Consider the following 72,089-nt stretch of genomic DNA (forward strand, 5'->3'; position numbering starts at 1 on the left):
CCCATGGGCTGCCCCCTGCAACCCAGTACCTAATAGGCCTTACCAGGCCTGCAGCCTGGGGCTTTCCTAGGCCGGTGCTCCCCGGCTCCCTTGGCCTGTCCCCAGCCCTGCTCCCCTCCAGGTACCTAGTTAAGCTCCTGCAGCCAGGCCCTTCTCTCTCTGCGTTCAGAGAGAGAGAGTGACTGGGCTCCTGGCTCACTGCCTTTTATAGGGGACAGCTGAGCCCTGATTGGGGCGTGGCCCAGCTGCAGCCATTTCCCCAATCAGCCCAGCTTTTAGTGTTGCAGCCCTCTCCAGGGCTGCTTTCAAGCCCTTCAGGGCAGAAGCGGGTGACCATCCCGTTACACCATCCAATTAGGAAACTGAAGCAGTGCCATGTGACTTAAGTGACCAGCTGCGCACCACAAATAATGAATAGTTAATACCCAAAGACATAGCAAACAGTTTGCAAACAACCCATAGTCATAAATATGTCAGCATAGAGGTCAGCTGGTGTGAATCAGTGTCATTCCTTTGAAGTCACTATAAGTTTCTTTTTCCATTGAATCATTCAGAGGCCCTTTAAAGGGACCGATCTGAATGACTACATTACAGTATTGTAGTGATTAGTGTCACTATATGAAGTCAATGGTTCTCTGCTGATTCACACCAGCAGAGGAGCTGGCTCTGCTAAAGATAATCAAACAGCTTTGAGTGAGAAACGACTTAAACAAGTTAATAAAAATCAGTCTCTTTACAGATAATTTACAACCAGAATAAGGAGCAAAACACATTGGATAAACAACCCTACTATATACAAGTCTCTCTATTTTTTTTAAAGATAAATAGAACTATGTGTGAAGTATGTTGTTGAGATTTCTCTCAAGGCCCTTTTTTCTTTTCACCGTCAAGTATGAATTTGAATTCTGAGATGGCCCACACAAACTTTCTCTTAAGAATTTCCAACACTTAGATGACCACATTTCGTTCTGAGCTATTGGGCTTGCAATCAGAATTTAAAGTGAAACACAGAATGAAACTGAGTGCAGCAGAAGTGAGCTTTAATATAGCCCTAGTCCTACCAAACCAATAGATAGCATACTGCATTTGCAGAGGCAGTGTGTTAGCAATCAAACACAAGTTATCGGGCTGAATGCAGGGGTAACTGGGTGGAATTCTATGACTGGGGTTATGCAGGAGGTCAGACTAGATCAGGTTGGTCCCTTCTGTGCTTGGAATCTATGAATCCATCTTACCCCAGACCCAGCCTGTATTTTTCTGCAACTGTCTTATCTGCCCTCCAGGGAAATTTCCCAACAGGGAACAGAGAAGACCTGAGAGTCAGAAGCAACATGGGCAAGGGGCTAAAGTCCTCACACTCCTGTTCCTTCCGGGTGCTGAGGGGAGGGAAAACCCTTCCCTCAGCGCCTGGACATTTGGAGGGGAGCTGCTCTGTGGCTGAGATGACAATCTGCTGCCTCCTCACAGGTGCTTTGCTAGGGATAGGGGGGAGATTCCCACTCCACAAAGGGAAGGGGAAAGGAGGGAAGACAAATAACTGCAGCAGCTAGAGCAGTGATAAACCCCTGGCTGGCTGGAAACCTGTAGGGAGGGAAGAACCCAGCCGAGCTGCAACAGCAGCAGCCCTGAAGCTAACTGGGCTTGATGCCTATTTGGGACCATGGGAGCTGCCAAACCACCTGCCCCAGGGCTCCGAAGCCTCCTCAGTTTACTGGTAGGTAAACTGCATAGATCCTGCTCCTATGTGGTGCATAGTCAAGAAATTAATAATATTTTATTGCAGTGGTTGCTATTAATACTTCTTAATTACGGATTGTTCCTAATATATTCTATTTCACTAAGATAGATAGAAACAATTGGTTCTACTCTCTTCCACTTCTATGCAAAAGACTAATGGCAGAATCTATTAGAAGAAAATATTCTATTCTGCTAATAGTTAGGAAAATAATTAGGAGAATATGTTGCATTCTATTCTACTAAATGTATGGAACAATAATTAGAGAATACATTTGAAGACTATATTCTATTTACTGTTTTACTAATATGCAGAATATAATAGAATACCTGAGAAGAATATATCATATTGTATTTTATTCTATTCTTCCAATATATAGAATAGCAGAATACATTAGAAGAACATGTTCTATCATATTCTTTTACTAATACCAAGAAAAACCACAGACTATATTACTCTATTCTATTCTAGTATATAAAGTGAAATATATCGCATAATCTATCCTGCTGTTTTTCTGCTATATACTTTGAGTCCCATCAGTTATGATTAATATATTCTACTTTTATTAATAGAACATAGTATGCATTAATAAAATACTACTAAGAAAAAATAGATTCTAAAAAAAATTCAGTATAACTTTTATATGTTATAAAACCTGTTTATATTTATTTTCTTAAGCGTATTTTATACACAAATTATTTAAAATTAAAAAGAAAAGGAAGAGAAGATTTGGCTGGAGTGTGACATTTAAAAAGCACACACGCTGAGCTCTGTTTAAACCCAAAGCACAACTGGATTAGCTGAGTTTCTCTTATTGTTTAATAAATTTAGAAATAATTTCGGGGGGTGGAGGGGGCATGTGGGAATATAATGAACCTGTAATCTTGTTTCTGAACATTTAGATGATTCCTGGCTGTGATCTTTGTTCCAGAAAGTTGGAGAGACTTTTTATAGTAAGAGAACAGATTTTGTAGACAAAAATTCCTCTGTTTTATGGGATTATTTGGTATGTTTTTTCCATGGCAGGTGATATTAGTGGACGGGTGGCACGACCTGGATAACAGCGACTATGATTGCTGGCCCCTGGAAAAACCAGATGAGTATAACATGCTGGACTGTGGAGGTGAGTGGGTCCCACAGTTGCTCAGGGAAGATCATCTTTGCCTGCTAGGAAAATGGATGAGAACGTGAAAATTTAAGTAATCAGAATAATTCCTAATACATCTCAGGTCTCAAACCTAGTGGAAAATATTTCAGTCAGCAGCAACGTCTCTTTCCAGATGAATTAAGTCAAGGAAAGTGGCTAGCACACATACACTTCAGAATAAATATTTGTCTGGAGCATATCTGTTCCAAGGGGAAGATAATTAGGATGATTAAAAAAGAAGGAAATCATTGTCTTCAAGCAAGGAATTTTGTTTGACATTAGAAAAAACTAAAGCAGCCTAAACAAAACAAAGCAAACGAACAGCCCTACATTGCAGCCAGATTGTATTCAGTACTTGGTTCAATTATACCCTGCCAGTTCCAGATTGGATGGGATTCATTTAAACACTAAGCCAAAAAGTGGAGCCTCTCCATATGTATTTTCATGCTTTGATTTCCCCGCCCCCAACTTCTATTCAATAGAAACAAATAACGACTCTCAGATCTTTATACACCTACGTATAATACTTTGAAAGATGAGTTTCTAGTGCAAAAGAATCAGAAATGTAAAGGCTACTTGGTTGATATTTGAAACTCAAAGTGGTTTTTTTTAAAGAGTTTAGGAGTAATCAGAAATAAGAAGCTAAATAATTAATGCAAATAAACAGTTATATAAATGCTGGAAAAGGTTAGGATGCAATGCAACAACTTTTGACGTACTGCTGCAAAGCAAAATAACAGGACCCAATCCTACAAGCTATAAACTGGTAAAACTCCCACTGAAGTCTGTAGACAGACTGTAGGCTCAGGCTCAGAATGTAACATAATAGTGTTAATATTGTCTCAAATATTCAAAGTTCAGATTAAATGGTGAAGTTCAAAGAATATTGACTATAAACTGGACATTCTCTACCCTGGCGTATTTAGCATCTCTGTTATCCAGCTGTTTACTAATGCAATCGACTTTCTTGAAACAAAGTTATCAGTGAACCAAAATGCAAAATGAATGCAATAGGAAACAAAGAGAAGTAAGGGGAGGGGAGGGTTGCTAGAGTTTTGTTTTTCCAACCCTGATGAATAATGCGATTACACTAATATGTGCCCTTTGTAACCAATTTTAGAATGATCTTTAAGCTTTGTACAGTTTATGTAAAATACCTTTACCAGCTCCTAGATCAGGGGTTCTCAAACTGGGGGTCGGGACCCCTCAGGGGGTCACGAGGTTATTGTGGGCGGGGGGGATGGCGAGCTGTCAGCCTCCACCCCAAACCCGGCTTTGCATCCAGCATTTATAATGGTGTTAAATATATATATATATATATAAATTTATAAGGGGGGGTTGCACTCAGTAGCTTGTTGTGTTAAAGGGATCACCGTACAAAAGTTTGAGAACCACTGTCTAGACGCAGATGAAAACTGAGCTAGAGACACATATTATGGCTCTTATTGCTATAAATTAAACATTAGTTCTTTGGTGTGCATATGTATCTATGCGTGAATAGAATTAAATAAAGGGATTTTCTGCTGTTGTGAATCCTTTTCAAGGAAAAAAAGCCTTTTGCCCTAAGAAATTTATTTTGACCTCTCACCTAGCTGCCATGAAATACTCTCAACCTAAACAATTATTTTACCTTTTAATAATTTGTGAAAATCTGGCTAGAATAATATATAAAGTGAGCTTTCTTTTGTCTCTTCTATTATATTCATTATTAATGATTTGTTATGATTGTTCCTCTACTGCTGTTGACCCAAAAGGATTGTTTCTTTTATAATTAACCCTTTTATATCTGAAAAGGGAACTATGTGCAGAAACAAATCGTTTAGATCACCAAGCAGTATGCAAGTGAAGAATATTGTGATAAAGGAAAACTCCAGTGTAATAAGTTCTAATCACATTTAATTATAAGGAAAAGGAAATCACTACAGAATAGTAACTCTTACTCACATGAGTAGTCCTGTTTAAGAAGATTACTTGCTTAAGTAAGGACTATTCATGTGAGTAAGGGTTTTCAGGAATTGGCTCTGTGTGTACTAATGATTCCTACTACTTTGTTCAGTAATATACCCTCTGAGAAAGAAGGGCTGTATTTATGGCTTGATGGAGCCAAGAGATTAATAAAACTGGGATTTTTCAGCTTGGAAAAGAGACTAAGGGGAGATAGGATAGAGGTCTATAAAATCATGACTGGTGTGGAGAAAGTAAATAAGGAAGTGTTATTTACTCCTTCTCATAACACAAGAACTAAGGGTCACCAAATGAAACTAAAGGGCAGCAGGTTTAAAACAAACAAAAGAAAGTATTTTTTCACACAACACACAGTCAGCCTGTGGAATTGCTTGCCAGAGGATGTTGTGATGGCCAAGACTATAACAGGGTTCAAAAAAGAACTAGATGAATTCATGGAGGATAGGTCCATCAATGGCTATCAGCCAGGATGGTCAGGGATGGTTTCTCTAGCCTTTGTTTGCCAGAAGCTGGGAATGGGCTACAGGGGATGGGCACCTGGCATTGGCCACTGTCGGAAGACAGGATACTGGGCTAGATGGATCTTTGATCTGACCCAGTATGGACATTCTTATGTTCTTAACTGTAACTAGCAGGAAAACAGTGTAAATCAGGAATAACTGCACTGAAGTCAGCTGAGTTACACTGGAGTGAAATCGATACAAGTCAGAAGAGGATCAGGCCCACCTGAGCAAAGTGAGTAGGGTTTGGTCCTAAGTTTCCAAGTGCTCTGATTAGTTAGCTTGCACCCTGTAGGGGAATAAAATCTAAAAACACTTCTTCTCCAATAGATGTTATTTTGGAACTACCTGTACACTATACATGGGGAAGACCTTTGGCCAGCAGTAATGACAGGAAGAATATTTGTGAAAATATTTACATTTCAATTGGATTTCTGCTCCAGAACAATTTGTCCAGTTGCACATAGTTGTAGTAGGTTAAACCAAACATGTTGACCCATAACTGTGTGTTATTTCTAGGTCTTGAGATGGCCTGGGTCCAGAGACCTCCAGAAAAGGCTGTGAGTGGGGAGTTCTTCAATGTAACGTATGCAGTCTTTGCTTCAGATCACTTTTACCACTATGCTGTGCAAAACGGAATCCTTTCTCACAGGTACCACCTCCTGGTGCAGGTTTGTGTGTAGACAAAGTGTCAATGGATTAAGCTCCTGGGAATGGGTAGACCACTGGTGTACTGAGATCACTGCCAATCTTGTTGACCAATATTGTCTCATTGTTTACTTGTACTCCCCCTTTGTGCTCTCTGTGTCCATCTGTTGTTTCTTGTCTTGTATTTATATTGTAAGTTCTCTGGAGTAGGGACCACCTTTTTGTTCTGTGTTTGTACAGTGCCTATCACAATGGGGCTCGGTCCATGACTGGGGCTCAAACATACTATGATATTACAAATAATAATTTGTATTAATAATAATAATCACTGCTGCTGAACAATTGGGTGGCACACATGCTATTATAGTTGTTATTCATCTTTCCCATCCTCAACCCAGCCTGCTTGTTTCATCTCACTGTTATGTCTTACCTTTTACATTCTGAGATAGCTGCGGCCAGGATAGGTTTGTTCAGTGTCTAGCACACTGGGACCCAACTTGGTTGTGGCCTGTAGGTCTCAATAGGAATAATAATACTAATAATAATTTTTAATGTACAACACACATTAACTACAGTATGGCCTGTGACTGTTGAAGTCAATGACAATGACTTCAATGGGGCCAGAATTTTCCTACTGTAGCTATATCAACACACTTACAGACTGTAACGTATACAAACATAACGGTGTATAATAAGGCAAAATCGAGGGATTAACATGATGCCGTTGTAATGACAAGTGTAAAAGCTGAGCAGCTTGTGACATAGGATCACTGAGATGCATATTTAGGCCCCAGTCATGTACCGTGATCCATGCAGAGCAACGTAGGACTGGGGCCTTAACCTCATTTCACCATTTTCTATGTTCTTTTTATGTATTTGGTGGGTTAAAAAAGATGGTAAATGAAAAAAATCAAATTACACAGAAAATGTTCCCGTGACCTCCTACGTGTTCATTTTTACAACATTCAATTTGTGAGAGTACTTCTTCAGAGAGAATTTTTTTTTACATGTTCTTTAATATTTAAAGCTGATATTCAAGATTGTTGGGGGGGGGGAATTTTGATAGTGTAGGTGGCTTTAATCATGAAGTTGTATTTCGTTCATTTGGGTACTGAGGGATTTTGGACAAACTTTAGTAATGATCTGTAATAGTAATGGTAAAACTTTTTTTACATTTTCCCAAAAATATTTATAGCTATAATGTCATAGCAGTAAATTATAGCATTGTGATGACATAGCCATAAAATAAACTTTCTCCAATAGCTGGAAGTAGGATTATTGCTACAGTCTTTCCAATGGGACTTGTGCTCATAAATGATTTAGGAACGCTTGAAAATCTCACTCTGAATGCATTAATAATACATACAGGTATCAAACACTCAAAGACAGGACCCTTAGGACCCAGTTCAACAAGATGCTTAAGTATGTGCCTCTCTTTAAGAAGGGACGTAAGTCCCATTAGCACCAATGGGATGCTGCCTTGCTTTAACTACCTGATCCCAAGGCCATTGGAGTGGACAGGAATCATTCTATCGACTTCCTGGGGTTTTGGATTGGGCCCAAAATGAGGCAAGTACTTAAGCGCTTCACTGAATGGAGATCTTAGAGTTGAGGAGTAAAATGTTACAAAGTGCCCAAGGACCAGATTTTCAAAGGTATTTAGGTGCCTGAAGATGCAGATAGGTGGCTAGTGGGATTTTCAAAGATGCTAAGCAGGTCAGGTGCCTAACTCCAAGTTAGGAGCAAGAAGAAGTCAATGTGAGTTAGGTGCCTCTCCCGCTTCAGCACTTTTATGAATCCTACTAGCCACCTAACTGCATCTTTAGGTGCCTAAACCCCTTTGTAAATCTGCCCTTAAGACACTCGTGAAAAATTTACCCTAGGTGAACCTTAACTCTGTTCCTTTAAAATGTATTCTCCTTTTATAACACTACAAATTACTTGTGAGTTAATACAATTTGCAATAGGATAAAAACTGTTGTTTTTTTTCATAGAGCTTTGACTCCAGTAACAGTACACTAGATAAAGTCTTTAGATTTTAAGTCTCAGTCATATCTACAAAGTAAGCCACACTTGAAAAAAAATCAGTTACTTTGTTTTGAAGTAAAGAATGTTTATAATGGAATGTCCTGAAGTTGAGAGAGACAATCACTCATTTGAGATGGTGCAGAGGCTGTAAGTAGAGATGGACATCATCAGAAGTGGCATGAGGATCTGAGTCAGGGGTTGTGTGGCCAAGATTCCCCATCTGGTGGTGTTGTCAGGGTGGAGGACTAGGTTGAGGAGTTGGCAGCTACTGGAGGATTGACAGCTGCCAGACCTTTTCTGCCTAGGACCAGATGGTGCCCCAGTTGATAGCAGAGATCCATCGCTGTGGGGCTATTTCCACACACAGCAAAACAATGTAAAGAAATAGCAGTGTGTCTCCTGCTGTGTATATCTGTGCAGTGTAAAGAACAGGACTTCATTACATGCCTGTTAAAAAAATTTTAGGAATGAGAAATGAATATAAAATCCTCTCTTTGTATTTAAAAAAAAATGGTTAGCAATGCTGCGGCAGCCAAGAAGTTCTGTGAAGAACAAGAGTGCCCTTCCAACTGGAAAGATGCAAATGGAGAGAACTGCTGTGTCCATCACGCCAACGTCCACTCCTGCCCTTTGGCCTTCATGGTTAGTACAATGGGTGGGTCTGTTCTGCATGCTAGATGAGACACTTTAATAGCCAGGGCAACATAATGAAAAACGAGGGCCTAAAATTAGGCCCCTAAGTCCATATTAGGGCCTGATCCAAAGTTCATTAAAGCCAACAGAAGGACTGCCATTGATTTCAGCAGGCTTTGGAGCAGGCTGCGAGAGACTGAAACAGCCTGATTTTCAGAAGTTCGGAACATCCAGCAGTTTCCATTAAAATCAATGGGAGTTGCTCAGTGACTTGCAGGGTTGGACCCTATATGAACTGGTTTTATCATATTTCATCAAGGTAGAAAAGCATTCAAAGGCCAGACAATAAGCTCCTGATGGCTGGCTTTGCACTGCGAGAAGAATCTATCCATTTCTTCTGGACTCTGTTAGGGCACTTGTACAGACATACCGGGTGAAATCCAGGCTCACGGAAGTCAAGGCAGGTGTTTGTGCTAAATTGCAGAGGGGGACAGTCTGTTTCTCTTCACTTTGTGTACTTACCATATTTAAAATGGGGGCTCCAGAATGACGTGTTAGAACAGTTTAGTTTATTTGTATTTATGGAGGGACAGATAGTACCCATAGGACCAGAAAGGAGAGGAAGTTCTGCAAGATTCCACTCATTATGTTTTAAATGTATTTAAAGAGAGAAGGCTTCACAGGGGAAATCATAGAATCATAGAAGGGACCTCAGGAGGTCATCTAGTCCAACCCCCTGCTCAAAGCAGGACCAATTTCCAACTAAATCATCCCAGCCAGGGCTTTGTCAACCCTGACCTTAAAAACCTCTAAGGAAGGAGATTCCACCACCTCCCTAGGCAATCCATTCCAGTGCATGTGTCTAGCCCATAAATCATGTTCATCTCACCCAGCTGCACCAAGGCCCCTGTGCCTCCACAGCAGCTGTGGCCCTGCTCCTTGCCAGCACAGCTCTATTGGAGCCACTGTGTTAGGGATTCCCCAGCTGACCTCAGAACTTCCCCTTGAAGGAAGGGGGCTACAGAAATATCATCTAGCTTGTGGCAGTGTAATTTTTTGGCTGGAATCTCCACTGGCGCTGCACAGCACGATATGCATCCTGTCAGCATGCCCAGTCCTCCCTCAGTCTGCCCACTGGCTGCCACCTCCCTCAGGATCACTCCCGTGTCCACACACCACCCTCTGTGGGAAGAGAGAGGGTGTACTGTTGTGGAGGTGTTCTACCCCCAAATCCTTGTGGGGAGGGTGTGATCTGTGAGTGATTCTAGCACAAAGGCACCACCTAGCCTCTTGCTTTTAAAGTTTGAAATATTTTTGAGCTTTCCTGCTTAGACAAGGCAAGCATCTATAAAATAGCCCCCATAGACTAAAACTGCTGTAGGAAAGTGGGCTTGTGCTAATAAATGGATAGTTACAAATAAAGCTCTTTCCATTAAGCAGGGGCTTTCAATACGGTGTCATCTTTTCAGGAAGAATCATAGAATATCAGGGTTGGAAGGGACCTCAGGAGGTCATTTAGTCCAACCCCCTGCTCAAAGCAGGACCAATCCCCAACTAAATCATCCCAGCCAGGGCTTTGTCAAGCCTGACCTTAAAAATCTCTAAGGAAGGAGATTCCACCACCTCCCTAGGTAACCCATTCCAGTGCTTCACCACCCTGCTAGTGAAAAAGTTTTTCCTAATATTCAACCTAAACCTCCCCCAGTGCAGCTTGAGACCATTACTCCTGGTTTTACCTCAGCTAGCATGAGCAATCCATTTCTTTTTTGCATACTGTATTTTAAAGTGCATGAACAGAAATGCCTGAATACATATCTGAAATTTAGCAAGAAGGATTAAGCCATTTAAAAACCCATGATCCTCAGACAGCCATTATAATTCTCAATGGCTGCAGCTGCTGGGAAATTAAAGTTGATGCAATCTTAATGAGAAATGCGCTGGAAATAGGAACTTTCATGAAAGAAACACCATATCCCATAGTTGTCACCAAAAAAAGTAGAGCTACAGTCAATCTACCATGTAGAGAATAAAAAATTGTGGACAAAATTCTACTTTTAGTGAAGTAAATACAGAATAACTCCAGTAACTTCAATAAAGTTACTCCAGATTTAGGTGCCTAAATGAGATGAGGACAGAAAATGGCTCATGGACTTTGAGCGAGTGAGAATTTTGTGGAATTTTAAACTGGACTATCAATCCATGTTCTCCTTTCCATTTGTTTGTGTTTTATTTTAGCCCACAATGGTGTCATTTATGATTGAGCATTGTCATAATGAATAATACATTGCTAGTTATTGGAATAAAGCACAAGGCCCCCAAAGAGTACTAAATTTAAGAGTATTAAGGTCTGGAATTTTCCTTGTTTTATTATCTATTGATATAACTGCTCTTTTTTGGTAAAGGGGAAAGGTGGAATATGTGGCCCGTGGATTCCGGATGATGGCCAGATATTTACTCACACTTTATCTACAGCTGGCAAAATGAGTCAGACAAACTGGACGGCCAAGGTATAGTACATTTACGGCATACAATGCTCTAGACCTTTTTACTAGCAGGCCAGATCCCGCAGTCCTTAGGTAGGAAATCCGCCCACTTATTTCATTTGGAGTTATATGCATATAAAGGCCGCAGGATAAAGTCCTGATACTGCGAGGTGCTGAGTGCTTTCAGCTTCCAACTGACTTTACTGGGAACTGAGTGCACCTAGCATCTTGTTTCCAGAGGACTGGATTCTACTTCTGCTTGTCTCACTTCCCTCACTTCATGGCAGCTCCGTGAGGGTTGCCAATATGTCTCAAAAACATTTATGGAAACAGCTGAGGCTATCTGGGCCCCAAAAGTCTTGGAAGAACATAGACTTTGCCTCTCCCAGAGGCTGACCTATTCAACAGAACTGCACGTGCACCAGTAGGGTTGGGTGGAGTTACAGACTCCCTTGTGGAGAGACAGAGGTCTTGAGTGACCATTTAGCTTCCATTCTGGTAACAATATCTAATGCGGTTTGGAGACAATTGATCATGTTGCCACATGGGCTGATGGGAAGATGATGAGACCTCCATTGCCTGCAAATAGGAAGAAGGTGAAATAATAGATCTAGAGAAAGGAGATTAGATTATTGGTGTTGAAAAAGGCCAATGTATGAAATTTAAAGCAATGGCTGTTTGTTTGGCAGGTTGTTTTGGTTCATGTGGGGGTGACCTCTCTCATCGCACACATCAGGGTTGGGAAAATGCAAGTTGCTCTGGAAGCCAAAACCACGGTGCTACCTGCAGTAGGTATGGTATGAAATAAAGACTTCTCGTATGTTAAACAGGAATTACACAGCTCTTCCAATTCTACTGATAGGCTAGAAGAACAAAAGCCCACATAGCCCCTTCACAAGTGAATGTATCCCATCAAATGTTTCTACAATTCTTTTTCAACCCACTTGAAATCTCTGAAGTTTTTCCAGCTTCTCGTTGCCTGTGTAGGACATGGGAACCCTGTAAAAGGCTGCACTTGGTCAAACAGCTGAAATCAAATACCAGAACCAGCAGCTTCAGGCACTACAAGGCTTGTTGGGATGTCATAGGGATGCGAAACAGTTCTACCACATGGTCTCTTTCCAGTATATGGACACTCGTCATCAGACAGGAAGCAGGCTAGCCTGAGGCATGACAGCTAACGAGCAAACACAAGTGATTCTTGAGCCTGGTGCTATTGTTCATATAAACCTCAGAAACACTGCCCAATGCAGTGCTCTTGTGTTAATTTTAATAAATATAATTGTTAGGCATTGAGAGACCTCTGTGATGGCCATAGCACTGGAACGCAGATTACAATGGAATAGAACTGAAGCAGGCAGAATTATTACCAATTGTTTTCCAAAACATTTGGATAGTTAGGAGATCTGTGCTTTCACAGTGGCACTAAGTCTTCTCTTGCTTGAGAATCTGAGGTACAGCATTCTAGTAGTGAAGATCCGTGGGTGAAATACAGGCCCCATTGGAATTAATGGGAGTTTTGCCATTGACTTTCACTGTAAAGTATCTAAAGAAATTCCCACTGGGATTATGTTTTAGTAAATGAAATGAGAAAACAGTGATTATTTAATGAAGTTACCATTTGCCATTGACCTTATTGCCTACAAAACCAAACAGACAGCTCTTTGAACATCTCAGCTGTAAAGATCATGTCTTTCAGGGATACTTTTCAACTTTGTGATCATTTGCTGATGTTGGGCTGATGTTGAAACTTCCATTTAAATTACATTACATCTGATATTGGTTCTAATTTTCATGAGCTTTCGTTTGAAACACCTCCTAGCATGGTTGCTTTGTTCATTTTGCCTGAAGTTATTCATACTACTGAATACCAGTCCTGCTGATTGAAAGGAAAGGGGGCAAAGATGGCTTTCTGTTCTCCTGACCCCTGGGTCTCCCAAGGGCTGGGCTGAGTATACAGAGTAAGGGACAGTCCCTGTTTTCAAGAGCATACAGTCTAAACAGGCAAGACAGGCGACGAGAAATAAACAGACAAAAGGTAACAACCAAGCAACACATCTGCAACAACATGTCAAAAGCACTGATGTCCACCCTTAGTCTAAGGTCAGTGTATTTTAAGGGTCCTTAGATTACATTTTAAATCCGCAGCTTTCAACTGCTGGACAAAGCTCCTAGAATCCCTCAAAACCTGTTCTTTCAGATATTCTGTGGCCACTTCTGGGGATCCCCAGCCCAGGAGCCCTATGTATTTGTTACTGACTTGAGTCCTAAGAGTGGATAGAGCTATTTTCAAGCATTTTGCTCTCTACATCCCTTTTTGCCCAGTCTGCGGAGATGGTGTTTGTGAAGAAGATGAAAGCTGTTCCACATGTCCAGCTGACTGTGGGGAATGCCCACTGACAGCTGATGCCAGGATAGCAATTGCCTTACCAATATGTTTAGTCTGTGCTGGCTTCATTCTGACAATAGTGGTAAGTGTCAAATGAAATCTCCTTTCTCTTCTTTTATTTCCATCATGGTGTCTCCATTATTTTATTGTTTACAACACAACTCTTTACAAGCATCAGAACAGGTTCTCTGCTACACACAGAATCCCCCGGGGAGATCCAAGGGAGAAGAAGAGAAATGGGAGGAAAAGTTGCTTCTTGATTCTGGGGCCCATTCTACACCAGCCCCCCGGGGATAGTTTAGAGCAGCCCCACGTTGCTGGAGAATGGCTCACAAGGGGCTGACACCTAGGATTACACCTTCTCTGTAATGATCCTGGTGTGTCTGACTGTGCATCCTAACACCGGCTGGAGCCTATCCTCAACTTAGGAGATCCAGTCAGTTTCCGATCCTTGGGTTTTGTTTCGTAGTAGTAGTTCATTATTATAACAGACTCACTGGGGGGAATACAGAAAGGGGTGTGTGTGTATAAAAGGATAGATCAATATAAAGAAAATGCTTTGTGATCCTTTGGGATGAAAAGTGCTGGATAAATATAAGATGATATATCATTTTTACTTATTCTTTTACTATATTTCTGCAGAATAGGCCCTTCTATTTTTTGCATTCCTATAGATTCCTCTGTATCTGAAGGTACATAAATTAATTTCTGAACGTTATGGAAAGCTGTTGCCAGGGAAATATTTTCAGATGTATAGTCATGGTATTGATTGTGTGCATTATGGATAACTTGCTTGGTTTTAACCTATAAACCTATAAGTGCATTGGCTCTTTGTTATGGCAGGGATCACTTCCCTCCTATGTCACACTGCTGTGGCTGAGACATCTGGAGCGGAGCGCTCAATCTAACACCCCCTGGTTGATTGCAAGGGAATGAAGGCAGGATGCTCTTGCTCAGGGGAAGAAAGATGATCGTACGGCTAAGGCATTGGGTTGGGATTCAGTTCCTCATTCTATCATATACTTCCTATGCGAACTTGGGCAAGTCACAATCTCTGTGTGCCTCAGTTCCCAACTTGTAAAATAGGGATAATAGGTACCTACTTCACAGAGCTCTTGTGAGAATAAATCTAAAGTCACAGCCCTGGGAGACACTTAGATATTACCATGTTGAAGGCCATATAATTAGATAAAACTGTGGAATTAGCTTCCTGCTTCAGATTGCCACAGCCCAGATCTGTTACCTTTCAGGTTACAATGCAAGACCTCTTTGTTCTTGCCAGCTTTTTCTAGGGGTAAGAGAGAAATTGCTGGGAAGAGCATTGAGTGACTCTAGATGGGAACTGGAGAGTTGTGACTACTTTTCTGAAGGGCATTTTCATGGACGGAAATGGTTGTTCCGTGTAAATGTGTCCAGAGTCTCTGGTGGGCACCGGAATATTTTACATTCTAAGAGAAAACACGCCAATGTAATGAATTAATTAAATCATAGAAAAGTATCAGTTATACAGCTGTTAAGCCTCTTTACATGTTTCAGTATCAAATGTATTAACATAGCATAGACTCGATCCTGCATGCCTTCCTTATCCACTCTTATCACAGTGAGAGGGTCAGTATGTGGACTACATTGGACCCTTGAACTATTGCAACTGGATGAGCAACTTGAGGTTTCCTAAGGCCATTACAGTGGGCCAGTTCTCTTGGTGGTACAAATAGGCACTGCTCAGGTCCAACAGAAGGATCTGACCCCATATGTTGATTCAATGTCGGTTTGTTACTCAAACATTTTTATTGAGGATCTTCCAACATAATACACATCAGACCACTTCACCTTCCATTTCCCACTTCTTTGCAAGACAGGCTGGAGTTCAATCAAGCCCCTACAACCAGATTTCAGTGGATAACTTTAAAGTCATCATACGAGTTAGGGAAACAGTTAGCCCCCTTCTCACTTATGTGAGTCCTCCAGAATAAACCTAATTTACCTATTGTCTCAGATATTCTTTGTTTTGCAGGGACTCTGTTGTTTTTCCTCTTATGCTGGAGGGCATGCTAAGTATCATCTACCTAGCTTCTGTAGGTACATGCTACTCAGCATTCTCTGCTGCTTGTTGCTTAGTCAATGTATAAACTTGTTTTTACAAAGAGAGCTGAAAAGGTCACTTGTATCCAGTTTTCAGTATACAGCAAGAGCACAATGCTCCAAGGATCCTCCCTCTCATATGGTCTGATCCAGCCCCCATTAAAGTCAATGAAAGGATTCCATTTAATTCAGTGGGTATTGAATCAGTCCCATCATCTTTGTTTGATTATGGTCCTTGCACACTAAAATACATCTCCTTTTCCTGAAAGCACAGGCCGATTGAAATCAGGGGAAAGATGCCCATTGATTTTCTGGGCCTGGAATCAGGCCCAAAGCTCTCCCCAAATTCTGCCACCACTTCCCAAGATGTCACAAGAACTCTTGTGTAAATTGGGTTTTTGTTACTTGTCATCCATCCAATGCGTGCTGTTGAAGGTAATATTAGATAGATGGCAAAATGCTGACCATCAAATATTTGTGTTTAAATTGTCTTCTGTTTATCATAGCTAACCTGCAACTCTGATCTACAGACAAGTATGTGCTTGTATAAAATGGGTTTATTGTACTTGACAACTTTTTGGTACGTCAGTTATTAGACATACATCTTATTTACAAAATAGTGACAGTGTCCCATCTAATGTTATGCAAGCTACAGTACTTTGTGTAATAATGTACCATCTAATTTGCTGCTCTGGGGCCTGATTTTGATTGCCACATCCTATATGACCAGTAAATGCTGCTTATCTGGGGGGAAATGACATTTGTTTACACATTGGACATTTCCAAGATGTGAAATGATGTTCACCACATCGCTGGGGGAAGAGCTGGGTTCTAAGTGCAGCGCACAAAAATGCAAACATGGACTGAAAGTATCAGACTGTCCACTACAAAATGTCATGTTCTTTAGTCTTCAGAATTACAGATTTTGTATTTTGGTGTTAGATCCAGATCTGTTACTTCTATGTAAGTCAGTAAGACATTGAGAGAGGATGGAGGCTAAAATGGTGATGCTTGTTCAGACACCTGTAGGATTTTATATTTGAAAATATCCATACAACTAATCATTTATTGGCTACGCTCATCCCTAGTGCAACTCCACTGAAGCCAATAGAGTTGCCCCAGGAATGAATTTGGCCTGTTATGCTTTCTGCAGTGGTTTCAATATCAGAAGCAAAAGATGTTTTGGGATGAAAGCTGGATTATAGACTTCTCCCGCATCAAACAAGGTTTGTAAAGTCTGTCATTTTGATGCTCTTATCATCAATGCACATCCTGTTGTGTAAATAAAGCACACACGGAAATATACCCATATTCCATAAGGGTCTGACCTAAAGGAGGAGGATCTATCTTTGATAGGAGCCGGTCACCACAGCATCTGTGAGCTGATCACTGGAGTTTTCCTCTAAGGATGTTATTTTAACTTGAACACTTTGGCTATGGCTCCCCTAGAGAGCTTGCAGCTGCACTAACTCTTACAGCGCTTCTAGCATAGCTGCTCTAAGCGGACAGGAGACAGAGCGACATAAGTTATACCAGCATAAGTGGTAGTGTAGACATAGCGTAAAGATCAGGGTTTTTTTTTCACATATGGTTTGTGGGCTTTTTTCCTGTAATTTATGGTGATTTACAAATAAAAGACAAAGGAATAGATCAAAAATACATAAATCCCCTCTGGAAATATGTGAAAATGGGCACAACAGATGGCAGTGGCCCTAGTTGCTTTATGATGAAACATGCTCTTTTTAAGTGACGTCAGTGGAGCGATGTTGGATTTGCACAGATGTAACCAAGTGCTTAATTTGTCCCACTGTGTGTTATCCGTAGCTGAAGTAATTCATCATCACTTGAGTTTTCTTCAATTTATCTAATGTATAAAATCATAATTAGATTTGTTTTCCACTTGGACATTTTTTAACGTCGGAGCATTATTGTACAGTTTGTCATACAGACTGTACATTCGCTGTACAGCCTATAATTCACCATGTCATTTATTGCTATCAGATGGGCCAGATTCTCGGCTGGTATCGATTCATGTAGCTCCATTGAAGTCATTGGAACTACATTGATTTACACTAGCTGAGGATCTAACTCTAATTGTAGTCCTGCCTCCACAAGGTATTGCTGAAAAGGTCCCATCTGCTTTAAATAGATAATATGTTCAGTACAAGTCAATGGGATAAGACTTTATTGCATTAATTTAGTACGGATACTTGGAGCTGTATGTTCATTTCTAAGTTGTGTAATGAGATACCTTCATGGTCTTAAGGAACAGATATCAGGTTAATAAGGAGTCTAATTTACTAAAAGCAGCCAAGATTTTGTGTGTGTGTGTGTGTGTGTAAGAAAATGCCAATGCAGTGCTGAGTTGATATGTCCCTGTTCCATGGCATTATGCCTCTGCATAATAGTCTCTCTCTCTAGCTCGGAGGTGACCTCAACTGGGATAGTTCATTTCTATGTAACCCTTGACCAGAACAATTAGCACTAGATGGAGTTCAGAGAAGATAAACAAAAGTGACTAGGTGGCAGGATAGACTGACTTTTTTTGGAAATTTGAAGAGTTGAAGATATATCCAGAGAGAGGCTGAATGACGTCTAATATGATGCCATATGTCTAACAGACATACTGGGAGTGCAAACATCACGTCAAGAAAATGTTAGTCTGTTACAGTAACGGAATGAAATCAAGGAAGGGAATATACATCACCATGGACACACTTAAAATGAAACTTGACAGAAATGCTAGTAAAGAAACACTAGAGAACATTCCTGCATTGGCATGCAAATTAACTGGAAATCTAACAGGTCTCTTCCGTTTTTAGTTCAGGTATTGTAGGGCAGAATTCATATGTACTTATAATCCCTCTCTTTAACTATCTCTACAGCTCTCATCGACATAGGATCCAATCTGTGCACATTTTTTTCATGAGTCTGTCTAATCTGCTCCCTATGTAGTTTTGTTACTTTTTGTCCAGCTCAAAGCATCACCTTCCTCCCCCCCACCCCAAAAGAAAGACGTGAAAAATGTTGATATTCTAGTTTTTTCAACCAGTTGGATTGTTGCTTTGTTTTGAATTCCCTTTAATGTCAGAATCACTTCCCATGATAATAATTTTAAATTCTTCAAAGAGTTCTAAATAGATTTGTAACATCATAGGTTTTGGAGTTTGGGGTTTTTTGTACTGTCTCTTCCTTTATTGCTTTGTGCCTTGCATAAAATGACACTCACTGAGTTTGAAATTGTTCCATTGAGGGCTGATAGTTTTGAAGGCAGAGGAACTGCCTTCAGCTACTGATATTAGTGGGAGAGGCCACTGGCTATGGCTGTCAGCCACAGTCACCCTGTTACATGTTAACAGTCAAATCCTAAATTAAAGCATTCCTACTGCAAGCATAAATGAGCTTGCTCTCTGGTGCCATGGGCAGCAGAGTTTCCTGGGTTTTTATGATTCAGGAGTCTTCTGCAGGTGCACCTGCATATAATGTGCATCTCAATGGCTTTTTTAATTTAGATCGCATGCTACGGACGGCAATGGGCAGCATCATTAGTGCAGCCCATGCACCCAGCAATTCCAACGCCAGCTGTATCACGGCCCTGAGTTCTTGCACAGCAGATGTCAACGCATCCAGGAAACAGCACTTCACCCAGACAGGGATATAGTAGGCTTATATGTCAGTCAGTCTTTGTGTTATGTTGTGTATTGTAGTTACACCCATGCAAGAGGGAGACTTTCAGTTCTTGCTGTATTATCACCTGGAAATAATGTCAGGGCTAATTTTCCTCTGCTTGGGCCAGGGCCAGGAACGCTAGGGGACTAACTTGGCCTTCCTAGCACATTCAGGCTGAAGGATATTCTCAGACGCACATTGATGTTTTCTATTTTTGGATGCCCCTTTTCCTTCTCCTGCTGAGATTTCAATGCTCGTGGGACTGAGCTGCAAACTTGACTCTGCTTCTGAACATCCACAGCATTCAAGTTTATTGGGAGCGAAGGTTTTGAGTCAGGCCCGTCTCTAATATTTAAGTAAAATACAAGTAAGCAATTTGGCACAGAAAATTATGTACTGTACTACAGCTCATTATAATCTATGGCCTTAAACCAGCTCGCAAGACTGGGAATGGCGCATTTCCTCTCTAGCTCCCTGGTTTGGAATACACCCCTAGCTGGTGGTGACCTACCTGTACACACAGATGGTAGATGTATCCAGGGCTCCTAAACGTCTTTTGTAGGAGCACCAGCTTCCAAGAGATTGGTGGACACTGCAACCACCACAAAGTCCCCTCATGTCCCAGGAAGGTTGCTGCGAGGGCCGGCTCTGGCTTTTTTGCTGCCCCAGGCAAAAAAGCCTTCCGCTGGGGGGCAGCGGGGAGCGCCGCGGGGAGGGCCCAACCGGGGCCCCGCTCTCCCAAACCGGCCGGAGCGCCGGGAGGAGGGCAGAGAGCCCGGCCGCGGCCCAGCTCTCCCCGACCGGCCGGAGCGCCGGAGGAGGGCCCGCTGCGGCTCCGCTCTCCCCAAGTGAGCACCGCCCCCCTCCAGGTGCCGCCCCAAGCACATGCTTGGTAGGCTGGTGCCTGGAGCCGGCCCTGGTTGCTGCCATCTCTCCTTTGTCCAGCAGAGTTTCTCTGTCTCCTTTCTTGCCCCACCCATTCTTCTTTTGTTCTCTCTCCTTATTGCCTTTTACTTTCCTTCTTGTTTTGTGCTCCTCCTACCTAGGTGGGTCATCCCCTTTCCACAGTGGCTCCCCTTCCCCAGTACTCTCACTCACTGGAAAGCTCTGCTCTGGCTGGAGGCAAGAATCACCACTGGCTTTGTGTGGCTACACTGTTGTGGTTATACAACTTAGCTGAGTGCCACATGGAAACACAGAGGAGACCTTGGACTGGCAGGCTGCTGCCTTAAAACTGCAGCCCTGTAAACATGAGCTACTCCCCAGCTGACTGCATTCAAAGTTGCTACAGGTGGAGGGAGGGAAAGGGAGGGCTCCAAGGAATCACCTGCTACTTTGTCCCACCCTTTTATTGGGGGTTTGCAGCTTTCTCTGCCCCCACTGGTTCTTCCCCCTGCCCTCACCACTCCCATCTACTCCATACTAGTCTGGTGCTCCCCTGCAGAAAACAGAAGACTTCACTTCTTTGACTGGGGAACATTCTAATATACACAGAGATAAATTGACCTGAGCTGCAAAATTTGTAGGGATCTTTGGGTTTTTATTCCCTACATGCCCACAGTTCCAGGCTGCTTTAACATAGAGTTCTAGCTCAGCCTATAACAGTAAGAGGCCCTAATCATGAAATTCAGACCCAGGCTCCCATCCAGATTTTGACAAAATCCACCTCCGCGTACCTTCCGGAGAGAGCCAAAGCTCCTATATAGAGAATACTGCATTCTCACCACGTGGGAATCCAGCACTTAGAAAAGTCTTTTTCTTGTTGCAGTGATGGTAGAACAGTCGCCATCAAGAAAATAAGGAAGAAGACATTCACCTTGTCCAAATCCATACGCAAGGAAGTAAAGCAAGTGAGGTAAACAATGAAACCTGCACATTGGGGGCCAGTCCACATTTACACCAGTGTAATGGAGATCAGAACCTGCCCCATCGTTACTTGTTTTCGTGTTTTTCTCTCCCAAACAGTGTTGAAAACATTTCTTTGAACCTGGTTGAACATATTTCTATGCATATTTAGCGTTTCCTCTAAATCCAGTGGCAAAAGCCCTAACTTTTCAGTTCCAAAAGGTGTAGAGGGGAGGCTTAGAAAGTGATTCTGGTTCATTTTCACAGAGAACTCGATCATCCCAACCTCTGCAAATTCATCGGCGGTTGTACAGAGGTGCCAAATGTTGCCATCGTGACAGAATACTGTCCAAAAGGTAGCCTGAGTGACGTGCTGCTCAATGAAGACATTCCTCTCAACTGGGGCTTCAGGTAAAAAAAAAAAACAAAAAACTTGTGAAATAAGATACACATAGCATCACCAGGTGACACTTGAAGAGGGACATGAATTATAGATAAAGTCACTGGTAGACACAACAGTGCTGTGATGTATATCAGAGGATACCAGGCTTCTGAGATGCAAGGAGAAAGAGAGAGACCTATTGGTTAAGAGATAATCCAAGTTTCTGATTTGACCTGTCCCGTGGACATCCTGACACCCCTGAATTTAGCACTACCCATGTCACGCCCAAACCTTTTTCATCTAGTATGCTGCAACATCATTTTAAACCTTGGTTCCCATATAGCCTCTTTTCCCCGCCGCTGCTATCTGTACTTAGTACACTTTGATGTTCTGGCTTAAGATGAGTAAAAGAGCAGCACAGCCTCATTCATGATAGTCCAGCCGTGAACAGATTAGTACAACTAAAAGTGCAACATTAGTGTTACCCATAAAAACAGATGTACACAAAACTGGCTCAGGATTTCAAAGGAACTCCCCTATGAACTACTTCATCACATATAATTGCAAATTGTCCCTTATCCTTTCTACCTCTGCCTTATGTTTGCCTTGCTACTATGCAACAGCAAAGAAGAAAAATGGTCCGAGTCGACATGCCATACAAACTAAAAGTTGAGTACTTTGCTCATCTAGTAAATATCTGCGCACATGGTTCGATCCCACAAACTGCTGAGAACTTCCACAAGAATCTCTGCATTCCTACAAGGGACCCAGAACCCTCCACTCCCATTCAACTGTATGGGAACTGAGGGCATTCAGCAACTCATGGGAGTCCTCAGCACTTTGCAGGATCGAGTCCCTGGGGACTGATCCAAAGGCCATTTAAATCAGTGGGAGTCTTTCCACTCATTTCAATAGTCTTTGGATTAATCCCTTCCTGAGTGTCTGGTTCAGTGGAATACTAACATGTTAATAATGATTTTGTGCCTTTCAGGTTTTCCTTTGCTGGAGACATTGCCCAAGGAATGGCTTATCTTCACCAGCATAAAATCTATCATGGATGCTTAAAGTCTAATAACTGTGTGATAGACGACCGCTGGGTCTGTAAAATTTCAGGTAATGAAGAGAGATGAAAATTTGAAACATGGCCAACTAACCTACTAATGCAGGTTGATTTCACAGCCTTCACTGCTCCAGCAGGACTGTGAACCAACGTTTCAGGTGGAAATGCTAACTGCAGCAGCCTTCTTTAAAAGTAAACTATGCCAGAGCAAACATACCACTACATTATCCTGTCTAGCTTACAATTTAACATGTCACCATTGCACCAATTATATGACACAAATGATGGAGTCAGTCATCAGACCTAGCAGTATATCCATGTCATTCTCTATGAATTCTTTGCCTGATGCCATTCTTTGACATAAGGCAAATCCTCCTTTCAGACAATAAACACAGTGCCCTTTCACAGCTAGGTGAGAAGCTGGGCTTCCAGTCTAAAGAATGGGATCCTTGGAGTGTCCCAATTAGATACTGGTCTGAACCAAAACCACCAACCTGAACCCCTGCCTCAACATACCAAATTTCAGTGCTGTCTGGATCTAGGAAATAGAAGTCAGAATTTTTATCATTCTGTTCTCTGAACACAGCTCAGCACCCAGACCTTGGGTCAGATCCTGGGGTCCAGACGAGCTTCATACAAAGCAGGTTGGAAGATGGGGTACAAAGCTGGTGGAAATTTCCCCTTTACAGTCCCCCGATGCTGTGGCCTCTGTGTGTAGGTCCAGGCCCCAGCATGCATTGGAAGAGTCTGAGAGCTGCTCTGACTTACCCTGACATCTATGTAGTCCAAGACACTGAAACCACAGCTGGAGATCATCACAGCTGAGAGATGTCCCAACCACACCCCCTTTTCTTTGGGCACACCCCTAAACTGGCAGCAAGGAGGTGCAGAAAAGAAGCAGGTATGCTGACTCTGGCTTGCACTGCAATGATCCTACGGTGGCTGGATACGTTGGGCCAGAAACACCACCACAGGGGTAGCAAGAAGCACTCATACCTCACCAGCCAATCTCTCCCAGTATTCAAGCTGCAGTTCCAGTATTCACAACTATATTTGGGTACAAATCAGAGCAACATAGTGCTATTTTTTTTTAAACCAAGTCTCATCTCCCAGTACAGAGCAAACGGCTTTAAACCACTAATATTGCTACTTAATAATGGAACATGACCCTTACTGAGTACCTGTTTCCTTCTTTCTTCCATGAAAGACTATGGATTGCAGGCCTACAGAAAAGAGGATCATTATGAGGGCGCCAGTGCCTATCAGCAGCGTTTGATGCAGATTTACTTGGCTCCTGAGGCCCATTCGTTGTCAGACTTTGTCCCCACTTCCACGGCAGATGTGTACAGGTGATGGTAAACGTTCCTGTCTTTCTCTCTGTGATCAAAGAGTCTTTTGTAATAATTTAGCTAAATTCCAAAGCTATACCAGGGTGAATTTGGAGGATTGTGATTAAAAATTGATCCTTATTTAGAGAATAATTTAGATGCCAGGATCTACCCTTCCAAGATAGGAAGCCAAAAATCTCAGCTCAGTAAGGGTGGTATAAATCCAGAGTAACACCATTTGTTTTTATGGCGCTATTCTGGATTTGAATCCGGGTAAAGGGATATAAAAAAAAAAAAAAAACCACAACTAGCCCTGGGTCTGGTGTTTTTTTTTTTTAAATCTCTTCCTCCCTTGTGTTTTCCCTATTGAAAAAAAAAGTTATTACTTAGCTAATGGCAATATACTAAGAGTTAAAATAGGAGCAGTTTTCCAATGTGTCAGCAAAACTCATCCATCGTATATTTCCATATGCAATGAGAACAGAGTGTTTTTGCTGAATACACTGGATGGCTATATTTTGTATGGAGAGAAAAAAACAGCTACCTAGAGGAAAAGAATGCACTCTTGAGTGACTCCGTGCCTTTCTTTCTGAGAGAACCCAGAGGGCAATACTTCATAATCGCTCATCTGCCCAGGGGATCCTGTCATGCCAGGTTCTAGTCTGCCCCTCCTCCTATTCAAACATGTGCAGGTGTTTACTAGGAGGATTGCAAGGAGAAGAATGGTCCTGTGGTTAAGGCACTGGATTAGGAATCTGGAAACCTAGGTTTACTGCCTTGTTCTATCACAGAATTCCTGTGTAGCCTTGAGCAAGTCATTTATTCCCTCTGTATCCCATTGTGGGACAATAATATTTAGTCTTTTTGGACTGTGAGAGCTCTGTGGCAGAGATTCTCTTACCTAGTCTTTGTACAGTGCTTAGCACAATGGGGCCCTGATCTTGGTTGGGCCTTATAGGGGCTACTGGAATACAAATAATGAATAATTAGGGGTAGTGAAGGAATAAAGGCTGTGGTGCCTTCAGTGTGCGGAGATCTGCTTTTGTATTTCCATCTCTTCTGACCCAGCCAGAGCATTTGAGCAACAAAGATGAAACAGCCAAATGCACTCCTCCTGTGGAAGAAAGCTATCCACACTATTACGCGATTAAAAACATTAACCGCACTGTTAAACAACAGAATACCATTTATTTAAATATGTTTGGATGTTTTCCACATTTTCAAATATATTGATATCAATTACAACACAGAATGCGAAGTGTACAGAGCTTATATTTATTTTTGATTACAAGCATTTGCACTGTAAAAAAATAGTATTTTTTCAGTTCACCACATACAAGTACTGTAGTGCAATCACTTTATCATGAAAAGGCAATTTACAAATGTAGATGTTTTGTTACATAACTGCACTCAAAAACAAAACAATGTAAAATTTTAGAATCTACAAGTCCCCTCAGTCCTACTTCTTGTTCAGCCAATCGCTCAGACAAACAAGTTTGTTTACATTTGCAGGAGATAATGCTGCCTGCTTCTTGTTTGCAACATCACCTGAAAGTGAGAACAGGTATTCGCATGGCACTGTTATAGCCAGCATCACAAGATGTTTGCATGCCAGATGCACTAAAGATTCATATGTCCCTTCATGCTTCAACCACCATTCCAGGGGACATGCGTCCATGCTGATGACAGGTTCTGCCAGCTAACGATCCAAAGCAGCATGGACCGACGCATGTTCATTTTCATTATCTGAGTCAGATCCCCCCAGCAGAAGGTTGATTTTCTTCTTTGATGGTTCGAGTTCTGTAGTTTCCACATCAGAATGTTGCTCTTTTAAGACTTCTAAAAGCATGCTCCACACCTTGTCCCTCTCAGATTTTGGAAGGCACTTCAGATTCCTAAACCTTGGGCCGAGTGCTGTAGCTATCTTTAGAAATCTTACTCTTTGCGTTTTGTGAAGTCTGCAGTGAAAGTGTTCTTAAAATGAAGAAGATGTTCTGGGTCATCATCTGAGACTGCTATAACATGAAATATATGGCAGAATATGGGTAAAACAGAGCAGGAGACATACAATTCTCCCCCAAAGAGTTCAGTCACAAATTAAATTAATGCATTTTTTTTTAAACAAGCATCATCAGCATGGAAGCATGTCCTCTGGAATGGTGGCCGAAGCATGAAGGGGCATACGAAAGTTTAGCATATCTGGCACGTAAATACCTTGTGATACCTTCTGATGGCTGTTTGGAGACATTTTTATGAATTCGTTGCTAACTGTGACAGGCTTGCTCTACTCACCACTGGAGGACGCTGCCTCTTGGCGGGTTTTGGGGATTAGTTCCGTCAGGCCAACTCCCCTTCCAGAAGTTACACCCAATCAGTTTCTGCTCTGCAGCCCCTCTCTCGCTACAGGAACCATAGCTCCTTTTCGTGACTCAGCCCTCCAGCCAGATCACCATTGTGGTTTCCCATTCCAGGGGGTTGGGAAGGGGGGAGGAAGGTGCATCAAGATTCCTGCTCTCCAGACTAGTCTTCTGCTTCACTGCATCACAGTGCCACTCCCACAGCACCTAGCAGGAGAACCCGGGCCCACCCTCTACTCCAGGTTCCAGCTCAGGCACCCTCTACACAGCAACCAAGGTCTGTTCCCTGCACTTGCTGCTTTCCCTGAGCCACTTCCACACCTACTAGCCTTCCCCACTCTTCTGGGTTTGCAAGTCTCTTCACTCCCTCCTCCCAGGGAGTAATTGTAGGCAACTTGTCCCTACAGCCCCCAACCCTTTCTCCCAGGGAGTAGCTATAGACTTCTCCCTGCTATTTCCTCTGCTTCCAATTTCCTGTCTTTTGTAGAAGCCCCACTTGTCCCTCACAGGTGAGCTTCTCTCTAATTAGCTGCCTCCAGCTCAAGCTCCCGTTTGTAACCTAATTAGCTGATTGGGCCCACCTGGCCTAACTCAGCTCTTGCAGGGCCAGTGTGGGGAAGCACACTAACATAAAATGATTTCAGTTAATTCTTCCCCCTGTTATCACTAAACACCCACCAAAAAGGAAATATTCTGCAGGAAAGCTTGTTAGTCTATGTCTTGGATTCATGTGTATTACTGCCTTATGCAGAATCATACCTGTATTATGCTGAGATCTGCCAGCACTCTGCTAATGACCATTAGCCATTTCAAGCCAGATTTTTAACTTCAGTGGGAGTTAGGTGCTTTTGAAAACCCCACTAGCTGCCTCTCTTCATTTTTAAGTGCCTAAATACCTTTACAAATCTGGCCCAAAATGGCTTGGCCTTCTAATGACTGAACCCAGCTATGCTGTTCTATTTCTGTGCTAGGCCTGACTACAGAGTGATTGAGTGCTTGAGCTTCAGTGCTCCTTGAAAACAACAAGATTTGTGCATCTGAAGAAGTGAGGGTTTTTTTACCCACGAAAGCTTATGCCCAAATAAATCTGTTAGTCTTTAAGCTGCCATCGGACTCCTTGTTGTTTTTGTGGATACAGACTAACACGGCTACCCCCTGATACTCCGTGCTTCTTGAGTTATGGTGCTCCTTGGAAGCAGTTGTTTTGCAGGAGTGTCTCATGCATTTTGTTTTGTCACTGCCTCACATCCAAAAAGCATCACGTTTCCCAGTAATGCCGACTTAGTTGGACATGCTTTCAGATTGCTGCCCACTGCGGGGGCCAAGTGTGCAGTTCTAGGCTACTGAGCTGTAAATTTGTGGCCGAGCTTGCCTCTTGGAGTCACATCTTGCCAAGACCTTTCCTTAAAACAGAGTGTCAATAGGTACATTGTTCATGTCTTAGGCAACTGAACACTCCAGTGAACTTAAAAAGGTTACTGAGATTCCTGTTACCGTACAACCTGTCAACCCCAAGGGCCTATAAAGTCTGTCTTTGCCTAACATGGCAAATAATCCTAACTTGGCAAATAAATGGCAACAGGTGAAATCAGATAGAGGCACGTAGCACCTGAGTTACCAAGCAATCCAGCAGGAGAGTTCCTGCAAAAGAGATGACACGTGTAGTAGTACAAGGGCTGTCCATCTAACCCAGGTTCATTAGCGCTTGGCATCTTGGTGTTTGACACTATGAGCAGGTGCTAAGCCATCTCAGCATGTGTATTGCTGGCCAAAATGCCATGGGCTCAATCCTGCAGTCCATAGGCATCCAAAAGGTCCATTGATTTTCATGAGAATTTGGCCCAAATACGGATAGATTAGTGACAGGAAAAAGAAAAAGAAAAAAGCAGAAAGTGAGAGAGAAAATGTGCAAAAATGTCATCATGTTCTTCAAATGGCTCTGTTTGCGATATATTCACCACAATTATTTGTCTGTAATATTGCAGTTATTCCATCATTTTATTAGAGATCGCAACAAGAAGTGACCCTGTGCAGGTAAGAGTTGAAGAGCTATTTGTGAACATCCTCCTAATTTTGATCCTGCTGCCATTGAAGTTATTCTCAAAACTCGTTGACTTCAGTGGGAGCAGGATTTGTGTTCACAACGGTATATATTCCCGTCATGGATCAAAATCTTCAGTGCTTACTCAGGGCTGGAGCTTTATTTTGGTTACATGGGTTTAAATCCAGTTCCAGTGGAGCCACACTACCAGTGTAAGATTCCTCCTGGCCCCACCAGCCCCTGGGATCCTTGAGAGATATGCAGTGGAAAAGAGCATACAGCTTCTGTTCTATTCTTTTTTTCTGGGTATGCTCTGTGGGGCTGGAGTGGGGATGAGGTATGTCACTCCTAGCCTTACCCTTGACCTGCCCACCCCTCCTTTGGCCTGCTCAGTTTCCAGTCCTCCCACAATACAGCCCCACACCCACAAAACACCTTGACAGGATCCCAAGCTTGAGGGACAGTGCTGGGGTAGCTGCTGACCCCCTATCCATGGGGAAGGTGTTGTCTGTACATGGATTCAGGGCAAATGATCTATGCCAAACTGTTTACATACAGGATTTGCATCAAAATCAACGTAAGGTGCCCTGAAAAAAACCTGCATAACAATTCTGGCTCTATAAAACAATTTTGCTTAAAAATAACTCTAGTGACCTGCACTTATGATTATGGTTCTCCTACTGTTAACTGTTCATGCCAGTGGCCCAGTGTGGTCCTTCCAGCTTCATAAGGGGCTGTGGATCTCACTGTGTCTGATGTTTTCAATCATTTCAAGAGCTGCTCCCCTTCGATATAGGCTGAGCTCAGATCTTGTCAGCTGAGTGAGAGTTTGGAGACAGCCATCTGTGGCAGAGTGAGAGATGTAGGCCACTTCTGTACTCAGACATGAAAGCCTTGCTCGGGAACATTTCCAGTGGAGAGAAAAAAGGAAGGCTTCTGTACAGGAAGTGATAGGCAAGAATATGTCCCCAACATATGACAATAGGGGTGTATTTTCAACATGGTGGATGAGAAACCTACCAGCTATTCTCTCTTTCCTTGATTGGTGTATTCAGTGCTTTACATCATTATTATTGATTTCTTTTCACTGCTGTCCCCATTCCTGTTCTCTTCTTCCAACATTGTTTTCTCAAGGATGATTCTCATTCAGCGGAATATTCCTCGTGCCTCCCTCTGACAGAATTAATTTCAGGAAAGTCTGAGAATTCCTGCCCATGCCCTACAGACTATGTGGAGGTAAATAAGGTTATTTAGTCTCTCACACAAAAATCTTTATTGCGGTGAACTTCAGATTGCAGGCACATGACAATGGTTTCAGTGCAATATTCCTTTGAGGAATGTAAACATTATTTTTAAGTTAGAAACCCAGGAAATGCAGAGTTAAGATTGTACTTTTTAAGGAAGGCACCATAAAATGCTCTTTAGCTTTAATATCCACTACAGGTATGTCTACACTACAATGTTGCAGTGCTTCGGTGTACACACTCACGGCAGTAACGGGAGAGATTCTCCCATCACTGTAGTTAATCCATCTCCCCGATAGGTGGTAGCTAGCTCGATGGAATAATTCTTTCATCAACCTAGCACTGTCTCCACCAGGGGTTAGGTTGGCATAGTTACATCTCTCAAAGGTGTGTATTTTTCACACCCCTGAGAAATGTAGATATGCTGATGTAAGCTTTCAGTGTGACCAGCCTGATGAAGGAGCCATTATTCTGCCAAATGGAAAATTTCAGTTTGTCCCCCAAAAGTTTCAAGGCAGTAATGTTTTCTATATTCAGTCATTGGAATTGTATGGCTTTTAATTTTGTTATCAAGTGTCAAGTCCATCTACATATTTAATATCAGTGAAGCTTTATTGTTAGCATTTGAAAGTCAGTTATAGTATGTGTCTGGAGATTAAAGGTCTGATTCTCATTGACACTAAGTGCTGGTCTGCACACACAATTGCACTGGTTTACTAAAGTGTGTCTTTAAACCAATTTAGTTAAACTGGTGCAAGTGTGTGTGTAGGCACTCTCAGGCTTGGTCTACACTGGTGGGGGGGGGAATCGATCTAAGTTATGCAACTTTAGCTATGTGAATAACGTAGCTGAAGTCGACGTACTTAGATCGACTTACCATGGTGTCTTCACCGCGGTGAGTCAACTGCTGCCGCTCCCCCGTCAACTCCGCCTGCGCCTCTCATGGTGGTGGAGTACAGGAATCAACAGGAGAGCGCTCGGGGATCGATTTATTGCGTCTAGACTAGACATGATAAATCGACCCCCGCTGGATCGATCGTTGCCCGCCGATCTGGTGGGTAGTGTAGACATACCCTTAGTTCACTTTAAGGGTGTCATAGCTTAGCTTGTCAACTTAAATGAAACCAACCTACCCTTAAACTGAAATAAGACTGTCTACACTGGGTTTTACATTGATTTAACAAAATCAGTTTTTAACTGAGTTAAGTTAAACTAGTACAACTTCTGTGAATAGATAAGCCCCAAAGCCACTTTCCACCACTCTGGCAGTGTAAAGTGCTCTTAGTGCAAATAAGATTTATAAGTATTTGACAGAGGAAACCAAGCATGGCTTTTGAACATTGCAGTGTTTCTCCCAGTAGCACATTCATTTACTAATGCTATTGAATTACATGGGCCAGATTATCAGTCGGTGTATATCAGTGTAGCTCCAGAGACTTCAATGTAGCTATGCCATTTTATGCCAGTTCACGATCTGGCCCCAAGTTCAAAAATGGTCTAAGCTATAGTGCTCGAAGGAAAACCCATCTGTACCTTGAACTATTAAGGGTCATTTGATTTCTCTCTCCCTTTCCCTGTTTCAGCTAATCAGGAGGTGCAGGAAAACTAACCCAACCCAAAGGCCTACATTTGAGCAAGTCAAGAAGTTATTGTACAAGATGAATCCTAACAAAGTTAGTCCAGTTGACATGATGATGACTCTGGTAAGCTTAATAGAGTCTTAACCAAACCAGAAAACAACCCAGGCAGGAGTTAACATACCCACCTGAAACTGCTGCCAGCTCTCCCTTCTAATCACTTGGAATGGTCTTGTCCTTTGATGTCTTGCCCCTTGTTTGCGAAGAAGAATAACAATCACTCATTGACCTCTAGTAGAATTAGCTGTAGCTTGAGCTATTGTGGAAGCTACAGTTAACTCTGAGTCCCAGCCCAGGTTCCATTCTAGCCCCTTTCCTTCAGTTCAGTTCTCAATTTTGTTTGGGGCTGAATTAAAAAATAATAATGTGACAACATTGTTTCTTAAAAATGCAGGTCTGGAAATCCTGTCCTCCCTCCTCAAGTGCAGAACTTCCCAGCTGCAGCAGCAGTTGAAGCCCAGTTTACTATATATCAAGAGCACAGCTCTCCAGAAGCATCTTGAGTGCTATTGCACAAGGCTTTGGAGGTGGGAATGGGGCTAGTGGCTCCACCATCGATTGCCACTCAGAGTAGGGGTGCATAAGCCACAGCATGGCCTAATGCAGCTCTGTGATCAGTTGGTGGGGGCTTGTGACTTAGGTCCTTATGTGGTCCCTGCAGAGGGTCTCAGTGCATGTCTCTGCAACTGCTACTGTGCACTGATATCCAGGACTTGGCTCCCAATAATTATGTAGAATTTGAAAGCAATGGGGCAAATTCTGCCTTCAGAAGAATGTGGTCTTACTGATTTCCCGTGGGAGCCATGAATGTACCTAATTACAGAATTTGGTCTAGAAAAAAATAATCTAGACCAACTTTTGACCTGTGCCCATCTAAATGTTACCAAACCAGAACCAGCCAAATGCTGAACTACCTGCCGTTTATAGACATGAACATCTTAGTGAATGGATTATATTATGGAATCTGTTTGTCATGCTTAGATGGAGAAATACAGCAAACACCTGGAAGTAGTAGTTGCAGAACGAACCCAGGACTTAATGCATGAAAAGCAGAAGACTGATCGTTTATTATATAGTAAGTCAATCATAGTACAGAAAATATAGGGTATTCTGAGCAGTAATAATTGAAATTTAGCTTTCCTAGTGGCGAGCAATGGAAGAAACTACTTTTTAATAGGTAATCCTTTAATAGAGTTCCTCCATGCAAGATTCAATAGATATTTATCATTTCTTCATAGTTCCCCCACCCACCCACATAAATACTTTTACATTGACTAGTTAATATTCCAGCTTCCTCAACATTCTGAGACCCTCTTCTCTTGCTGAGAATGTCAGCTTGTGCAGTTCCAGGCATGCTGGAGGATCCTGGTAAATAGAGGGGTTGGGTTCTTTCATAGATTGTGCACTATAGAATTCACAAGAAGATAGGAATGAGAGGACAGACAGACAACAAGGGAGAGAAATCAGGAAGGAGAGAAGGGAAAAAGGAGAGAGAAATGAGGGAGAGAGAAAAGACCAGAGATGAAATACACAGGAGAAGAGGAGACAGAAGGCAGGAAAGAAGAGACAGAGGAAAACAAAAGAGAGGTAAAGAAAGATAGAATCAGCGATGGGCCTGGTTACATCTAGACTTCCCCTGACTTTGGAATGTTTAGCTCCCAAGCTTTCTTCTAGCCGTTAATAGATCCAGGGGGCAACTAGACTAGGATTCAGAAAGGATGTTTGATTCCAATTCAAGCCTATCTCTAATAGTAACACGTGTTGTAATAATAATAATTAGAATTCATAACAAGCAGCACATATTGGTAAGTTCTGACGTCAGTTACGCTGATGTCAAACTGCTGTAACTTCATTGATTTCCACAGAGTTACTCTGGATTTAGCAGGCTGTGAGGGCAGATTTTATCCCTATGTTTTTCCCAATGTCAAAGCATTTTACATTCATAAACATTTCTTTTGCTTTCTAGATCTGAATGGGGAAAAATCAGATTAAGCTAAGTTTATCCTTTTCATGTATTTCTCACCCTACAATAATAGTTGACAATCTCGCTTTATGCTCTAAAATAGGTATGCTACCCAAGCAAGTAGCAGATGATCTGAGGCAAGGAAAACCTTCACAAGCCCAAAGTTACGTAATTGCCACTATCTTTTTCAGGTAAGTGGGAATGGGTGGATTTAGGGCTATAATTTACTTGCACAAAACAATTGTGGTCAAGTCACTTGTAGAGAGGAGGCAAATAATGTCCATGAAACACAAACAAACTTTTTATTTGAGTGAGACCATAAAGGAGGTTTGCAAATTTCCACCTGTGGAAAGGAGTGCTGTTAAAATGCAGTGGATGAAACCTTCGTTCCAGGCACATAATTTCTATCAAAGCTGTGTTCGCTGGTGGGAAAATGGCAACATTTTCCTCAGGGCAAATTTGTGAATTTCTGTGAAAGGTCACAAAATTGCCATTTTTTATGTTAAAATGAATGAAGTGGAAAGTGAGACTATCACATGGCTGCAAGTCTAGCACTTGGTAATCCATCACCTCTAGCAGTTAAAAGAAATATTTATTGCCCAAGTTTGGACTAAGTAAAGACATCAGGATCGGTCCCTATGGGAGGAAAAACAATACATACCTCAAACATGTTTTCACAGACTTTATTTGGCTTTCGGCATTGAACAGCATGGTAAAAGGTACAGTGGTGAGTCGCTGTCCAACAATTTAAAGAGCCAGCGGCTCAGTCCATGACAGAGGTAGGATATTACGTCCACTTTTTCTTGTGTGCATAGGCTAAAACCAAGGACCTTTTATCCACAAAGTCTGGTTGTAGGTGAAAAATTGTCTACTCCGTTGGAAAGTGAAGCTGACTTAGTTCTGTCCGGTCTTTGGTACTGTTGGAATCTCTCCTTGCCTAAGCAAATGTTTTAAAGAGGAATATCCCCAGCCAGAAAGAGAGACTTCAAAACAAACAGAATGAAAACACAAATTCAGGGCTGGATGTTGGGGGTGGGGGGTCAATACCTTCAGCTGAGAAAATAGTACTGCATAGGAAGATGTGCTCATGTTTAACAATAACACCTGACTGGATGGTGTTTAGCCAAACACCTCACTGGACAGTGTATGTTCTCTTGTTGTGCCTTCCCAGTGACATTGTTGGCTTCACTCAGCTATCCAGCACCAGCACACCTTACCAAGTGGTGGACTTCTTAAACAAACTCTACACTACCTTTGATGAAATCATAGACAACTATGATGTCTACAAGGTGGAGACGATAGGAGATGCCTGTAAGTTCCCTGTGCTGTGGGCAAGTGGGGATTTCATAAGAGGCTTAGGAGAAGAAGGGCTCAAAGCATAAGAATAACCAGTCCAGGGGATCTGAATAGCTCATTGCTGCATTAAGGACCAGAATAATTACATTTTGAGAGGGGAGAGTTCTAACACCACCCTAACGATGAAGGTTCATTTTCCCCCCTACATGTCCATAGTATTCCATTAAACCTGATGAAAGGAGAGAAGTGGGTGGAGATGAACAAATCCTTCTGTGTTTGATTTTTGTGACCTGCAGGGTCCAGTCTTAGATGCTGACAACAGATCAATCGTGGCTGGTTCACTTGATGGCTTGTGCTTTACAGAAATGTGTGACTCTCATATGACCAATGCCAACAACCCATCCTCACCCCACACCTTCTGCCCAAGACTCCCTCTCCCAAATGTTATCATTGCTGTCTTCTCAAGCAGGGTGTGGTAGCCTTATCCTCCTTCCTACTCTGTATGGAGCTGGAGGCTCTCTCTCTGGGTTCTTTAGAAAAGACGCCACTCATTCTTTCCCCCATATTGTAGGTTTGCAAGGGGTGGCTGCCACTTAAAGACTACTCTTGCACCAAATCTTCCAGGATCTTGCGGGCAATGGACTCTGAACCCTTAAATGTTAATGGTAGTGATGAAACACCTCTTGCTGCAGCAGCTGTTGCACACATTAGGGATCCCTAACATCTTAGCTAGCATTTGGTTACCCAAATGGATTCCTTAGCCACAGAGCTAGTGACTATCTCTGCCCTTGCTGCTCAGTGTAGGAGCCAGTTTCAGAAGGAATGGGAGAGGACTCCTGAGGGATTTGGGGTTCCTTGCCATTTCCTGGTGACCCCCACCCAAAGCTAGAAGAGCTGATACCCTCCGTGAGGCCCTGTGCCCCTTCTCCAGAGTCCTTGAATGTGGGGAGGGGTAAGAGGGAAGTCTAAAGTTTTGCACAGCTCTAGAAATTAATCACTCAAAATATTATACTGTGTTTTCTGTCCTGGATTTGTTTCTGGAGTTTTTGCCCTAAACTTAGAGCTAACCCAGTGTGTGAAAGGGAAATAGGATTTTTTAGCTAAGGCCAGCATCCTTCTAGCAAATGCCTATTTAAAATGACTCGTGTTGAAGGCTGATGAGGCTGTATTTTTGTTTTGAGACATGGTAGTGTCGGGGGTACCCAAAGAGAACGGTATTCGTCATGCCAGTGAAATAGCAAGTATGGCGCTAGACCTGGTGGCCGTGTGCAAGACATTTAGGATTCCGCACAAACCCAACACCCAGCTAAAGATACGAGCAGGAATCCACTCAGGTATGTGGCTATGCTGCCATCTGGCAAATGTTTGTAATAGCGTCTTGTCTATGTAAAGATAGAGGGGAATTTTCAGCCATGGGCTGAGCCCCAGGTAGATGCACTATCATCTTATCCTTAGAATCCAAGATCCTGTGACAAGGCAATTACTGCTGAGTGGTAACTGTTGAGTTTTAAATGGCCCTCACTATCCCTCTGACGTGAATGCTTTTGCAAAGAGCGCCCCACCAGCCAGACTGGGAGGAGCAGAGCCCACTTGTGCCTCACAGAAGGAGAGAGAAAGCTGATGCTAATACAGGCCAGGGATGGTAATTTTGTTGCCATTGCTAGTCCCAGTTAGTTTGTTCGTGATCCCCAAAGAGTTTTTTCTCACATCCTTGACTCAGCTCCCACACTTATGCTTTCTCTGCTTCCTGATCTGGGTCACCATCTGATTTTCCCACTCATCTGCATGCCTGGTTGGCAATACGGAGTCTGGATTAGACCAGCACACATGCTGTGATGCTCAGCACTTTGGAATGCGGCCCCAACAAGACTATTAGCCCTCGTTATCGCAACAACAGAGCAAACCATTCTCAATTTAAAGCAGAATGGGCTGACATCACAGAACCAAAGCTAAGATTCAGTAGAGGAATACCTAGGAATAGAAAGCTCCTCTACTATTGTCAGCAATATATGAGCTTGGTTCCTGCTCTTGCTTTTCCAGATGCTTAGTGCGTGCAGGGCCAGCCTAAGGTATTTTTTGTGGGGCCTAGTGTGAACAGCTCCCGTGGAGACCCTGTCATGGGTCCACTTACCACAGTGGTGCCTCTTTACAGGGATTAGCTCCGCCAGCCAGTATGCCCTCTCCTGATGGTGTCTCTCCCATCGTTGTCTCAGCCTGCAGATCCGCCGCAATCCAAGTACCACAGCGCCCTCTTCATGACTTGGCCCTCTGGCCATGTCACCATATCCATCTTTCTCCTGTCCAGGGGGGAAGTATCTCTGTCAGTAGTCCAGCCACTTCCCCAGTGGCGAGTGGGGGGTCCCAGGCCCACCCACTACTCCGGGTCCCAGCCCAGGGACCCTGTCAATGGCAACCATGTGCTGCATCTCCTCAACTCCCTTATGACTGCTATGCTTTCCTGGGCCCCTTCCCGGGCCCCCAGCACCTGCTCTGCCCTCACCTCAGAGCCTTCAGGCACTCCTCTGTCCCGGTACTAGCACTCCTTCCTCTAGCTAGGAACACACTCTTCCCTCCTTGAGCTCCAGACAGTTACTCACCCTGCTCTGCTCTGCGGCCCTTCTTATATAGGCCTGCTGGACCCGGATTGGCTGCTTCTCACAGCCTCCCTCCTATTGGCCACTTCCTCACACAGCCTCCTTAGGCCTCTTTTAACCCCTTACATGCCAGTGTAGGGCAGACACCCCATCACAGACCCATCTAGGTCTCTGCTCATCTATGACCAGGCCCTCCTCCCCAGACCCCTCTGTGTACCCATAGCAACTCCTGCCTGACTGTGATCCCTCCATCCCAGCCCTCCCCTGCTCATGAGGCTCTTGGGCTTCTAGTGACTCACCTACATGGACCTGGAAGTCAGTAGTGGAGGTGAAGCACAACTTGTCAAATGCAGGGGATGATTAGGACAGTACCAGCATTTATACCTTGTCATGGTGCAATGCAACCAGACTGGACCACAAATGGGGAACTTGGGAGACTGGACCAGAGCTGTGTGTGGTGCTGGGCCCTGTGCAACCACTGATGTTACATGAGCCTAAGGTCCATTCTGAGTGTGAGTTAAAAACATCTCCCAGAATATTTGGCTTTCTTTCCTTCAATAGGGCCAGTTGTAGCTGGAGTCGTTGGAACCAAAATGCCCCGGTACTGCTTGTTTGGAGACACTGTCAACACAGCTTCCAGGATGGAGTCCACCAGCGAGGGTAAAGAAAAGCCAAATGCTGGGGCAATGCTTAGCACATTTTAATGAGTTGTGGAGAAACAAAGGGCTGAGTTCTGAGTCCAGCCCTGGCTTAAGAGGGTGCAACTCCCAACCTCAGATCCACAGACAGAGGGGAACCTACATGCATGGCTTTCCCCTCTTGTGAAAAAGGGGGCTCCACTACCTTGTGACAGCCTCCCCTCTTCCTCCAGGCCCAAGAGAGGGGTCTCCAAGGGTCCAGAGCTCCTTGCAGGAGATGGGGCAGGCTGCAATCAGGCCCTGGAGATGCATAGGATTAGCAGGGAATGTTCATTGTTCATCCTCCTTCCCTGCTCTCAGCGGAGCTCATCGCAGAACAATAATATGTTCAATGATCCACCCTCCTCAGTGTAGCTTCCCTTTAAATGGGGACTGCTAGTGACTACAGAAAGTTTGACAACCTGGCTCCATTGTAACTGCACCCTCAGTCAGTGGAGGTGGGGGGAGTCTGTTGCATGGGGAAGCAAACCTTGTTGTCCAGCAGAATGATCAGGAAGAAATCTCCATGAGAAAATCTGCGGACAGAGTTCTTCTTCTTCAGCTCCTCCCAGGGACTGGCAGAGTCCCGAGTTTGGTTAGCAAGCTTTATCTTTAGCCGGGCTGAAATCTGATTTGATCTGAGCTCCAGGGGCCAGAAAAAGCTGAATGAGCCAAAGCCGGGCTTTTTTTTTTTTTTTAAGACATATTTGTTCCTCTAATCCATGGGAGAAAGAAGGTTACATAGTTTTGTTGGATGGGGTCACAATGTTTTTCAAATGTATTAAAACAGGGCAATTTTTCAATATATTTTAAAGGGCTGTTCCACTCCAAAAAGTGACTCTCAAAATTGTCATGATGGGGTTTAATATGTCCATTGTGCCTTACTGATTCCATATCAAATTTGCCCAGTTTACAAATTGAAAGTGTGTTTCCTCCCGATCCTAACTCCTAGCCTTGCAAACTCGACCCATGGATCTGAGAGTCAAGCTGGGTTCTTTCCTTCTCACTCATCATCACTAGTATGAAGTTTCTGCAGAACAAATTATGCCCTCAGTGACATCTGTTCACCCCCCATTGTCTTCAACTCATGCTCTCAGTTATGTGTGCAACCTCATTAGCCTTCTGTCAATCTCCCAGTCTGCTCCCTTCCTCTTCTTCCTTTGCACTCTCCTGGAGTGAACTCATTTGATACCATAGGCTCAGCTACCACTTTTATGCTGATGACTCCCAAATCTTTTCCTCTATCCGTCACATTTCATCTTCTCTTCAGTCATGTATCTCTACCTCTCTCTCACCTTTTCTTCTGTATGTCTTATCAGCACCTCTAACACAGTGTGCTAAGAAAAAGCTTATCATTTTATGACCTTAATCCTCTCCTCTTTCCATGCTTCTTTCAGGATAGTCATCTGAGGATTTCAAATAGCTTTACACACTGTAGGTAACTAACCCAGAGGACCTCACAGTGATAGCTTAGAAGTATTAACTTCCGTGAAATCCAGAATTTCCATCCTGTGTGGACATAACATTTGTTTCTGTCCCAAATCGGGATGAAATGTCAAAATATCAAAACTTTTTGTGGGGCAAATAGTTCAGGAAAGTTTTCAATTGAAAATTATGGAAACATTTTATTTCAGCATTTTTCAATCTAAATGAAATGTTCTGAGATTTCTGAATCAAAATGCTGTGGAAATTTTTGATTTTAGGGAAACTGTTTTTTTCTGTCAAAAAATCATTTCAGTGGAAAAATCCTCCCACCCCCAGCTCATGAATCATCCCCATTTTTACAAATAGGTAAATTAAGTGTCTGGTCCCATGTCACACAGAGAATTCGTTGCAGAAGTGGGAATAGAACCCAGGAGTCCTGGTTGCCTGTCTCCTGCAATGGATGACACAATAAGCATTTTGCATGAGTATACATCCTTCCTTGGTTAAAGAAAAGATCATGTTACCAGAATAATTCAGTAGAAGTATTTATACAGTTACAGGAGATGGCACCTCCCCCTCTTTTTATTTATTTATAGGCTTGGAGGCAGTAGGTGGGTGGAAATTTCTCTTAGCTTTAGTCTTTGTTCAAAAGTGAGTACACAGAAAAGGCTCTGGCTGTTCAGTGGCCACTGGCTAAAACTCCATATGGATTTCTTCCCTGTGAGATGAAAGGGTCACTTGTCAAGCAACTCCAGCCAGGCAGCTATAAAGAGCTGAAAAATAATCTCGGATACAGGATGTGATGTGAAGTGTTTGTTGACAGTCACGTATGTGTCCTGAGATGACTTACAAAGAGACCAAGGACCTTTCAGTTCATCTGTGAGCATTTCAAATAACATGGTAGTGCCAGCCAAGAAATGAAAAGAGCTAGGTGTCATTCAATAATAATGACGCAGCCTGGGGGGGCAGATGGAAGTTTAGTCGCTATTCATTGCTGGCTAAGTCTTCAGTGGATAAATGGTTACAATAATATGGCAATTTCCCCCCCTTCCAGCTCTTAAAATACAATGCAGTTCAAATACGTACCAACTGTTGGAGCAGATTGGAGAGTACATATTAGTGTGTCGTGGGAATTTGCAAGTCAAGGTAAATATACAGCATTTGTGCTCAGCTTTTCAGAGGGGGAAAGTGTGAACAGTCTTCTGGAATGCCGTTGTTTTAATCCTTCATACTCTCCTCGCTCAGAGAAGGGCTTTACTGAATCTGAGCGGTGCCTCCAGCTGAAGAGGCCTGGATGGAGTTCCATGGAAGGATCACTCAGTGGAGTTTGCTCAAGGGTGACATAAGCTGCTCCCAGGCCCCAGCCAACTCTGGGAGCGAGGGCCCAAACATGGCCTCCACACTCAGATTCACGGCTTGCCAAGCCGCCCTGCCTGCCTGCTTCAAATCAAACACGAGACTTGAAAATAGCGATAAACAATAAACGAACACAAACTTTGTGTTTGGAACCTGTCAATCCTAACGGCCCCCATTTTGGGAAGTAATTTCATTCTCGGTGGGATTTTCTCTTTGTGGTGAAAATGGACCTTGAATAATCACAACCTTTGGGAGGAATCTGAAGCCAGATCCAAAACTGAACACTGTAGGCAGCTTCTCTCGCTCTGTAAGGGGCTGATAGAAAACCCTATTGAAGGGTGTGAAATCTAGAACCCATTTTTTTCCATTTTGGGTCCATATCTGTCTGGCTAATTATCCTGCCATGCGAAGCATGCCGGTAAATGTCAAAGTGTCCCACAGTTTTGCTTTGCGAAAACAATTCATTTCCATGGCCTCGCTCTGAAACAGGCCCATGCCTATCTACACCACGTGGACAACTGAATCCTGGGACCCAATTACTACACAATTTCCTACTGACCTAATGACAACATAATTACGGTTTGTACTGCAGGTAGGACCTAACCATGTTGCAACCATGTCTCACAACTAGGCTAAAGGTCTGGCCTGCCCTCAGGACTTTAGCTAAGGCTTTGACCTCAGTAATGGGATATGGTAAAAACACAATTAGATCCAACCCACACTACAGATTTTCATTGTCTTGTAAGTGGATGAGAAGAAAAGACTGTGATAATGGCATCCCCTGATTCATTTATATTTGTATTTGTAGTGTTGACAAACCCATAATTAAAATTAGTGAAACTTTCTCAGAGATGAAGTGTTTTTTCCATCATTAATAGATGCAGTAGTAATGGCCAGAGCACTGGACTGGGACTCAGGGGATCTGAGTTCTATTTCTAGCTCTGCCACAGGCCCGCTGGGGGATCTTGGCAAGTCATTTTGTCTCTCCAGGCCTCAGTTTCCCTTTCTGTACAATGGGGTAATGATACTGACCTCCTTTATAAAGCACATTGAGATCTACTAATGAAAAGCACTATATAAGAACTAGGTGGTATTATTATTACACCTTGATTTATTTTCTTCCATAGGGGAAAGGAGACATGGTGACATACTGGCTAGAAGGAAAGCAGAATATTGCCATCCAGAAGAGAGCACCCATCACTACCACAACCTCTCAAGACCCTGATGGAACTACTTTCAGTTTGATTCCAGGAGTCTTGCCCAGTGATCCTCTCTCCAGCCCAGCTTATAGGGCATGGGTAGATGTTTAGTTGTTCCAGTTTCTCCTTGTTTTCAGTCTTTTAGATCTACCTGGCAAACTTCTCCTGTGATCCAGGAGGGCCTGAGATATTTGAAAGCTTCCATTGCCATGCCACACCTAGAGGCAAAGCAAGAAAATAGATGCTGCTCCCCCACAGCCTCTTCGGATGTATGGACAGTCATTAATCAAAGCTCTCTCCCTTAGTCTGACGGGAACAAAAATAAAGAAGTAAAACAAATCACTGGTGACGACAAATGTGTGGATAATTAAGGAATTAAATGGATTCTTCTGTGTCACCAGCTATCCAGAGACCGGGATCAGATCTGTTCAGCTGTCGCTTGGTTTTGGGGGGGAAAGCCCTGCAAACAGCCCCCATTATTAGACTTGGCACAAGCAGCAGGCTGGAGATGCCAGAATATTAACTCCTCTCATGGTGAGAAGGAGAAAGGAGAGGCTGTGCTATTTAGTGCCAGGGTTGTGATAAGCCTCATGGGATTAATTTATTTAATGTTTTGAAAGGAGGGATTGAAATGTGGACTTTGCTAGAATTGAAGGCCAGGTACAGTAGGAGGGAACAATCTGGCCTAGTGGATAAAGCATTGGACTAAAAGAACTCAGGGTGTCTGGCTTCTGTCATTAGCCATTGGAGTGACTTGGTCTGACACGCTTGGGTCAAAATCCACACCCCGAGTGACATAGTTATACCGACCTAACCCCCGGTGTAGACAGTGCTATGTTGACAGGAGGGCTTCTCCCATCAGACATAGATACCACCTCTCGGGGAGGTGGAGTACCTAAGCCAATGGGAGAAGCTTTCCCATTGTCGTAGGTTGTGTCTTCACTAAGCCTTACAGCGGCACAACTGCGTCACGGCAGCGCTGTAAGTGTAGACAAGCCCTAAGAGAAAACTCTCTATAAATCTCCATGTTTGCTGATGGAGATGGGTTTGCGCTAGTGGCTTCTCATTCAAGCTCTGTCAGAGGTTATTTTCTCTGAACGCGAAGTACGCTGTACAATGTGTGCTGTATGCTGTTTGGCACTCTGCGGTTTCTTTTTTCCAGACTACAGATTTATTTTAAATGGCAGCAGATTTTCTCTCGGTCAGGGCTACTCTACCTTAGAAAGTTTCACCAGCTTAACTAAATTTATTCCAAATCACTCTGGATACACCAGTGCAAAACCCTAAAGTAAGTGTACTTAAACCAGTGTAAATCAATTTAAATTAACTGGGTAATTTACTGGCTCATGCCCCATGTAATTAGCATATTTTTATATTAAATATGTCCTGTGTGATCACTGAGATTAAAATTAAAAGGTAGTGCTGATACTGAAATTTCGTATTCAATTGGAAAGCACACGCAATAGTAATAGCAACTGACTTTATTGAGTGAGATTACAATATACAGTCTGACTTAATTCTTTTTTAAAGTATTTTTCCATTTATCTAAACGTTATATGTTAAATTCGCATACGTTCCAAATTTTATAATATAACCACCAATAAACTCAAACTCCAAGTCAACCACAGCATTGTAACATCCTTTAACACATTGAGTTCCTCTGCTGTTCCGCCAAAGCCCCATTGATCTGAATACCGTGTATGTTCCTGAAACACTTCGATCTACACCATTGCATCATGCAGTCTATATTTGGCATTACACTTTCACTGAATTAACATGTTAAAAATTAGAAATGATAGAAAGGGACTGATCACAGGCCTTTTAGGAAATGTGAATTTGTTACCATTCACTCTATCTATTGCATATTCATTTGCAGAAAAGTTGCAATTGCTACTCATCTATGTTATACTAATGTAGACTGCTAGGATTAAAGGACATTATAATGAACATTTTCTGAGTCCAGGTTATTCTAAATACAAGTCAGTTGTATGATCATTTGAGTTTGTACAATGTTTGTGTGACAGTGCTTAGGAAAATTGTTGGACTGACAGCTGTGGCTATTGAGGACATATCTTTGGGTTTGGTCCAAAGCCTAATGAAGTTAATGGGAAGACTCCTGGTGACTTCAGAGGGCTTTGGATTGGGCTGTTTACTTGCAGAAGAAGATGATCATGGACAACACCATTGTAAGCATCCCTCTGTTGCTTTGTCAATAGCTCTTGCCCCTATCTTGGATGGACCACCTCTGCAGTGATCGTTTTCCATAGCTCATTGAATGTCTGGTAAGACTTCTAGAAAGGCTTTGATTAGTGTCCGTTGTGCTGATGGCATCTTGATTAGTGTCATTTATGCAAACGGTTCTTGTGATGTGGGTATTTGTCTACTAGGAAATGGATGTACAGTACAATGTGAAATACAAGTTGCAGTGTTCTCAGATGATTTGGCAGGTACTCGGGATTTACAGACATACTTTGATAATAATGTTTAATGGATCTGCCCCAAACTGCATTGCCACCTATCTCCCCTCACCCCCCAAAAGGTCTGTTTTATTATCATGACTGATAGGTCTCAAACCCACATTCACAAAGTTCATGGAAACAACCGCACTCCAACCCTCCCCCAGTAGCCTGCTAACAATGACTTACCTGGGACCCATGAAGCCTCACCCCAGTGTAAGGCTCTGCCCCTGAGGCCCAATTGGTGGAGTCCTGGAGCCAGCAGCAGCAGGAACAGGCAACTGTCTGAACAACTGGGTTCGCCTCACCCCACACTTCCTGCTCTTGCTACTCGATTTCCTGGCATCCAGACCCGGCTTGACTTGTGGTTCCTGACCTCCAGTTTGTCGCCTGCCTCTGACCCCCTGATATCCTGAGCTGTCCTGTCTCCGGTTCCCGACACGTGGTTCTGATCTCCAGTTTGTCTCTTGCTTTTGATCTTCTGATATCCTGACTCTTGACTCCTGTCTCATGACTGCGGACTCTGCCTCCGACTACTAGGCCTGGCTGCCCATGACCCTGCCGTGACATTCAATGTTATATGAGCACCACATTTGTATTGGAAGTTACATAGGACCCAGTCCTGCAGGGTGCTGAGCAATTAATGGAGCTGCTGAGCCCTCAAGCCAATTAAAAATGAATTAGGTAGCCGCATGATGCCTTATGGGATCTATCATGCTTAGGGACGATCTGGTTGAAAATGTTACATTCAGCATTTTACAAAGTTGCTGAAAATCATATTGCAAACTCATAGGGCCCCAATCCTGCAAACGCTTATAAATTTGGGTAGATTCACAAACACATGAAGTAGTTCTATTTAGGATTGGTTGTAACAATGAAAATTTTCCACACACAAACATTAAACAAAAAGAAAAGGTTTTGTATTGCTTCAAAAGTCACTTTTTCATTGCAAACCACCCAAACCTAGCTCTATGTCCATTGAGTTAAATGGGGCTGTACACATGAGTAGTTACTGCAAGAAAAACTCAGGGTAATTCTATTATATCTTCCACCAAACAGATAACCCACATAACATCACACCACCAGAAAGTATAGCCATAGGGCTTGATCCGGCTCCCACTGAAGTCAATGGCTAATGTCCCACTGGCTGTAGTGGTGCAAGCAGGGTTGATGAGAGGGGGACAAGGGGAGGACAATTGTACCAGGCCCCAAGCTCAGGGAGGTCCTCAAAACATCGGTAACTGAGGTGAAATGGGAGGGGTGGGGCCTAGTGAACGTGATGTACCAGGGCCCCAAATTTCTCTCGAAGGCCCTCGGTCCAGGGTGACCAGTCAGAAGTCAAATTACCAACCAAGTGCCCTGATATGAGACTCTGTAAATCTCTGAAGAGCTAAGTGCTCTCCTATGACACAGATCTGTGACCAATCAGCTTGTGCTGAAGTTTTTGTGTAGAAAGGGGACACAATAGATGTTACACTTATATAGTCGGTGATATTTTCCTCCTCTTTCTTAAAATATCTATTGCATGTTTAAATTTGAAAGTAGATGGATACTGAGCTTTTCCAGTGATAGGGCCTGATCCTGAGAGGTGTGGAGTACCCCTTGTGAGGTGCTGGGCACCCTCAACACTCTCTCCCAAGTGGGAGGTGAAGGTGCTCCATTGTTCCTGGGGGCTCTCAGCCCATCACAGGATTGGGCCCTCCGTGTTTGCAGTCATAGGAAAACAGCACATGCGGACAACAAGAATACCACTCTGTTTTTATGAAGTGTTGATTTTATATATATATTATATATTCTGATGACTATTTATTACAATTTCATCTCAATACAGGCTATGTACAGGTAATGATGCACACAGGCATTGGAAATAAATAGCATGATACAAAGCAGAAAAAGAATTACAAAATGATGTAATATTTAACTAACCTGTGTGAATGCTGAAGAGTAGATGGAACAGTCAAATTATAAAATAATCACCAATGTTGTAATTTTATTGGTAAGTCAATTTTCCAGGTTTAGAAGTTCCCAGAGTTTATTCAGTCAAACTTAACATTGGGAAAACTTTCTTTCTTTCTTCAAACAGAGCACCTAGCTTCTACTGAAGACGTGGTAGCAACTACCTAACATTTAAATGTCATGTTGATATTTTCTATAGGTACTATAAAAGCAAAGTTTAGCTCCTGGGATATGGAGGTTGACCTAGCCTAGAGTGCCTCCCTAACAGATCTGCAGCTCTCCAAATAAGGAGGATGAAGCAGTCGCTCCAAAGGAAGGGACCCAATGTCAAGAGCCTTCCAACCATTCTGGGAAACTTTACAGAGCCAGACTGAACCTGACTATGCAGCACAAGTCTGATCCTGCTCATACAATTCCATGGTAATACTCCACTGGCTTCAGTCATGCAGGACGGAGCCCCATTTCTGTGTGGATAACTCCTGAGGCAGGAGTCAGTGGGCTTTCTATACATGGATAGCCAGAAGGTCAGACCTGTGGTGCCACGCAGGTCACTCACTCTCTCCCTCCCCAATAATTTCCTGGTCCTAGCCAACTACGCTTACCTCCTGTATTTTCCCTTTCTTCTCCCTGAGCAACTGGCCCATACTGACACCCCTGGCATGAGCTTTGATCCCTAGATTTAAAACAAATATTCAAAAGCACTTTTCCTCCTCAGAGTTATAAATCAATCCTTTTCACATTCAAAACAGCTCTGTGAGTTTGGTGTTTGTAGAAGTTGTTGGCTTGAAAGGCCTGAGCAGCAAAGTCCTTTGTAAAGCCACAAAGCTCTAGTAGAAGGACTATCAGTGCGGGCTGCTCCATACACATATCATAGAATACCACGGTTGGAAGGGACCTCAGGAGGTCCTCTAGTCCAACCCCCTGCTCAAAGCAGGATAAATCCCCAGACAGATTTTTTTTTCCCACCCCAATTCCCTAAATGGAACCCTCAAGGACTGAACTCACAACGCTGGGTTTAGCAGGCCAATGCTCAAAGCACTGAGCTATCAAGGTTGTTTTTTTTTTGTTTGTTTGTTTGGTTTTTTTTTACAGATTACATTTTGACACTGAATTAAAGCATAGGATGACATTTGCCATATTTATGAGTTCTGAAAAACAAAATACCTTCATCCCTGAATTTTAAAAAGAATTTTGTTTCTTGTGTGTTATTGCATCAGGTGCTTTATGATGCACCAGTTGTTGGCTTAGAGACTGAGAGGTGCTGAGAACCCCCAATTTCAGTTTACTTAAATGGGAGTAAGGAAGAGGCACACTCTCTGCGGATCAGATGCATATTTTACATTCAATCTGTGATGGATTAACCCTTTCCGTCACCCTGGGACTAGATGAAAAATGAGGCCTGCCCCAGCCAATTCCACCTAAGGGCGAGAAGAAAGGCCTTGCCCCGGCCCAGAAAAGCATACAGATGCTGCTGAATCTGGCAAAGAGATAGAACATATACACAAAAATCCACTGACTGGAGTGGAACACGATGAAACCTACACAATGAAAATAGAAAAAATGATGAAGCCACGTATCCCTTTCTCTCACTTAGTGGATGGAGGTTGCCCCTTATTTATGCTTGCTCCAGGTTTTGGCCGACCTGGACAGTACATTAAAGGCCAGGTATTCAAAGAGCTCAGTTCCCATTCAGGCCCCTAGAGCAAGTGGCCAGGTTTCCCAAAACCTTCAGCAGCTCCCAGTGTTTTCAATGGGGCAGTGTGGGGATTGGTTTTCAGGGGAATTGCTGGGCGCTAAGCATTTTAGAAAATCTTGAGTGAAATCTTGGCCCCATTGAAGAAAACAGGAATTTTGCCATTGGCTTTAGTGAGGCCAGTATTTCATCACTGGTACAGTACAGTCCTGCAGCCTTTAAATTCCACATGTCCTGCAGGAGATATTCTGCCTGACAAGGCGTATGCTGTTGAATAACATTTGAATTCCTACAAGGAGATTCTCCTTTCCTAAATGACAGGTGGGATTTTAAAGCACCAGGAGTGTTGAGATGAATTCTGGATGTGGATTTAAACTTCCCCAAATCTTGCATAAAGGTCTGTGAGTGCATCTGACAGCAGAATCAGGTCAATACCCATAAGCTTCAGATCTTGCTCCTTAGTGTGTTACCTTCCATGCTTTTAAAAACAAAGGGAGCTAGAATCCACTTGGCTGGTAAAGGAAATGTAGTTCTGTCTCCTCTGCATTCTATGGGGCTGACAGACTCAGGGTAACCTCAGGCATCACTAGAAAAAACATCGCCTCTGAATATCATAAATAAACCCTGGACTGGATTTTTGCACTCGTTGAAAATGGATGCAGAATGCAAGAGCCTCTGGTCTCATAATCCCATGGGAAAGACAAGTAACAAACATCCACACAACATATACCTGTCCCCATGTACAGTGTCTGCAAATTAGAATCAGATTAAAAATATGAGGCATGCGGCGAAAGCCCCACACAGGGAGTTGACACAATACTTTCTAAAAAAAAAGTCCTATTACATTGGATAGAAAACACTTCTTTAAATAGCACTGATGTCAGCAACTTGTAGAAACCTTTACAGCTGGGAGGACAAAGCTGGATCATTTCAGACCAATGGTTTCTATCAACACGATGTGGCTGAAGCTTATTAACAAGGTGTGGAGGCGACTTCAGGGATTACTGAAGGTGCTCAACTCTAACAAATGGTACTCAGTACCTCATAAAATCCAGCCACTGATGAGGCGTGGTTATGACCATTTTGAAAATGAGACCGAAAGTGACTTAATTGCTGATCATCATTTATCTATTTATTTTGATTGCTAGTTATTATTAGTGATTAAAATGTCCATAGGAGCATTGCTGTGAACGATGCTTCACACACATGGAAAATACAAAGCCCATGCTCCAAGAAGTGACAGTCTCAACCAGCGTGATGATTTTATATCACCGTCTCAACTAGGCTTAGGATGTAGGGACAGATTCTGCCACCCTGACATTGAGTAGTCCCTTATTCTACGAGTAGTCAGCTAGAAATCAGTGGGACTGTTCACAAACTAAGGTGCCATTCAACATGAGTGTCAGAAACTGGCCCTTAATGTAATAAGCCAAATTAGACTGCTCAAAACAAAGGCATGGGATGAGGGAAGGAGAAGAAATTACATTAACAAACAAACACAAAAATCACCAGGGGAAAGGGAAAAGTGCCATTGGGACAACAATATTTCTATAAAACTCAGATCAGTTGTATGGACCCAATCCTGAGCAGGACTCAGCACTGTCACCACTGACGTCAACTAGGAGTGGAGGGCCCTCAGCACTTGTTAGGATCAGGCCACACATTGTGTTTTTGTTTCCTTTGTTTGCTCTCTAGACAATGATGAGGTGAAGATACAATTACACTTGAGCATAGACTAGAAAAGTAATAGAGGATTATGGCTGCTGAAAAGGTTTCCTGGTTTTCTGTTAAAGAAACTGCCTGGTGTTTTGTAATGTAATCTGTGTGGATAAAAATGCTACAAACAAACAAAATGAAATAAAATAATGCAACACTTCAAACTATATAATGAACACAGTTGATCTGTGCATCACTTTTACATTACTTCAGAAAAAAAAATACCCATCAGTGCAGAAGTTACAATAAATGCTACCATAAAAATGATATTGTATAAATCTTAGAAATCTGTCTTAAGTGCTTTATCACCTGATCTCTACAAAGACAATTTAATATCATGATCTTGCATCACTGAATCAATGAAAGTTTTGCTGTTGACATCAGTAGATGCAAGCTTAAGCTCTAAGAGATGAAGAACATTGCAGTTATGTTCACTGCTTTGACACTTACAAAATCAAGGATGAAGTGAAATTTTAACCCAGGGAGTGTGGGTGTTTTATTGAGCTGGCAATGACATAAAGAAACTCACCTCCAAGTCACGAGTTTGAATCACACCCAGATTTGTAATGACCATGAGACAAATTCAGCTCTGAGATGAGCAGGAACAGCGCCATTAAAATCAATGGAATTGCTCCTCCGTCCACCAAAATCAAGGCTGATCATACAGGATGTAACCATAATATGACTGCTTGAGAGATAAATGTCCGGGTTTAAAATACACTCACCAGCAAGAGAGGCAAGAACATCTCTCTGGTTTAAGAGAGACAGTGTAGACCAGGGAGGGAGGCGCATTGACAGTCTTGCTGCTGCCTATGCTCTGCTTGTCTTGCGTGTAAACAGAGGGCTTTAATCTCCAGGATTATCAATTTGGCACTTTTCATGGACACTAAAGGCTTGAACCAAAGCTCACCGAAGTCAGTGGAAAGGGTCACAGTCAATCCAATGGGTTTTGGATTAGACCCTAGAGACACTTTTTTTTTTAAATGGCCAGATTCATCCCAGATTTCACTCTGTTCCGTTAATTGAGGGTAATACTGAACATGGGAAAAGGAAAGATCCTCAAGTAGAGAGATTTCAGAAAAGGTTTGTCCATATTCCTCTGGTTTCAAATTCCTATTTGTGCTGATGTTAAATTACCTATAAATACTCTTTAAACTTAGCATGTAAAATCCTGGACCCATTGACTTCATTGGAGCCAGGATTCCACCCATAATCTTCACTATTTGTAACATTCTTTTTTTTTTAAATTGTGCGTAACTTTCACTGCCATAAAAAATCTGCTTTCATTAATAAAAAAAGCAAAACCCTAAGGTCTAACAGTAAGAATGGAATAGAGTGCATGACTCACAGTTGCTTGATTGCATATTATATCTTTGTCATGCCATTTACCACTAGAATTTATTGCCTAACCTTATGAAAGACCTTTCTACTACATTTCAAATGTGTGGTTTGGCAGACAGCATTTAAACCTAAGCGAAAAAATCGTTCAACCTCTTCCTCATACCTATTTGCAGAACTGTCCTAATCTGTGCTCTGCATGGGCTACTTATTTGCTACCAAACACAATGGAAGGGGTTGTTAACTGAGTCCTGAACTGTAGAGACTACAATGTAATCGGAGAGGTTGCCTTTCTGCCGATGGGCCTGATCTCAAGTGGTGCTAAGCACCTCTTGCACTATGTTCAACAGCCTCAACTCCCACTTATGGGGGCTGAAGGCATGCAGAAGGCCTTATTCTGCACCATGGGAGTCCGTTGGATTTTAGCTAGTGACTTAAATGGGAGCAGGATCTGGCTTTCAGCACCATCCCGGAGCTGCTCAGCACCTTGCAGGATCCGGCCCTATATTCTGTTATGGTGATTACGATCTCTTGAGCTATTCTTGGAGACAATCCCTGGGGTGTTTCTGTCCAGGGCTGGAAGCTGAACATTTTCAATTGGGGGTCTCTCTCTGTGGGACTCATTTAGTCTGACAAAAGCACAAGTTTTGCAAATACGAGTCCCTGAACTACATCCCCCAGCAGCAAGACCTGTGGTGTGTTAATATTAACTGGCTGTCCCTGACTGAGACTAACCTGCATTTGTTTTATTTGTCTGAATAGCACCCTGATGCCACAGCAATGGGCACTGTGTGAAAAATCAGTACATAAATGCATAAATAAAATAAACAATGTTACGTTTAGTGCACCAGAGAGAAGCAGAGAAAGCCCACGCTGGGAAATCTTCCCAAACCTCCCTTTGGCAATCTCCTTTGAGCTGACTGTCTGTAACAATTTGAGAGCAGTTTCCAAATGGATGGACCCTCAGGATGCCTGAGGTTTCCTTTTATTTTCCAAATAATTGCACAGACATAATGAGGAGTTGTCCAGCTTTCAATCTCTCAGTGGAAAATTCCAGAGCAGTTTCTGCAGAATATTCCCAGGCTCCTGTTAGCCAGGGGTGGCTTCTTTTTACACTGGTAGTTCAATAAGTCTGTCTGGTACAAATTATGGTTTATTAAAAATAACTAAAGCAAGAACTGTTATTACGACTTCCAACACGGAGAGACTTTTCAGAGCTGTGTTGAGCATTGTGTTATGGAAATCAAGGCTTTGTCTGTGAAATGCTAACATTATTTTATGCTTTAGCAAACATTTTTTCTAATAGTTTAACCCTTAGATTGGCTGTATAGATTACATATATATATTATATTGTATCTATACTATCTCATATGGTAATATATATGTTAGATTATGTGTAATCTGTAATACGTTTATGTAATTTGTATTATATATGTGTATGCAGTTTGCAGGCTCTGAAGGGTTAACCACTATGCTTTCGTATCACTTAGGTCATGGTTCCAGTATTATGCATCTGTGATCAGTGAACTCGTTAACAAAACATACAGCATAGTTGTGGAAAAATCGTGCCAACCATATTTCTCTAGTCTCCCCCACCTTAAAAATGGCTTTCATAATATTGAATAAAATATCATTATTCAAGATCCATGGATAAACATCTGGAGTTTTTGAAAAGGTATGTGAAGATGACACTTCTCTAAGAGCCTGATCCAGCTTCTGTTACAGCCAATAGGAGTCTGTTGACTTCAGTGGGAGTTGGATCAGGCCCTAAATCTCCAATATATATATCTTCCAAATCCAGTGACCCCTTCTGCTAAGTCTCTGCAATGATTTTATCAATCTCTTGCTATAAAGTACAGCTGTAAGTGCCAAACATATTAGAAAGACTTTGGTGGATTCATTAACAAATAAGAATGAAGCAAAATAGCCTAACACTTGTACCTTTAATATGATTGCTGATAGATTTGCCTTCAAAAATTCTCTCGATCCTAGTCCCCTTCCTTGACTCAGGAGGCTGGCAGGGTAATAGCCTACAATGTTGCTCTTTGATTTCCTAAAACAAGGTCATGTAAAATCTAATAAGAGCAGAAAACTGAAGTCAGACATTGGCTCCCTGATTTTGCCTGCCTGAGTCTAAGACTGATTGAACTGAAAAGCTTTTCTAACAGCTTAACATCAGGCAGCCAACTAATTCAACTGCACATTGACTTCTATCAATTCCTCCAGAAATAAAGGAAGTGACACTATTCCTAAGATCCACTCATCCTTATTGCATGTTATTTTACATAGCGAGCTCCAGACTTTTGACTCTTGCCTTGATTTTAGCTGACAGTCAATGCCTTCACCTTGCCAACTTGTCTAGGAGCTCGGGTCTTGGGAGAGGGGGTGTCTGGACAAAATATTCAGCACTGACATTTTTTAAAATAATTAAAATGGATTTTCACAAAGAAGAAGGAGTTCTTAGCCTTAAACATGCTTATTTACTTACAGAAAGTATTTCAGGCACAAAAGGTTTGAGCATCAGTCACATACCAGGTTAAATTTGTAATAGTATGAGGAGTGTTCCATGCAGTGCAATCAGCTACTTTCCCCTATTAAGAGCTGAAAGATGTAGAGTCTGTAAAAATACATAGAGATATATAAAATGTGCATCATTCAAACTATAGTCTCATGGTCCGAGCTGACTCCAGTAGGGTTTATGTAACAACAATATCTGTCGTAAGGGCTATTCTCCTTGTAGGAACAAACAATTATACTGTCTTTTGGAGCCACAAAAATGTTGTCCTCTGTGTCAGGACAGGCAGCACTGTCCCAGGGAGGAGAACTCTTCTTCTCCAAGGCACTGTAAGTGGGACCCTCTCCCACGAGCACGTTCCCTGGCATCTCCAGGTAGCAGGTCTCCAGGTATCTCAGCATCTCCTCCTGGTCCACCCTTTTGATCAGGCTCTTGCATTCTCCCATGGTGGTGGTGGTTGTGGTGGTGGTGCAGATGGACACAGAGTCCTCTCCCTTCAGCACTTTCCTGTCCTGCAGGTATGCCTTCTTGGCTAGCTCATCGCAGCTGCCTTTGCCCGATTCCAGATCCGAGGGCGTTCTCAGCAGCTCCACCACTTCCTTGTCTTTCGCCTTTTTGCTGCAGGGACGCTTGTTGTCAGGCCATTTGGTGCAGCCATCTGTTTTCCTCGTTAGTGCAATGGCAGCTATGCCCGGCAAGCAAATAGCAGGTCCTATTGCCAGGAGGGGGATGTCTCCCAGGGTCTCCCCTTTCATCCCAGAAACGGTAAACATGAAGCCAAAAACAAGGAAGACGCTGACCAAAGCCACCACTAGTCCCGTCCTAGGGTTAATGTCGTCTGGTCTCATGGCTCCTCACACCATGCAGATCATCCGACCGCTCTCCTTCAAAGGCAGTGCAAAGCTGACGAGGCTTATAAGCCTGCCTTTGAGAGCTTTCCTCTGGAGGGATTTGCTGCAATAAACACACAATTAAAAAGTTTCCATAAAAAAAACAAAAGCAGATCCTGTTTCTCTCGCCACCGTCTCCCAGGGAGAAATGGGTCAATGGGGAAATCCCATACAGTCCCCCTAAAAATATCCCAGCGCTTCTGCCAGCCAGAGCAGGCTTCCCCGGAGGATGCTGCACCAGGCTAAAAGATTGTAATCTTACACGGACAGCCCCCAGGGCCTCTGAGACTCTGTTTTGGATCCTAGGCCAGATCAGCCAAGAGGAGATGCATTAAGAGCAATTGTAGTGCATAAAACACGGAAGCAGTGAGTTATAGGGCATATGTGCGTGCATGTCAGAGACAGAGGGGGATGGACTTAGATCCTGGAAAGAGTCAGAGACTCCAAGCTTCTAGTGTTACAGCCGATGAAAGAAAAGCCCAGGAACGGGCTAAGGACTGGGAGAAACGGGTCAGGGAACAGAAGTGCCCCAGGAGCTTCCATCACATGGGTATGGGAGGGCCCGGGGGTTTACTAGCCCCTCAGGGGAGTTCATAACTCAGCTGAATTGTGCCGAAGTGAGCAGGTGCTCATCGGCCAGGAAAACACTGCGAATGCCTCCCGGAGCTTTGCTGTTCCAAAAGGGGGAGAAGGGGGTGTCTGCTGGTGCCACGATCCCGTTGCTAGAGAGAGTGATCGCCGCCCTTTCCGAGCCAACGCACCCACAGCGGGGCAGCGGCTGGACATGTGACCTTCGCAGCCTGCTGGGCGCCCTGAGCTCGCGCGCGTGGCCCTGCAAATTCCCACGGGGGGGTGTTCCTGCAAATTCCCACGTGTGTGTGTGTGTGAGAGAGACACCCTGCAAATTCCCACGGGGGGGGGGGTACCCGGCAAATTCCTACGGGGGGTGTTCCTGCAAATTCCCGTGTGTGTGTGTGTGAGACACCCTGCAAATTCCCACTAGAGGGGTGTGTGTGTGTCCCTGCAAATTCCCACTAGACTCTGGGAGTTATGCTTGAGTAGGATTCCCTCCCCCACCCCCTGTTTCTTTAAGTGCCGCTCAGATCCGAGACCTTCCCCCCCCCCCCCCAGCTGGTTAGTTTTCAAACCGATGAGCAGAGAGCGACGGCAGGAGCCAAGGGGTCGCTCCGCTGCACCCCACGTGTCCCCCTCGCCCCCACGCAGAGGCGAGGTGCTGACCGCCCGCAGCCGGAGGAGAGCCCGCGGGCTCAGGCAGACGGGAGGGAGGGAGTGGGAGACGAAGGACAGCCCGCCCCGCACGCCTTGCTCCCAGGGAAGCGCTGCCTCGTGGCACTGCTGGTGTGGGAGCCCCAGCTCAGCGACCCGAAATGCAGCCGGTGTGACGCCACGAATAGCAACCCTCCCGTTTCCCGCTTGCCAAGCCAGCGGGGCGGCCCGGGGCGCTGCCCCCACCCCATCCCCCCACCGCCGCGAGACAAGCTCCGCTGCAAGGCAGGGGCGCGGGGTGCAGCCCCGAACCCTAGAACAGGTGTCAGTGGCAAGGCGCGTGCCTGCCGCACCCCCCCCCCCCCCCGCGCAGCGCGTGCAGGGGTCACCTCCGCCGAGTGCCCCGGGCCATGGCAGAGCAGAGCTCTGGTGCCGCGCTCAGCTCTGGCTGCTTGCGGGGGGGGGGGGGGCGGAAGGTATTTGCTGCAACGCCGCTGTAGTACCCCCCCCAATTCCTTCCTCATTCTCCTGTGTAGCATGAATCCCCCCCACAAAGAAAACGGGGGAGGGGCATTTGCTCCCCTCTGTAGCATGAACCCCCCCCAAAAAATGGGCAGGGGCATTTGCTCTCCTCTGCAGCATGAACCCCCCAAAGAAAATGGGGAGGGGCATTTTCTCCCCTCTGTAGCATGAACCCCCCCACAAAGAAAACAGGGGAGGGGCATTTTCTCCCCTCTGTAGCATGAACCCCCCCATAAAGAAAACGGGGGAGGGGCATTTGCTTCAGGCCTGTGGCAAGGGGTATGAGAGAGACAAGGGGAGGGTGGTGGTATCTTCCCTCAGACCAACTGGATGGTGAGAGAGGGAGTGAAGCTTTCCAGCCCCACAGAGCTCTTCAGGTCTGCCAGCTCTCCCCTCTAGCACAGACAATGGAGGGTCTAGTCCCAGGGGCACCCTTAGTCGCTTTCCCTGGGTGCGTCCCCCTTGCCTGTGGGGGGGCTGGCTCCTGCCTGCTTTGGCGGGCGGCTCAGATCTCGGCAGTTCTGCAGAATGGGGCCGGGGGAGCTGCCAGTGCAATGGGCAGTGATGCCAATGAGCTCCTGATACGGCCTGGCTGTGGGATCTCCCCTCCCTCCATGCTGATCCACTTCTGTCAAGGGAGCCCCGTGAGGAATTCATGGGGCTGGTGGGATCCAACCGTGCAGTCTTTACTTGAGAACAACAGCCCTGGACCTCCATGGCCTTTAATGCACTGGCTTTGGCAACAGTTGTGCCTTCTTGCGCTGCTAGAACTAGATTGGCATTAATATTGTTTGATAGTGACCCCTCCACCCCCCATACAATGTGGGGATCACTGTGAGGCCAGCCTGACTTTGCTGCATAGATGCACCATCTCAGCTTCCAGGCTGGTGCCACAATGGCTGGGTGTACCTCCTTCCCTTCACCCTCGTGGCTGGGCAAACCTCCTTCCCTGCAAACGCCTGCTGTGATTTTGCAAAAGCACACAGCACTGACTGAACGCTGATCCCATGACAGTCAGTGCGAGTCTTGCCATGGATTTCAATCGGAGCAGACACTGGGTCAAGGCTGAAGGCTTTTGAAAAGCCCACCTAGCATTATGATTATTTGTCGCTCGCTCTCCCCCACCCTCACTCACCCATTTTCACCGGGCTGGTGAGAGTCCCTTTTCGACCGGGTGTTCCAGTTGAAAACCAGACACCTGGCAACCCTAGGTGGATGAGACAGACAAGCAGGTGGGGATGGGGAGGACAGGACAGGATAAAACAAGATAAAAGGCTGTTTTGGCCCAGACAAGCTTATGGCTGTTGTTCTTAGCCAGGCTGTAGTAGGAATCACAACTCACCACCTGCCCAGCCATTATCAAATGGCAGTTTTCTCTATGTACTGTGACACAGGTAAGGTTTAAGGAGAGCCATAAAGGAAGTAGTAGCTTGGTAAGAAGTGACTAGGAGTTTGTCTGGTGTGTAAGGGGCAGCATGGGAGAAAGCGTGAAAGCGCTTGTGAGAAATGTGGACAAATGCGGGATTGGGGTAGTATCACTGGCAGAGCAAAGCTTGGCAGTGCTAAGCTAATAGGATTGATAGGACAGGCCTAAACTGTGGAAGTCTTTCAAGGCTAGGACAAGAAGTTTGTGTGTGATGCATTAGAAGAGGCGGAGTCAGTGGAAAGACTTGAAGAGGGGTTAACATAGCCAGGGTGGAAGATGATAGTGGCAGCAGCATTTGGAATGCAATTGACGGGGGCAGATTTTCAGGTATCGAGGTCAGGCAGGAGGATATCAAGGTATTCAAAGTGTAAGATGATTAGGACTTATGCAGTGTGGGTAGAGCTGAAAGGGAGGCTCTTGGAGATGTGCATGAAGAAGCAAAATTTAGACACTACCTGGATATGAGTCAGCAATGTGCCCTTGTTGCCAAGAAGGCTAACGGCATATTGGGCTGCATTAGTAAGAGCATTGCCAGCAGATCAAGGGAAGTGATTATTCCCCTCTATTTGGCACTGGTGAGGCCACACCTGGAGTACTGCGTCCAGTTTTGGGCCCCCCCACTACAGAAAGGATGTGGACAAATTGGAGAGAATCCAGCGGAGGGCAACGAAAATGATTGGGAGGCTGAGGCACATGACTTACGAGGAGAGGCTGAGGGAACTGAGCTTATTTAGTCTGTAGACGAGAAGAGTAAGGGGGGGGATTTGATAGCAGCCTTCCACTACCTGAAGGGGGGTTCCAAAGAAGATGGAGTTCGGCTGTTCTCAGTGGTGGCAGATGACAGAGCAAGGAGCAATGGTCTCAAGTTGCCATGGGGGAAATCTAGGTTGGATATTAGGAAACACTATTTCACTAGGAGGGTGGTAAAGCACTGGAATGGGTTACCCAGGGAGGTTGTGGAATCTCCATCCTTAGAGGTTTTTAAGGCCCAGCTTGACAAAGCCCTGGCTGGGATGATTTAGTTGGTGTTGGTCCTGCTTTGAGCAGGGGGCTGGACTAGATGACTGTCTGAGGTCTCTTTCAACCCTAATCTTCTATGATATAGTGTAGACAAAACTGAGATTATAGGCTTGTGTGAAACATACATTAATTACAAAATTCTCCCACATGGTTTGCACCCATCAAAGTAGTTCATTATTATACCTGACTTGATCAGGGCCCAATCCTGCTCCCATACAACTAACTGGGATCATTGCTGTACACTTCAATGAGAGTAGGTCAAGCAGCCATAGCTCTCAACAAATCCAGCACCCAAAAGTGTGACCCTAGATTTTGTTGATGTGTGAAAAAGATCCAAACTAGGGGTATCCAAAATTAACAGAGGAAGAAGCTTGAAATTATGGCGGGGCAGGTGTGGGAGAGGGGGTTCTCTGCAAATGGTATAAAGTTTTCCACAACTTACATCAACACTTATTTCAAAGTAATAAATGGAACAGAGAAGGTATATCATGCATTCCTATTTGCCCTTTCTCAAAATACAAAAATAAGGGGATATTCAATTAAATTAAAGAGCAACACATTTAAAACCGAGAAAAGGAAATGCTTTTTGTATACAATGCATCCTTAACCCATGGAACTCATTGCCACAAGGTGCTGCTGAAGCCAAGAATTTAGCAGAAGATTAGATATTTGTATAGATAATGAGAGCATCCACAGGTACATAAGATTGGGGCACCACCAGTGAAATGAAGAGTCAGGACAACTGAGTCTTTTTTTTTTTTAAAGAGTGCTTCTGATCTATCAAACTCTAAAATAAAATTCCAAACATTTTAAATCATAGGAATAATTTTCTGTGCTCACTTGAGATTGATGTGTGCTGCTAGAGTGGGAATGAGGGTAAGAATTCAGTGCATATTGTTTGGCAAGGTCTTAATGTTGCAAATTCTGGGTCAAATATTATAGAATTATCATGGACTGACTCATAAGCTACCAGCTGAGCCAGGGCTATATTTGCTACATGATTTTTCTTCAGTACATGGAACTACAAAATCTTTTTTAAAATAGACTTCAATTTGTCATTGGCTGTGCAAAGAGATTGAATCCTTAGGAGGTTGGAAAGGTTTTGTGTCCCCTTTTTAAAAGACTAATGTATTGCTATCACAGCCATTGCTTCATGTGTATAGCTTCTGAATAAAGTTGATGAAACAGAAGAATTTCACTTGACATGGGAAGAACTTTTCTCTTATCTAAAGGAAACATGGATGTACAAGTGAGAGGTTCATGAGATCTCTAAGGAGGCGTTGCAGTGGTAAACTCATGCAGTGATTCAGGACTTTGTTTTTCATAGATTGTAAATCCAGAATGGACCATTATGAACATCTAGTCTGACCTGCATAACATAGGCCATGGAATCTCACTGAGTAGTTCTTACAGCTAGTTGGTAACTTCTGGCTGAGCTAGAGCATAACTTTTAGGAAGACATCAGTCTTCATTCATAGACTTTGAATGATGGAGAATCCACCATGTACCAAGGTAAGTTAATTTTCACTTCTGCTACCAGGAATTTCACAGGATTTGACCCTCTGGCACTGTAAACAAGAGCCCAATCCCTTTGCTCACACTTTTGCGAAGCACGTATTTGTTACTTGTTTGTATCCCATAGTATTCTTACACTGAACTTCTACTTCATCATTAAAACCAATAGAGAGACATAAAAAACAAGCACATGGTTACCTTTTAGCATGTAAGCAGTCCAACTGACTTGAAGCCAATGCATTATGCATGGAGCTGTACCCAAATACAGTTGTTGGGAATGTGGCCCAGTATTATATACAATATATATATTGAATGGCTGTTATGATTTCATGGTTATTAGTCGTCAGAGCTGAAAGCACCTAATGTAGAAAATACTAAAACAAAGAAAAACAAAACTCTCTCTGAATGACAACTTGGCCATGATCCTATCCTATCTACCCACTTGGCTGGGATTCTTAAAAATGAAAAACTGGAAAACTGCATCAAAGGAGCAGAAGACTGCAGAAATCTAGACACTATTAGTGATCTCAGCAGAAAAAAATGTTATCAGAATACTGCAAGAACTGCAGAGGATGTCAGAAGATGAAACAAGCAAAACTGACCCTTCAAATTTGAGGGACAGGGTTACTGAGATGGAAAAGAGAATAGCCACTTTAGAGGACAAGGATGCTTTTAGCAGAAACATGTTTATAGAAAGTGTCAGAACAAAGATGGAACTAAGCAGGACAAATTTAATTCAGAAAACAGTTCAAAGAAGGGACAACAGTATAAACATCATAGATTTCCCAGATAGGGTAGAGAGGGAAACCCAAAAGACTGTTCAGAAACCACCCCTGATCAAATTGCTAAATTTATCCAAGAATTTTTAACCTAGAAATTGTGGGGAGGGGGAAGGGAGTCATTGATCTTTCACACAAGTGACAGCAACTGAGATTGTTTATTAAATTACTCTTGAGGTTACACTTAAGAAGAAAAGTAAGCTCTTTGGGGTAGGGACTGTCCTTTTGTTAGTTTTTTGTGCAAATCCTAGCACATTAGGGTCCCATACCATTGCAGGGGCTTGTTGGCCTGCAATACAAATAATTGATTGTTGCTTATTATTAGAGGAAGCCACAGGAAAAAAAATGGAAATTGGACATTACAGAAATAAAAGTTCATACTTCAAACTGTGATCTTGTCAGCTCTTCCAGACTAAGGAGGGTTGGACTGGGTCTGTGCTTGGAAGACAGATGTCCAAAGAAAACCCACGGTTCTGCAGGAAGTGGTATTGGTGGTTCAGTGCGGCAATGCCCCAGTATGCCATGAGGAGAAAATTGCTTTTGGAGAAGTAAAACTAAGGTCTTGACACTTGTGATCATTAAAGACCCCATAGATGTTTTGCTCTGGTAGGGATATTAGCTCTTGTGTTCTGAGTAAATTCCATCTTGGGATCCTACTTTGGTCTACCAACGTTGACCCACCTAAAATAAAAGCTTTTGGACACCGATCTGAGGATGACAAGGACCTTGCAATCCTCTGAGGTACTGAGAGCCCGGACCAGAATAATTTGTGTTTGATTTGCCTTTTTTTTTTTTTTAACCTCGATATAAGATCCTTGAGGCAGGGACCACATACTCTTATATAATGTACAGTGCACTGTTGGCAGATGAATAAACATACATTTTATCAAAAGTACATTTTCTGGTAAACTATAATCCTCCTGAAAAACTGAGGAACTGAACAGCGTAATCAACTCCAAATCATTACTGTTTCAATTTTAACTTGTGCACTGGACCAAATGGCAAACTGCTTCTTAATTATTTGATTCAAGCTATCTACAGGAAACACCAATATTCTTTTTATAAATGTTGCACTGCTCATATCTTTGACTGCACTAGTATGCTGGGTTCATGGTACACAGGGAAAAAGAAGTAGATGTAATGAAAAGGGATATTGGTTGAGTGAAGGATTTATTTACATTTTCCTATCTCCTCCTGCATGCTTTTTCCTCATCTTAACCTTTGTTTCACAGATCTGATTTCAATTGTAGCCACTACTGAGTCTCATTAGGATATTATGAAAATGGAATTAATAACCCGCATATACCGCTGACTTGGCAAAACCGTGTAAACCAACTGTCCTCAGCTTAATGTGTTTCCACAAGTCCCTGATGAGAAGCAGTTATAATAGATGAAGTTTTAAGCTATTCTGTTGCAATTGGCAGTGGGCCCAGATACAGCATCTCACACTGCCCCCACAAGTACCAAGACTCCATAAGCCAAATTCACAGTACTCATCAAAGTTAGCAGGGGTAACACTGAATATGCCTTTCCAACTTCTAAAGGTACCCAGCTGAGGTCAGCAAAATCAATACAATTTGACAGGTCTTATCACTCAGTTTGGTCTGAGTGAAATGTATCCTAGCAAACTCACATTTCAGCCCTTAAGATAGGACTTAAGTGGTGCGTAGGCCTTATGCTGGTGAAATTCCATTTCTTTGTCCAATCTGGAAGTTTAGCATGTTGGCTGATCTTGCAGCGCTCTCTGTGGATTGGGACGTCTAGGTTGCAAGCTATTCCTAGATTTGGTATGTGGGCTGATGATTTTGTCAAACGCAGATTAGCACAGCGGAAGTCAGCGGAACTATGCCAGTTTACACCAGCTGAAGATTGGTCTCAGAAGGTTTTTCTTCGTAGCCTCCATCTCATCCCTGGAGGCGAATGCAGACTGCAGCATCCATCTTCCAATTCACTCTTATTTCATAGTTTCTCAGCCATGGCTAAAAAGGAAAGCAATCACTGGTGTCCCTTGATGTATTGCAAAGACACAGCTTCCATCCTTACGTTCTTCAGTCTATCTGGCTCATCCTCCATTTGAAAAAGCAGTGACCCATTCAGCTGATGTTCCGGGGCATAGAAATGCCCATACCTGCATTGTTTTTGACTTCTAGCCTGATTCTGAGGCTTTGCAACTCCACCTATGCTCCTTCAAGAGACCTGGGCATGCCTCTGAAGACTTCATCTGAGTCTGACACTTCATGAGTTAAACCTGGGGAGAAATGTTCAGGGCTTTACAGTTTAATAGCTCCCTTCAGTCTGAATCTTCACCACAAATCAACTGAGCGTGACAGCTGTTTGCTGGCACAGTGGCCTTGGGGTAGGACATGACGAAGCGTTGCTGATTAAAGTAATTTTCTGATGAAAATCCTTGTAACAAAGTAATGATAAAATGTACACAACTGAATCCTGCTCAGCTTACAGGTTCTGCAGAACAAGTTTAACAATAGGTTGTCCACTACTGGAACCAGAGTCTGATACCCTGATATTGAGTGATACTTTACTCTTCAAGTGACTTCATTGATTTCAGTGGAGCTACTTGTGGAGAAGATACTACCCAAATGAGTTGTGTCAGAATCTGGCCTTAAACTTGCACTCCCATCTCAATCCTGGCTGCGTTGGACTTCAATAAGAGCAGGATTTCTCCCCAGGAGTCTGCACCTGGCCCTTCATACACCGCAGGTAACAGAAAAGGCAATTTTTGTATAGCATTATTCATACAAAAATATAGCAATTATATAGAAAGAACATGCAAGGTCTATGATAGAATAATAATGAATCATTAAGCGGTATCTGATATTTACATAGTACATTTCATCCCAAAAAGAGTTTTACAAATTTAGGCTGAAACTTTCAAAAATGGTCACTAATGTTAGTGTTTGGGAGCCCAGCTAAAGATGCCTTGGTCTAAGTTTTCAGAAAGGGCTAGTGATTTTGGAGACCCAAGTTTGAGACACCTTTAAAGGGACCTGATTTTAAGATGGTGGGGTCCTCAAATATGGAGCCTGGTGACTCTGGGATCATTGTGGTTTGTTCTCTTCTTGTCTGATGGGGAAAATTTGCAATAATATGAAAGATTATGATTTAAAGAGTCTAAATAACTCATTTTACTTAGAAGCTTTGTAAGATCAGAGCTTTCAAAACCAATTAAGCTTAAAGCAAACGAAGATGCTGGTAAGAATTATTGAGTGTAACCGATGCAGCTCACTGAACACAGAAAATAAAAAGCAGTGACTTTCAACTAATCTTCTGGATTAATGTAAGCAATCAAGAATTCTGTTCATTTAACAGTGCAAAGACGTCTTCTTACTGATGCCATTCATATTCATCAGATTTTTTTTTTCACAATGATATCACTACCTGCACTGATCTGAAGGCAGACCCTCAAGGTCTGAAGAGCTGCAGGCCTGGTTTCTGTACTTCTGATGAGTTTGCAACAGTTAACAGTGTAATGCCTACTTTCTTTCCTCCTTTGCCAGCTGTCAGTGAGAGAATTGTGTAGTGGGAGTTGGACAGAGCTGCTGCTGGAGCTTCTCTGTTCTTTCTCTCTGTGTGGGAGGGGCACAAGAAGAGTATGTGTCCAAATGAGGGGAGGGCTCCACTGGTGCGAGTGGAGGGGGAGGGTAGCCTCATAATATGTGTACTAGTGGAGGGACGAGCAACAGCAGTGCATGAGTGTATGTCTGTCTAGGGGAGAGCGAACAAGCATAGAACATATTGAAAAGCAGAGAGTGCTCACTTCGTTCTGGATGATAATTTGAAGCAATTGAGACATAATCATGACTAACTTTGCAGTCGTATTCCTAATTTGGAAGTTGTTTTCAAAGAGATACCTTGTCTGATGACTGTATCTGTCAAATCTTTCCAGCTAGCACTTCTTCATCACTGTTCCAGCGTGTCTGGTTTCTGTTAGCTGTGTCTGTCATCAGCTCTGCTGCTGTCTGCTCTTCCAACGCATCTCTCACCGCTCTTCTACCTATGGCTCCCATAGCTTCCAGCCACGTCTCTTACAGTTCGTCTGGCTTTCTGTGTACCAGCAGCACAGAAATAAGCATAGCAATACCATACCAGGCCACCCTTACACCTGCGCTGCTGCCTTCAGAGCTGGGCGGCCAGAGAGTGGCAGCTGCTGACTGAGTGCGCAGCTCTGCAGGCCACACAGCACAGAAGTAAGGGTGGCAGTACCATACCATGTCATTCTTACTTCTGCGCTGCTGCTGGCGGCGGCTCTGCCTTCAGAGAAGGGCACCTGGCCAGCAGCTGTTACTCTCTGGCCACCCAGCTCTGAAGGCATCATCGCTGCCAGCAGCAGTGCAGAAATAAGGGTGGCAATACTGCAACCCTTACAATAACCTTGTGACCCCCCACACCACTCGTTTTTGGGTCAGAACCCCTACAATTACAGCATCCTGAAATTTCAGATTTAAATATCTGAAATCATGAAATTTATGATTTTTAAAATCCTATGACCATGAAATTGACCAAAATGGACTATGAATTTGGAAGGGCGCTAGCCAATCCTTGAGGGTCCACTTAGGGATCTGGGGCAAAATCAGTACTTGGTCCTGCTAGTGAAGGCAGGGGGCTGGACTTGATGACCTTTCAGGGTCCCTTCCAGTTCTAGGAGATAGGTATATCACACATTTGCTGGGATTATCATATTGGGACAGATTCTGACACCCTTACTCATGCTGAGTAATACCTTGCTCTTAAACAGGGTCTGCATGACCGCTTCAAATCAGACTTGTTAGCTGGACACTGCTCTTCAGTCACGGTGGCCATTCATTGTCCCCAACTGATTGATTGCCAAGGACAAAGCCCCACGGGTCCTGTGGGATCCTCAGATGTGTGGGCAGCCAGTGGGGTTAGATAGATGCTGTGCAGATGCACTCTGCGACTCGGGTGGGCCAGGTGCCAGCTCATGCCAAGGCCCCTAGGCCTCAATGAACACTGACAGATGCACAGCTGTAAATCAGTCTGGCTCACCTGTGGGTTAGTATTGGTAAAATAGGTATTAGATTTATAAAATGTGTTTAGATTCTGAAATGCCTGTAAATTGCTGCATTGCATTAATCTCGCTTGTAATCTCTCTATCCCATGTTGTAAGATAATATTTAAGTATTTGCTCAATAACGATAACTGTATGCTCTGAAACTGTAAATCCCCACAATCAGGAGAGACACATTAACAAGTGTGAAATTGTTAAGTCCAAAACGGACTGTGAAGAGTTACAAAGGGATCTCACAAAACAGGGTGACTGGGCGACAAAATGGCAAATGAAATTCAATGTTGATAAGTGTAAAGTAATGCACATTGGAAAACATAAGCCCAACTATACATACAAAATGATGGGGTCTAAATTAGCTGTTACCACTCAAGAAAGAGATCTTGGAGTCATTGTGGATAGTTCGCTGAAAACACACACTCAATATGCAGCAGCAGTCAAAAAAGCTAATAGAATGATAGGAACCATTAGGAAAGGGACAGGTAACAAGGCAGAAAATATAATGTCTCTACATAAATTTATGGTATGCCTATATCTTGAATACTGTATGCAGATCTAGTCACCCCATCTCAAAACAATATATTGGATTGGAAAAGGTATAGAGAAGGGCAACAAAATGATTAGAGGTAGGAACAACTTCCATATGAGGAGAGATTAAAAAGACTGGGACTTTTCAGCTTGGAAAAGAGATGACTAAGGGAGGATATGATAGAGGTCTATAAAATCTTGACTAGTGTGGAGAAAGTGAATAAGGAAATGTTATTTAATCCTTTACATAGAACAAAATTTAGGGGTCACCCAATTAAATTAATAGGCAGCAGATTTAAACCAAATAAAAGGAAGTATTTCTTCACACAGCGCACAGTCAACCTGTGGAACTCTTTGCCCAAGGATGTTGTGAAGGCCAAAACTATAACAGGGTTCAAAAAAGAACTAGATAAGCTCATGGAGGATAGGTCCATCAATGGACATTAGCCAGGATGGGCAGGGATGCAACACTATGCTCTGAGTGTCCTTATCCTCTGTTTGCCAGAAGCTTGGAGTAGACAACAGGGGATGGATCAGTTGACGATTGCCCATTCTATTCATTCTCTCTGAGGCATCTGGCACTGGTCCCTGTTGGAAGACAGGATACTGAGCTAGATGGACCATTGGTCTGACCCAGTATGGCCAATCTAATGTAATACTAGTTTACCACAAGAGGTGTTATCTCCTGCCCATAAAAGAAGGCCCTTAGACACCAGATGAACCACTGTGGAACATCAGAGGGCAAAAGACCTTGTGGATTGCTCCCCCACACACACACACATTCATGAAGAGGAAACATGCACAAGCACTTGTCCCATCAGCTTGAACTCTGCGGAAAGGAAATAAAAATCACAATCAAGAAGAAATTGTTCTCTCTATGCTGCATGAATGCTGAAGTTTTCTAAGCATAAGCAAGAGTTCCCCGGTGATTGGCCAGGGTTAACTCTAAAAGACACATAGAGCTTGCTTATTATAGAAGCTTCTATTACCTTTTGGAACTTAAGGTTCTCTCCCAGGAACCACGGCGGCGAAAGGAGCAGAATGTGCAGCTCCTCTGGCGCGGCTGCACCTCCCCCAGCCCCGTCCTCTAGCAGGGCTGCTGTACAGACCCCAGACAACTCAGGAGACGCAGCTGCATGGAAGGGCTGGGAGTGGGGCTGGGGGCAGTACAGCCATGCCAGAGGAGCTGCTGGTGTGGGGCTGCACAGCGGCCCCATGTTCTGCTCCTTTCGCCACTGCGGTTCCAGAGAGTCCTGGGGTTCAGAAGTCTCTGGCGCAGCGGGAGGACAGAGCCCCTCTCTCCCCCTGGTAACATGGGATGGATCATGGGGAGACGATGGGGAGAGTGCGGGGGGGTGGGGAGGAGTCACGTGGGGGGTCATGTGGGGAGGTCACGTGCCCCCCCCTTTGTGTCCCTCCCATGATGCAATGTACTGGTAAGTTCATTCCCCTGTAAACTCTGGATTCTTCCCTCCAGTGGGCCAGATCCTCAGCTGGTGTAAATTGGTGCAACTCCATTGGAGTAAATGAGCTACACTGACCCCATCTGAGGCACCTGGCCCAGCTGAGATTTAATAGTGTGTTTTCTATTCTAGCTTTAAATGTCTCCAGCATTAGGGCTTCCAGCCCTTGCCTTGGGAGGCTCTTCTTGGTAAGATATAAGATGTCTATTCTTTCTTTTCTTTTCTTCCCTGGTGTGGATAATATACATGCGGGTAGGGCATGGTTGTTTGGAGAACTGCACAGAAACACACCTGGGAATAACAAGGAGAGGATCAGATATGCAAGGGGAAATTCAGCCTTTCAGATGCTTCCCACACTGTGGCTGATGTGCACTCTAGCTTTTCACAGCAAATATATAAAATCTTATCCCATGCAAACCTATCCTTGTTCTCACTTTAGAGGAGCTAAAATATACTTGATGCTTCTGAGATCATCTGACTAGCCTACAATGGGCTAATCCTGAGTATGTCCTCTTTGAATGTAATGTTTCCTCAGTAGGAAATAAACATGATTTTCTTAAATCCTTATCCACAGGTCTGTTAAAAAGCCAAATAATAGAAAAGCATTGCATTATACAATATCCATAAGGACTCTGAAAAATCAGTCATGCCATATTATGTTATACATGTCTCTATACAGGTTCACATAGGAAAGGGTTATTTGTGTTTATTACTGGAAGTGCAAGTATTCCTGTTGAATTTAGAAAGGAAAGCTGGTTGCACTGTAATAATTACTAGTAAAAGAATCATTTATTGGAAATGAAAAACAAATGGGCTGTTGGATAGCCTCCATTTAAGTAGACTTTATGCAGAGATGTATCAAAAGTATTCTATGCCAAAAGTATGCTGTAAGGCAGGGGTAGGCAACCTATGGCACGCGTGCCAAAGGTGGCACACGAGCTGATTTTCAGTGGCACTCACACTGCCCGGGGCCTGGCCACCGGTCCGGGGGGCTCTGCATTTTAATTTAATTTTAAATGAAGCTTCTTAAACATTTTAAAACCCTTATTTACTTTACATACAATAGTTTAGTTATATATTAAAGACTTATAGAAAGAGACCTTCTAAAAACATTAAAATGTATTACTGGCACGTGAAACCTTAAATTAGAGTGAATAAATGAAGACTCGGCACACCACTTCTGAAAGGTTGTCGACCCCTGCTGTAAGGTGCATGTTGCCGCTTATTCGGGATGACTGCATTACTCACAACTGGCAAAATCTTAGTTATCTATCACAAGACATACTATCATTCCTGAGTGTTTGTGTGTGTATGTACTGTTCAGATACTGAAGAAAGGGGAGAGGCTCTCTTATAGAAGAAATGCAGAAGGATTATATTAGCTTCTAGTTATGTTAAAATGTAAAGGGGGGGTTGAAATATAAAAATGAACAACTGCAGTCAGCTCGAAGGAGTTTAAATTACAGCACAATCAAAGCATTCTTACACTTGGCCTAGATCTCACAGCTAAAGCCAGTCTTCTGTATGTCACCTTTAGCAGTGCATGAACTCTGCTAGATGATGCAGCCCTTGGCTGTTCAAATCAGACTTCTATATCATGAGATTCCCTATAATCCCCTAACCAGAAGATTTTAAATCTTCTACTCCATTCAAAAATAAAAACTATTTAATTCACATGCATTCCAAAAAGACCATGTAGCTGCTCCTCGGCAGCCTTCGCCACACACTTTCCCTTAGTAAAATTAAAAAAACCTGGCTACTGGATTAATAGATTAAATTTCCCAAAAGGCTATAAACCTAAATCAAAGGTTGCACTGCCATCCAGGTATAAGAAATACCCATCGTGTGGCTACACCTTACATCTAAGGTTGTTCAGGCTGTAGGGAAGGTTGTTGGATATGTAGCATTTGCCATGTTGCTATATAGAGAGCTGTCAGTTATAAAATTTGAGAATTTTAGCCAAAAAACTGCATGACTACACTAAAGTACCTTCACCGAAATATAATTCTTTACCATATACACCAACCCTCTCTGGGTTACACAATGCTGGCAGTTCAACAACAAAAAAATCAAAACCAGACTCCGAGAAACTGCAGAACTGGAATTAATTTGCAAACTGGACACCATCAAATTAGGCCTGAATAAAGACTGGGAGTGGCTGGGTCACTACAAAAACTAATTTCCCCCTGCTGATACTCACACCTTCTTGTCAACTGTTTGAAATGGGCCACCTTGTTTACATTGGCCTCATTAGCACTACAAAAGTGATTTCCACCCCTTCTTGTCAACTGTTGAGAATAGCCCACTTCCACCTTAATTGAATTGGCTTGTTAGCACTGACCCCCCATTTGGTAAGGCAACTCCCATCTTTTCATATGCTGTGTATTTATACCTCCCTACTGTATGTTCCCCTCCATGCACCTGATGAAGTGGGGTTTAGCCAATGAAAGCTAATGCCCAAATAAATGTGTTAGTTTCTAAGGTGCCACAAGGACTCCTCCTTGTTTTTGCTAATACAGACTAACACAGCTACTACTCTGAAACAATGCTGTACAACAGTCAATTTTATCATTGATTTTTTTCCCCCAGAAGAAACAAACCTTTTAAACATTCCTTTTACCCCATGCACTCCATCTACTATTCTATACATCAGATTGGGAGAAGTTTTTATTATAACAGAGCAGCTGTTATCTTCATAACTGTCCTTACAATTTGTGGGACTGCAAGCAGCTGAGGGGAGAAATTGTTAGCTGCCTCCTCTCACCCTAATGCCAGATGTAGATAGGCATAGCTCATGTGTTGCTAAGCTTGCAGAATGGGGGATTGAATCTTGAAAAGCAGGGACACTAAAAAAGATCTAGGTGTATATCACAGGGCAAATCACTATCCATGTTCCAGTGGCTGGTAGGGGAACCTGGGCCTGCCCTCTTCTCCGGGGTCCAGCCTAGATACCCTCAACTCAGCAGTCTGATCCTTCTCTCTCTGGCCTCAGTGCTCTATCCCTGGGCTGTTTCCTACTATTGATTCCCCTTTTCTTCCTGAGACTATCAGTTCCCAAAGCCTCCTCTCTTTTCTCCAGGCCATGACTACAGCCTGTAGTCTCTACTCACTCCTCCCTTTCTCCTGGGAGTATCTACCTTTTCCCAGCAAGCCCTTTTGCCTTCAGACCTGGGATTTATAGGCCCTGCCTATTCCCGCCCAGCTGAGCCTCCTTAATTAGCTTCCTAATTGGTCAATTGGTCCATCTGGCCTGCATTCAATCCTGCAGGGTGCGTGTGGGGTAGACACCCCATCAGTGACAAGCAACTCAACATGAGCTTTCAGTGTCACACGGCTAAGAGGGACTAATATGAGCCTTGGATGTGTAAACTGGGGTGTAAGGAGTAGAATTAGGGAGGTAATTTGACCTCTGTATATGGCATTAGGGAGAGGGATACTGGAATACTGAGTACAGTGCTGGTGTCAGTGTTTTTAAAAGGATGTTGACAAATTGGAGAGGGTGCCTAAAAGAACCATAAAAATTATTTGAGGGCCTAGACAATGCCTTAGAGAGAGACCATTAATAAGCTCAATCCATTTAGTTTGTCAGAATAAAGATTGAGAGATTATCTATAGGGCCCTACCAAATTCATGGCAATGAAAAATGCGTCACGGACTGTGAAATCTAGTCTTTTGTGTGCTTTTACCTTATACTTTAGAGATTTCATGGGGGGGAAACCAGCGTTTCTCAAATTGGGTGCCCTGACCCAAAAGGGAGTTGCAGGGGGGTTGCAAGGTTATTTTAGGGGGGGTGTGGTGTTGCCACCCTTATTTCTGTGATACCTTCAGAGCTGGGCAGCTGGAGGGCGGTGGTTGTTGGCCAGGAGCCCAGCTCTGAAGGCAGAGCCCCCCCAGAAGCAGCAGTATGGAAGTAAGGGTGGCAATACCATACCATGCCACCCTTAGTTCTGCGCTGCTGCCTTCAGAGCTGGGCAGCCGGAGAGTGCTGGCTGCTGACCGAGGGTCCCGTTCTGAAGGCAGCGGTGCAGAAGTAAGGGTGGCAATACCATACCATGCCATTCTTACTTCTGCGCTGCTGCTGGCGGCGGCTCTGCCTTCAGAGATGGGCTCCAAGCCAGCAGCTGCCACTCTCTGGCCACCCAGCTCTGAAGGCAGCACCACCGCCAGCAGTGGCATAGAAGTAAGGGTAGCAGTACCGCAACCCCCCTACAATAACCTTGCAACCCCCCAGAACACCTTTTTGATCAGGACACCTACAATTACAACACGGTGAAATTTCAGATTTAAATATCTGAAATCATGAAAATTATTATTTTTAAAAT

The 72,089-nt window shown here is 43.4% G+C and overlaps 2 protein-coding genes across 2 annotated transcripts; one reads left to right on the forward strand and one right to left on the reverse strand.

The window, feature by feature from the left end:
- Positions 1-1,660: 1,660 nt before the first annotated feature.
- On the forward strand, positions 1,661-41,794 carry LOC128839302 (atrial natriuretic peptide receptor 2-like). Its single transcript, XM_054032181.1, has 24 exons — positions 1,661-1,714; positions 2,762-2,858; positions 5,867-5,999; positions 7,085-7,093; positions 8,542-8,665; positions 11,059-11,163; positions 11,829-11,931; positions 13,465-13,610; positions 16,764-16,836; positions 19,123-19,270; positions 21,048-21,134; positions 21,392-21,535; positions 22,498-22,619; positions 23,774-23,915; positions 28,237-28,285; positions 29,427-29,528; positions 31,120-31,239; positions 32,155-32,248; positions 33,240-33,327; positions 34,308-34,447; positions 35,614-35,766; positions 37,588-37,686; positions 40,183-40,274; positions 41,612-41,794. The coding sequence occupies exons 1-24, from the start codon at positions 1,661-1,663 to the stop codon at positions 41,792-41,794; spliced, it is 2,607 nt and encodes an 868-aa protein (XP_053888156.1).
- Positions 41,795-52,766: 10,972 nt separating this feature from the next.
- TMEM215 (transmembrane protein 215) lies at positions 52,767-54,963 on the reverse strand. Its single transcript, XM_054032625.1, has one exon. The coding sequence runs from the start codon at positions 54,203-54,205 to the stop codon at positions 53,498-53,500; it is 708 nt and encodes a 235-aa protein (XP_053888600.1). The 5' UTR covers positions 54,206-54,963; the 3' UTR covers positions 52,767-53,497.
- Between the last annotated feature and the right edge of the window lie 17,126 nt (positions 54,964-72,089).

The sequence above is a fragment of the Malaclemys terrapin genome, chromosome 6, assembly GCF_027887155.1.
Source record: "Malaclemys terrapin pileata isolate rMalTer1 chromosome 6, rMalTer1.hap1, whole genome shotgun sequence".
Taxonomy (NCBI): domain Eukaryota; kingdom Metazoa; phylum Chordata; order Testudines; family Emydidae; genus Malaclemys; species Malaclemys terrapin.

What these genes read in the sequence shown, in the direction of transcription:
- LOC128839302 (XM_054032181.1), top strand. Translation starts at nt 1,661, where the DNA reads ATGGGAGCTGCCAAACCACCTGCCCCAGGGCTCCGAAGCCTCCTCAGT. An exon ending in GAAGCCTCCTCAGTTTACTG is followed by an intron (nt 1,715 to 2,761) that starts GTAGGTAAACTG and finishes TTTCCATGGCAG; the next exon opens with GTGATATTAGTGGACGGGTG. An exon ending in TCCACGGCAGATGTGTACAG is followed by an intron (nt 23,916 to 28,236) that starts GTGATGGTAAAC and finishes GTAATATTGCAG; the next exon opens with TTATTCCATCATTTTATTAG.
- TMEM215 (XM_054032625.1), bottom strand. Translation starts at nt 54,205, where the DNA reads ATGAGACCAGACGACATTAACCCTAGGACGGGACTAGTGGTGGCTTTG.